The sequence below is a fragment of the Canis aureus genome, chromosome 14, assembly GCF_053574225.1.
Source record: "Canis aureus isolate CA01 chromosome 14, VMU_Caureus_v.1.0, whole genome shotgun sequence".
NCBI classification, from domain to species: Eukaryota; Metazoa; Chordata; class Mammalia; order Carnivora; family Canidae; genus Canis; species Canis aureus.
The window spans coordinates 53,339,805-53,411,893 of NC_135624.1; the positions used below are offsets into that span (position 1 = coordinate 53,339,805).

Below are 72,089 nucleotides of genomic sequence, written 5' to 3' on the forward strand. Positions count from 1 at the left end.
ATTATTAATGTTATTCAAGAATTTTAAGGAATAAATAAGCGAAGGACCCGAGTCAATTGAATGACTGCATGGAAGGCTATGTAACTATGAACTTTTATAGGACTGAGATATGAAAAAAAAAAAGATTTTTTATCATGTTAAACCACTGAGAATTTGAGGCATTTTTATTATAGCAACTAGAATTACATTAAGAAATATATAATCAGGGGATCCCTGGGTGGCTCAGCGGTTTAGTGCCTGCCTTCAGCCCAGGGTGAGATCCTGGAGTCCCGGGATGGAGTCCTACATCGGGCTCCTGGCATGGAGCCTGCTTCTCCCTCTCGCTGTGTCTCTGCCTCTCTCTCTCTCTCTATGTCTATCATTAATAAGTAAATAAATAAATCTTAAAAAAAAGAAATATATAATCATTATGAAAAGTGGGGAGGGATGGCTGCTTTGTACCACAGAACCCATAGAAACAAAAGAAAAATTTAAGATTTAAGATTCTCAACTCAAGCCACAGTTAAAGAACTAAGAAATATTTATGAATGCCCTAAAAGAATTTCTTATCTTTTATAATTGTAATAGGGCCAGAGTATAATCTGTCTCAAATATATCCTGTGGGAAGCAGAATTACAACATAGTTAATTTATTCGGCTACCCAGGTCTCATGTTAGAGAAGTGGCTGAGAAAGGGTGACTCTTAGGAGTTAGAACAGAAACCTATGTATATATTCAGATAATCTTGACCACTCAAATTTCAGTGAGCTTCTCTTGACACCAGAAGTACCCTGTAATAAACTCATTGAAGGCAAGCAAATTTCAGGAGGATCTTAATACCCCTGAAGACGTTCCACCAATCCTCTTGGCTTTCAGACCTATAACAAAGGGTCCCAGCACAGCTAAGAGGAACTAATATACTGTGTAATCTGAGGGAAGATGATTCTCAGATCTAAATGATTGCAAAATTGTATTCATTTATAGCAACAGAATCCCAGAGAGTATATATGGATGATCAACTATAAAAGTATTTGACCAAAGAGAAAAGTGTCTAACATTGGATTGGGTTAACCTACTTATATGGGTTCACGTTTCATAGACTTCATAGATTCTATATTATAGGTGAAAGAACTAATAGTGAATCATATTGCCTTCTTGGTAGATTGACTGAAACCTGGAATACATTATGACCTACATTAAATTAAGTCAAGATTTCAGAATTTCCTTGGTAAAATATAAGAAAGTGAATCCAAGGTCTTAGTGACAAAGCAAATTTGGACTGGATTTATCATATGCAGCCTGATATGTCCCTACCTTCTTATATCCCACAAGTGATTTAAAGATACTCCCTGTATAATAACACTGAGAAATATATTTGTGAGAGAACATCAGAATTCTTTAAAATCTCTGTAGTAGCTTATTCATCAAGTTGGGATGACAGTAGTATTATATTCCACCACTGAAATGGGCTAACAGGGGCTTGATGGGATCCTGGAGTGGTAGTACTCAAGAATGTAAAAAATGGATATGATTTTTTACCCAAATGGGTTCCAAGGCTGAAGAAACAAACAGAATGGTCTAATTAATCTCAGTGTTTCTCTACTACTGACATAGGTGGGACATCTACTGAAGCTATTTGATCCACATTAATCGAGAAAAGATGAAGAAATTTAGTTTGGGTGAACAGGGAAGGATATGACTTAAAACCACTATGCTGATGTGTTTTCCACATAGCCCATAAGATATGGGTGATTTTGAATGGAACCCAGAGTAAAAAAAAAAAAAAAAGTTTCTTCAACTGAGCATTAACAGATAATACCTAAGGTTATTTGTGGAAGTTGCAGATGCTCTATAAAGTTCCAGCAAGCTCAAGTAGGGGAATCAAGCATAGGATCCTAGAGTTTTCAAGCAACACCATGCACTTCAAAGATGTAATAAAGGTTATTAATCAGTTGACTTTGAAATAGGGAAATTATTCACCATTATCCTAGTGGGCCTATTCTATCCTAATCAACTGAGCCATTGCAATACAGGAATTTTTCTCCAGTTAGTAAAGAGGAGAAAGTCAGAGATTTGAAACATGAAAGGGATTATGATACACTATTGTTGACTTGAAGATAAAGAGGGCCATATGTCAAGGAAATGGTGAGTTCAGTTTCATAACCTTAAGAAACTGAATTTTGCCAACAATCTGAATGTTCTCAGAAGCATCCAGAAAGAAACGCAGTCTTGCTTTGATTTAAGCCTTATGAGACACTGAGCAGAGAATACATTTATGCAGTGCCAGACTTCTGACTTCCAGAACTGTGAGCTTATCAATGGGTGTCATTTTTAGTTACTAAATTTGTGGTAATTTTTACATAGCAGTAGAAAACTAGTACATTATCTGATCCACTAAGTTCTAATGCCAGACGTATAGAGTGGTACTCCATCAGGAAATGGAAATGTGTCTATTGGCATAAGTAAATGTAAGTCACTGTAACTTCTAAGGCACTTGCTACAGCTACAGTGCAACCTATCTCTTCCAGTTCCATCTATGGTGTCATGGAGGGTTTATATGGGATTAACTGACTAAAAATAGCACATCAGGACCTTATTTAGAGAAGGTTTCACATGTTATGTTGGCACCAACCTGCAATATAGGTATTATAGCCCCACTCAAGGATGACCAGGAAAGACTGGGGGACAGGAAAAATGGAAATACTCCTAGTGAGTTGAACACCTATATATTCAGTTTATGTTGGAGGAACAAAGGCCAGAGGTGTGGGATTATATCTGTTTATGGGCAAGGGCTAGTTTGGCTAAGTGACCAGTGTCCTGGAAAAACAAGATGATTAGAGAATTGTTGCCAAAACAAATATGAAGAAGAGATACATGGATAGAATTCTCAGAGTTTAAAGATGTTCTTGTGCACACAAGTGCCCACCAGAGGAAGGGCCCTTGGGCAGCTCAGACAGTTAAACTTCCAGCTCTTGATTTCTGCTCAGGTCATAATCTCAGGGGTGTGAGATAGAGCTCCACTTTGGACTCTGTGCTGGTTGTGGAGTTTGCTTAAGATTCTCTCTTTCTCTGCCCCTTCCCACCCCTAAAACTCAAAAACAAAAACAAAAGAACAACAACAAAAACCCCAGTACCCACCAGAAGTTATCTACTCAATAGAGGCTCACAGTATTCAAGTAAACAAAATGACCCATTCTGTGAATGTCAAGCATCCTCTTTCCTCAACCATCCTTTTGCTACTTCAATGGGCTCACTAACAAAATGTTCATGATGATGGGAAGAGGGATTAGCTATAGATAAATAAAGTGCACATCCATTCACCAGGTCAGCTAAGGTTATTGCCACTGATGAATGCCCAATTTACCAATGGTAGAGGCCAGTGCTGAGCTCCTGATCATGACACTGGTTCCTGGGAGGTCAGCCAGTTTCCAGAGGGCAGGTGATTACATTTGATATCTTCCATTTTGAAGAAAGCCATCATATGTTCTCTTTGGAATTGCACTAAGTCTAAGTATAGATTTGCCTTTCCTATGCACAGTGCTCCTGCCAGCACCACCATGTGTTGACTTTCTAAATGTTTACTGCCATGTCTGACAAAGTAATATTTTTATAAGAAAAGTTGTGTTATATACAGTTTTATGATGTACCAAATCAACCATTATAATGGAAGAATGGTTTAATGGAAGAGTAGAATAACTTACTAAAGATACAGTCTCAGTTTCAATTGGATGATAGAAAATTGCAATATCGTGGTACAGTGTAAAAGATGTCCTATATGCTTAAAACCAGTGACTGGTGTGGTGTGGGAGTGGAGGCATCTCCTGTCACTAATAGCCTATTCATAAGCATTTTGTGTTCTATTCCCATGGCTTCGGGCTCTGATGTCTTAAATGTGAAGAGGAAAGTTTTCATTAGAAGACATAATGACATTCCCACTGCGATGCAGGCTAGTTGGGCCTGTGGGACCACAGGACCAGCCAAGAGGGTCCTTGGCTTCACATAGGATATAAATCAAATGTGACTGATAAGAAGTGAGAACAGAATTTATTAAAGATATACAGAGAATATCGATATGGACAGAGTGTCCAGGAAACTCAGAAAGGAAAGAAGAAAGAATCCGGTCTTTGCCTGGGACCTGAAGTTTTTATTGAGGACTGTGATCTGGTGCACATTTCTTCTCAGGTATCCAGGAACAAAGAAAAGTGTTTAGGAGTCTTCCTTAAGTCATTTACACTCTAGAGTGAGGGGTCTTGGTGAGTCAGTAGCCTTGGAAAACATTCATGATGACTCTGTCCAGTCACTCCGTAGAGGTTATCTATTGTTTTAGAAGACTCCAAAGAAATCATTAAATCCTTGACCTTTACAAGAAGGACATATATGATCTGTTCTATAAGGTGTATGTGAGGTAGGAGTGTAGGTCCTAGCAAGAATAGAAGCAGGAAAAGGAGAAAAAAATCAGTGTTTCATAGAGTCCCTTTAGTTTCTCTGTCTCAATTGGGTAGGAAGTTGTGACTGCCACGTGGCCACATCGCACATCACTGAAAAAACAGTCAAACAAGAGAGTTAAATTTAGTACTTTGTAGAGTGACTAAACCTGATTTTAAAGGTAAAATTGGTTAGCAGGGATAGGATTGTTAGATAAAATACACGTTGTCCAGTTAAATTTGAATTTCAGGGAAATGTAAGTGCAATATTTGGGATATATTTACATTAAATAATGATTTATCTGACAATCAGATTTAACTGGGTTTCCCATGTTTTTATTTTCTAAATATGACAACTTTCACTGGATTTAAGCTAATGTTTTTCTGGAAACCAGAGGATTCTCAGGTACTCTTGAATGTTCTTTTTTCCCCCTTGCTAATCATTTTAGTTCACATCCTTACTACCATACAAACTATTGCTATAGTCATGATAAACCTGCTTGGCTTTGGTTTTTCCTGTACAATCCTATATACCAGGAATAGAAAAGTCAACCTAAAATAGCTAACATACCATATCATTCCGCTGCTCAAAAAAGCATCAAGGACTCTTCTTTGCTACACAGATAAAGTTCAAACTCCTAAGCGTCGAATTCAAAGCCTTTCATGCTTCATGCTCTTTTCCCACAACATCCTTAAGTGAACTCCTTAATCCAACCAGGGATGTTTTCTTCACTGATGCATGTTTTCTCACATGAACTTATCTAAATCTGAGATTTAAAGTTCCCCGTTTTTAAAGTTTCTCTTGCCATTCAAATGATTAAAAAAAAAAAAAAAAAAAAAAACAACTCCCTGTGAAATAATACAATAAGATAATGTAGATTTGTACTTCTTTCTCTATATATATTTCTCAGAATTGACAGTAATCTCTTTTCTTGGGATCACATTAAACTTCTGAAATATTTTAGATTATGTTAAGTTATAAGTATTAACAAGTATTATGTACTAGAAATGCTGCTAAACTCTTGAGGTATATAGAACATTTTAACTCAGTTAATCATTAAATATCCAAAATGATATATAAGTAGATGCAGTTTTTAATCTCTATTTTACAAATAAAATAAGCAAAGGAACAAAGAAGTTAAGGAGCTTGCCCAAGGTCACACATACGTAAATAGCAGAGTTGGAATTTAAAACCAAGCATTCTGGATTTCTAACCACTCTGTTATACCGTATCCATGAGAAATGCATTCTCCTGATTTAAAAATTGAAACAATAAGATTAAATTTTTCTTTGACTTACCAATTTTTGAAGTTCAGTTACTCACCCAGAGATAACTATTATTATAACAGTCTGGTTTGAATTTTTTCAGACCTTTTTCTGTGTATCTCTCTAAATATGAATGTGTACCAGAAAAAGCATATACTGTTGTTGAGTTTTAATATGTATGTACAATATGTATACAATATATATAAATAATAACACTATACTGTACATCAGTGTACAAGTCTATTTGGGAATATATTCTGTAGGGTAGATGCAGAGCAAGTGAATTTTTAATTTAAAAAAATGCTTATATCTAAAAAACTTCTGCACAGTGAAGAAAACAATAAAACTAAAAGACCACCTACAGAATGGGAGAAGATATTTGCAAATGATACACCTGATAAGGGGTTAGTATTAAAAATCTATAAAGAACTTATCAAACTTAACACTCAAAAATCAAATAAGCTAGGTAAGCAATGGGCAGACATGAATAGATATTTTTCCAAAGAAGGCATCCAGGTGGCTAGCAGACTTATGAAAAGACGCTTAGCATCATTCATCATCGGGGAAATACAAATCAAAAGCACAATGAGATACCACCTCATAGCTGTCCGAATAGCTAAAATTAACAACACAGAAAACAACGGTGTTGGTGAGGATGCAGAGAAAGTGGGTGTGTAGTGGATGGAAATCAGTATTCAGATCAAATACTAGCTAATACTGACACTTTTGAGTACCACCAGTGAGAAGGCCCCAGAGGCACAGTCAACGAGTACAATTATTTTGTAACCAAGAGTTACAGATTATCAGAACTTATTTTAAGGTAGATGACTGAAGTAGAGGATTTCTTTTCAAGACGAAGGGGGGGGGGCGGAGATATTTACTAAAGAGGAAAAATACTTATGAAAGATCAGGTTTTATTTTCTTCTTAATAGAGCACTTATTAATTTGGCTAAGGAATTTATAGAAAAGAATTACAAAAAGAGGAAAAAAGTTAGATCATCTAATATAAGAAGCTAATATATTTTTCCTTTATTTTGCATATTTATAGAATGCGAAAAAGCTGTTGCTGTCATATCAGGGTTATTAATGGCGCATTAATTTTAAAAACATAATTTTGGGTGGAAATTAGTTGTACCTGGTTGCATTCTTATTTGCTGAGGCAGTATATCAGGGAGGATTCAGTTGCAGAGTCAGGATTACTATGAGTAAAATAAAAAAAAAAAAAGTTTATTGTATTATTAAGGTATCTACAATTGTGGGAGGTGGTAAAGAAAAAAATTCTCTAGAAGGCTGTTGTCTCTGTTCCTGGAGGTGGGCCTGAAATTACGTGTAGGTCAGCAGGGCTGAATGTGAAGAGAGGAGAAAGAGGATAGACCAGAATGAATGAGAACAAGCTAGAACCCATATTTGGTCTTCACTGCTTCTAACCTTGAATGACCTTCAGGATAAGCTGGACCTTTTCACTGTAGCTCTGTTCACCTGACTGAACTAGGACTCGTAAAAGCTGAAAGAGGAAATACTCCAGAAGTTGAAGGAGACTCAAATGAAAAACATCCAGATTTTGTAAGGAGGGACTTTATTTGAAAGCAGCCAAGTTGGCCTTAACATTCCCCTCAGCTGGATTAAACTTGAGACAGTTTTCCTCCTGATGAAAAGTCCCTGACCTCCTTTTTTTTTTTTTTTAAGACCCCTTACTTTAGAAAACTTGGAATTATATAGTCTTGCTCTACTTCTTAGAAATATATGTAAATCTTCAACCTCTTACCAGTTTTATCACCCAGGAAATGACTTTCTCAAAGATGAGGGATCATCTCTTTGACATGTAAACATTGAAGGAGATAGCACTTCTATGTCCCAGTCTTTGTGGGAATGTAGGGACCTGACTTCCATGGGCATCTATTAGTGAACACTGATGGCCTAGTCACAGAAAAAAAAAAAAAAAATTTGCAAACTCAACAATAACTCAGTGTGCTGGACACATTCCAGTGATCAACCTCCCCCTCAACAGCCTGCAGTACTATTCTACCAGCTCACCCCAGCACCTAGAAACTTTTCTGCCTTTTGTTTCAATGGAGTAGGGTTCAATCTCTTTCCCCTATCGCAGTATCTTCAATAAATTATTTCTTGCCTACTTAACTTCATCTGGTGCAGTTTTTATTTGACAAAAGAATTATTGCAAAGGGGAAGGAGAAAGTGAGGGAAGGGACAGTTGCAATGGGGTGAAAGCTGCGTCCATAAGACTTCAAGCATCTCAAAGTCTAGGTAGAGGTTTATTCTTTCTCCTTTCTTTCTTTCCTTTCTTTCTTTCTTTCTTTCTTTCTTTCTTTCTTTCTTTCTTTCTTTCTTCCTTCCTTCCTTCCTTCCTTCCTTCCTTCCTTCCTTCCTTCCTTCCTTCCTTCCTTCCTTCCTTCCTTCCTTTTTCATGAGAGGCACAGAGACACAGGCAGAGGGAGAAGCAGGCTCCCTGCAGGGAACCCGATGTGGGACTCGATCCCGAAACCCTGGGATCATAACCCGAGCTGAAGGCAGACACTCAACCCCTGAGCCACCCAGCCACCCACCCCCTCCACGAGGGTTTTTCTTTTATAGAGGAGTAAATAAGGCTAGAAAGAAAAGGATGTAGGGAGGTGGGATGAAAGCATGGCAGATAGTAGATCACAGACTGTTTCAATCAGAGGCCAGCTTATTCTCAGAAGTGGATGCTAAAGCAAATTTGTGTGTTGGCCACAGTTGAGCAACCTGGGAAAGGAGAGAAGTTTAATCAAAGTTTGGTTAAAAAGGATTTTGTTCCCAGTGATCAGTGGGAATGAGCAGATCAGCTTATCATTTATGACACAAAGTTCTGTGTCTGTCCTTGTCATAGGTAGACAAGTGGAACATATGTAAGTCATATCTAGTCATAAGGTAGGGATGGCTCTTTGCAGTAAGCTTTTTTTTTTCTGGAACACAAAAGGTTGTGGGAGAGGGAGGAGATTTCCTTTTTTTTAAAGATTTTATTCATGAGAGACACAGAGAGAGGCAGAAACATGGGCAGAGGGAGAGGCAGGCTCCATGCAGGGAGCACAATGTGGGACTGGATCCCCAGACCCCAGGATCACACCCTGAGCGGAAGGCAGATGCTCAACCACTGAGCCACCCAGGCATCCCAAGTGGGGAGATTTCATAACCATCCATGTTTTTGAGAATAAAAGGCTCAAGTAAGATTCAAAATTATTGGGATTCAGTTGTGGGACTGGCCGTTGCCGCCTCACACCCACAAGTTGAGGCAGCAGACCAGCAACAAGGTGTGGGAGCTACAATGACCCCTGGTTACCCTACACTGCCCTTTCAGAGGATAATGCCTGTTGTTTCCTTTCTACCTAAATGGAAATTTCTCTTGTGGCCAACCATGCAGTGAAAGAAATTCTGGAAAATATGGTTTCAGCTTGGTAAGTTGATACAATACAAAATGAACCTAGTGAATGAAACTGAAAACAAAGAAACTCAAAGAATCAAACAAACAAAAATCTAGTGTGATTCTGAACAACTCGAACTGTGAGAATAAATATATCCTGCTAAGGAAGTCTCAATTCTATATGGATTAGAAAATCATAGTGGATAGGATGATATGTGGATAAAAATTGCCATTTATTTCAGAAGCATCTTTGGCCTAATTAAGTGCAATGTCTTTGATGTGTCTATGGTACTTACACCTAATCTTGTTAAGAGTTATCACCTTCTATTGTAATTACTTTTCGGTGGTGTGGGTCTTCCAAACTAGACTTGGATTCCCAAAGTCATAAAATTTTTGCATTGTTTTTTAACTTGCAAATAAGATTATGCCCTACTCATACAAGGAGTTCATTATAGACTTGCTGAAAGAATGATTGAAAGAGGTAATGACTTCTTCTAGAAGGTAAACATTGAATTCAGGACTTGAACAAAAATATCATGATAAAGGAAATAAACAAGTTACATAAAAATGAATATTATCTTACTTTTTGGTTTGATTCAGCATTCTGACCAAAGACAAGCTTGTAAGGGCATTTTGAGCGTTTCAGCGAGAAGTCTCCAGAGCCACAGTCAACTAGCACAATTGTTTTGTTACCAATGGTTACAGATGAGCAGATCACTGAAGCAGAAGATTTCTTTTCAGGATGGGATTCTTTTCAGCATTTATTCTTTTTGTGCTTTTTGTTTCATTTTGTTAACAAGAACTATACCCAGAGAAAAGTAGTTCATGTACATAGCCACCTGTTTTTTGGGACAACACAATAATGCAGTACATCTATAGTATATGTACATGTACCCTATTAGAATCATTGCTGTTTTCTCATCTTAAGCCTGACACTGTCTCTGCCTTATTCAAAATGCTATCCAGTAGGCTCCCATTCTGGATCTGATGGAAGCCAGACAAACTTCATTATCCCTTTCACATTATCCTAAAAACCTTGTCACACTTCTCTCTGAGTTGTTACCTCTTTCCATCCCTATCTTCCTCCGACCCACTGTTCTTCTCAATCATGCAGACCTCTCAGAAGCTTCCTGATTTCTCACCACTTCTCATAAGAGAATCAGCTAACCCTCACTTTTAAATACAATTATGGTAACCAGAAAGACCATAAAGGCCCTTTTTGTATGTAAGTATTGCTTTCATCCCAAGTCCTTAATGTTCTGCCCCAAATCTTTTCTCTTTGACCCCCCTTTAGCCCACTCCAGTCATTGTTCCTACTTAATTCAGTATCACTGTCTCCATTACTATTTCTATAATATTTCTGATAATAAAAATTGCAATTAACCATTTAACTTAGTTAGCAAATGGCAATAGAGATCCCTATGAGGATGAATCAGAGAAAGCTCACAAAAACTGTATGAAAATGTTATTGTTATCTTCATTTTACAGGTGAAAAAACTAAAACCCAGGGAGTTTATGTAATTTATCCATTATTGCTACTAAGTGTGAAACTTGGTACTCAGACCTGAAAAGTCTGATTCCAGAGACCATACTCTTAACCTCTGTATTGTGCTGTCCTCTGTGATAATGAAATGAAAAAGGAAACATAAAAGAAAAAAAAAAGTCAGAAAGTCAGCTATAGGAAATGACAAAAACTAAGAAAAAAAAAAAAAAGAGGGGATCCCTGGGTGGCGCAGCGGTTTAGCGCCTGCCTTTGGCCCAGGGCGCGATCCTGGAGACCCGGGATCGAATCCCACGTCGGGCTCCTGGTGCATGGAGCCTGATTCTCCCTCTGCCTGTGTCTCTGCCTCTCTCTCTCTCTGTGTGTGACTATCATAAATAAATAAAAAAAAAAATTAAAAAAAAAAAGAAAAGAAATGACAAAAACTGAAAGGCAGATTAAGAAAGAGACCTGCAAAGATGAGTAATGATACAGAATGATAGTAATCAGAGAAGAAAAAGAGAAGAATGGAGGATGATAGAAACACATATGCTCAGAGAGGCAGAAACAAAATACATTGTCACAAAAATAGCAGCATAGAGGTAGAAATTCAAGTTTAAAAAAAGAGTAAATAGCTTAAACAACTGTTAGACATAGTGGAACAGCTACACATAGATAAAGCAGCTTACATTTAGACACATGTGATCTATGAATAAAGATGATGAGGAATAATTGAAAACCAAATGTGGAGAAAGAATCTTAAGATGAGTAGCTTAGCAACAGTAGGCCAGTGACACATTTACGAGATAGTGGCGGTACTCACTGTTTGTAGGGAGACCCTAAAATTCGTCTTTTTCTAAGTTACTTGGTGGCACGTATGCTATGCTAACTAAACTTGGAAAGAGACATGATTTAGAACTAAGGGAGCTGTAGTCTCTAAATTGCCTGCACAAGAATCATTCCAGTGACATCTTTGAAGTACTAGTTTTATACCAGAAAAATGTATAGGCTTTCTTTTTTTAGGTCACAGTGGTTGTTGGAAGCTTGGGAATGAGTAGACCTGTAAAAGGTCTCCACAGAGGAAAGGTTCTGGTTGCCTCTTCAGAGCAGGGGGAAACACATGTATAAACTGTGTTGGAGGGTGGTCTGCTATTATTTCCATTTTTTCCTCCACATGTTCTGTTCCTGAAGTGTGGATGGGACTACAATAAAGTATCAGACTCACCAAGCTGCAGCCATGCTACTATCAGTTGTCAGGTGTGGTTTTTGTTCTGCAGTTGGCACAGAAGGAATGGGCAGAGATTACTGCCTATTTCCTCAGAATCTCAGACTAGCTATTGTATATTTCTGTAATTGAAGGCTTTGTTCTGCAAGTTACGGAAGCTCCTTCATTCATTCATTTGAACACGAACCAACAATTTTCTTCACAATTTCATTGGAGTATAACCGGAGTATAGCAGTTACACTGTAGTTGATCCTTGTTTGCAATTCCGTATTTGCAAATTCACCTACTTGATACAATTTGTTTGTTACCCCCAAATCAATACTCATGGCACTTTTGCAGTCAGTCTCACGCAGGTAGAGAACAGAAAAAAATTTAAAAAAACAGTCTCTGTTTTCACACTTCGCTTCTATTATAAATAAGTGTGCTCTTTTTGGCAGGTCTATTCAATAACACTTTGTTCACATTTCCGTGCTTTTTTGTTAGTGATTTTGCTGTTTAAAATGGTCTCTCCAGCCAAATGCTGAAGTGCTGTCTAGTGCTTTGAAGTGTTAAGAAGGCTGTGATTTGCATAACCAAGAAAATATGTATTTTAGATGAGGTTTGTTGAGGCATGAGTTCTATCTAGTGTTTCTGGCTCTGAGTTCAATGTTCATGAATCAACAATATAATACATCCCAAAAAGGAAGAGGAAATTTATCAAGATATATGTGAGGCTGCTCCAGAAGGTACCCAAGTAACATCTATCGATGAAACTATCGAAAATGTGGAGAAGTAGATAAATTTGTAGATTCATCAGATGAGGACTAAGTGGAAAAGGCAATAGTGGACTGGAGTATGGTGAGGCTGAAAACTAAAGAAATTTATGTCTGGAAAATATGAAACCCTCCTTGACTGGTGCTGGCTGACTTCTGTGTTTCAAAAGGCCATATGATGTGTTTCATTAAAGAAGACAATTTAGGTGACACAAACAAACAGTATTTCAGTATTTAACACTTCATGAAGTGATACTTTCCACTCCCAGGAGTTTAGAGAACTCCAAAGTAAGAGAGAAGGGTTTGAAGCTTCTATAAAAGAGGCAACCAGGAAACAAGGAGGTACTCAGCTTAAGTTGATTGGCTGGTTGATCTTATTTACAGAGATCGAGAAACAAAGAAGTAGGGAGCCCAGAGTTGTCTTGAAGTGTTTGGAGACTGGCTGACAGGACATTGCTGTGCTTCCGGTTTAATAGAGGCGTGTTTACTGAAGTTTCAGTTTGCTGACTGCTGATATGGTACCCTGAGGAAGGAGTGGCTCCATCTCAGGGCTAGAAATTTATTTCAACACGTGAAAAATGTTAAACTCACGTACGAGGTAAGTTCTGCAGATGAAGAGGCTGTGAAAGAATTTTAGAAATACCTGCTAAGTGGTAATGTGGAAGAACAGATTTTCAATGCTGAGGGGACAGGCTTACTTTACAAGAATGCTGGCAAATATAGAAATTGGTCAATCCATGTGCATACATACACATAGGTGTCTATATGTGTGTATATATGCATATGTGTGTATATGTCTGTACACATACAGGTGTGTAGATAGGTACAGATGTATTTATATCTGAGAAATAATTACAAGATAATGAGTGTTTTCATTACAACCAAAAGTTTTCTTGTGCTATTTATTTATTTATTTATTTATTTAATTTATCTGAGAGAGATTGAGAGTATGAGTAGGGCAAGGAGCAGAGGGACAAACAGACTCCCCACTGAGTACAAAGCCTGACATGGGGCTCAATCCCAGGATTGGAGATTATGACCTGAGCCAAAGTGAGTTGCTTAACTGACTGAGCCACCCAGGTACCTTTCTTAAGCCTTTTTGTAATTCATTTCTCTATTTAACATCTTCCCATCTCCAATCACAAAGTTGTTTTCTGAACCTATAATAGTTTGTTCTAGAATTTCATATAAATGTAATATGCTTTAAAAAATCTGGCTGCTTTTACTCAGCATTATGGGTTTGATATTTTTTTTTCTGTTCTTGTGTCCATCAATAATTTATTCCTTTTTATTGCTGAGCAGTGTTCTAGAGAATGGACATGCCCATTTCTTCCTTCCTACACATAAATTTATATTTATTTATATTTACATTTATATTTATCTCAGTGTTTGATTATTACAACTAAAGCTGCTAAAAACATTTTTGTATACATGTTTTGTGGACATAATGTGTTTGTATCCTTTGGTTAAATAGCTTGGAGTATTATGGCTGGGTCAGGTGGTAGGTGTAGGTTTGATTTTTAAGAATTAATTTTAGCCATTAATATCTCATTATGATTTTAATTTTCATTTCCCTGCTAACTAATATTGTTGAACATTTTTTTCGTGTACTTTTTGGCCATATACTCTTTCCTAAGATGACTATTCAAGTGTTTGTTTTATAAATTGGATTGTCTTTTTATTATTATTATTAAAGTTTAAGAGTTCTTTATATATGTTCCAGTTACATTCCTTTTGTCTGATAAATGTGTTGTGAATATTTTCTCTCAGTCTGTGGCTTGCCATTTTGTTTTCCAAATGGTGTCTTTCAATGAGCAAAAATTTTAAATTTGATGGGGTCCATTTTATCTATTTTCTTTCATGTTTTGATTTCTTAAGTTTCTTGTAAGAAAGCTTTACCTACACCTATCCTTCTAGATGGTCATCTTCTCCCTGTATCATCACATAGTCTTCCCTCTGTGTATGTCTGTGTCCAAATTTCTTCTTCTTATAAGGACACCAGTCATGTTGGACTAGAACCCCACCTTAGTGATCTTATTATACTTTATCTATTTTTTAAAAGATTTATTTATTTAAGGGAGAGAGAGAGCAGGGGGAGGAGCAGAAGGAGAAAGAGAGAGAATCCTCAAGCAGACTTCCCCACTGAGCGTGGAGCCTGATGTAGGGCACAAGCCCAGGATCTTAAGATCATGACCTGAGCCAAAATCAAGAGTCCACCACTCAGGTGCCCCTTTAATTACCCATTTTTTAAAAAGAATTTATTTATTTGAGAGAGAGAGCACAAGGAGAAGGTGAAGCAGACTCCTCACTGAGCAGGGAGCCCATTGTGGGACTGGATCCCAGGGACCTTGGGATCATGACCTGAGCTGAAGCCAGGTGCTTAGCCAACTGAGCCACCCAGGGGCCCTTAATTACCTAAGGACCTTATGTATAAATAGTTACATTCTGAGGTCCAGGGGTTAAGGCTTCAATATATGAATTTTAGAGGGACACAATTTAGCCTCTAACAAAATGTATCATTTTTCCAACTGTTTTTATTTTTTTTCATTTATGTTTTAATGTAGCAGTTTGATGATAATGTGCCTATATTTGTTGTTATTTTATTTTAGTTTAATTTTGTTTAGTATTCACTTAACTTTATGTCTTTCATCACACTGGAGAAAATTTGGGTGATTATTTCTTCAAATATTCTTTGTGCCTAATCTCTTTCTCCTCTCCTAATACTTTAATTTTCTTAGGTTAGGACTTTTGATATTCTCTCAGTTATTTGAGCATCTATTAATTTTTATTTCCAATATTTTTTCTCTGTTCTTCAGATTGGATAACTTCTACTGACTATCTACAAGTTAATTTCATCTCCATTCTCTCTAGCCCATCTAGTTAGGTGTTTTTATTTATTTGCTTTATTTTTTTAATATTTTATTTTATTTTGAGACAGAGCAACTGAAAGAGAGAGAGAGAGCATGAGCAGAAGGGAGAGGGAGGGGGGAAGAAGACTCCCCCTGAGCAGGGAGCCCGATGCAGGGCTTGATCTCAGGACCCTGGGATCATGACATGGGCTGCAGGCAGATGCTTAACCGACTGAGCCCCCCGCAGGCAGCCTTGTTTGCTTTATTTTTTTGAAACAGTATGTGAGTCATATTTGAAGTTATTTATTGAGGTCTTATAATGTAGGACATCTTGCTAATGAAAATGCTAGCACCTCACTTCTTGAGCTCTTACAATGTGTCAGATGCCGCACTAAGTACTTGCAAGGTGGGCAGATAGGCAAGGCAAGGCCCAGCCTTCACCCTGGTATAGTCAACCTTACAGAAAAAAAAAAAAAAATTATTTTATTTTAGGTATTGCACTTTCCACTTCTTATCATTACCATTTGGGTTTTTGTTATATTTATCTGCTGAGAGCTCTTATCTTTTCATTCAATTTAGTGCCTTTTGTTTACCTCAGGAGCATAGTAATAATAACTGCTTTAAAATCTGTCAGATAATTTGCTCTATTTGTGTGATCTCCTGGTTGGTATTTGCTGATAATCTTTTCCCTTGATAATTTTTCAGATTTTCTTGATTTCTTTATATGCTGAGAAATTTTGAGTTGTGTCCTGAATATTGTGAATGTAAAAGTCTGTAGACTCCAAGTCATATTATAATCCTCTGGATAATATTGATGTGTTTGTTTTAGCAGGCAACCCATCCAGTTAGGTTTAGTCCTTAAGTTCCGTTGCCATCCGTGACTGCTTTGCTTGGCCTAAATTTATCTGGGGAGAACTGGGGATGATTTTTAAAGCTCTTATAAACTTTACCCTACCCAAAAAGTATAAAACAGGAAAAAGAAAAAGTTGTTTTACATTGGATTTATTTTAACCAAGTCTATTATCTCTTATTTTGAGCAGTCATAACTTTTAGCCATAGTTTATATAATTTGAGTATTTTTTCACTTCAGATTTAGATAGATACTGCTGTGATTTACTATTATTTAGTGGTAGATTTTGGATTAAAAGTTTTATTAAAAATAGTTGTTTTCAGCATTTTTGGAAATCAAACCTGACAAATCTTGATACCTCAGGAGTGGAAATATAGACCTAAGAGTTAAATGAATGTATGATTTTCATATGAAGCTTTTTCTTATATAGAGAAATAATCAGTTTTACAAAGTGTTAGGGATACATATTTCCCAATGTGCCTGACTGACCTTCAAGGCCTAGAACAGTAAGAACAGTGCCAAAATGCTTCAAATACTCCGTCTAGTCGCCCCATGATGATGTTTAGTGGTGGTGGTGGCTCCCTGTACAAAATCTTTAAGCTCCTCTGGCCATCTCTACCAGAGCAACTAAGTGTATCACAGGGAAATTATGTTTCACATATTTTTTTCCACACTAAGCTATAAACTCCCTCAGGCAGCTTCTGTTATTCGTTTCTACACTCTCAAAACTTAACAAAACAGTTTGGCATATTGCAGACATACTTTAAGTATTTGTTAAACTGAAGTAAAATGTTTGAGAAATACCAAGAACACTTCCATGCTATGGGATTTATTCACATATTTTCCTGTTTGCTTTCACAAATGACTGTTAACAATTATATTGAATAAGCAGGAATTTAAGTGACTGAAATCATAAAGTAAGATTCCTTTTCTCTCTAATTGTCCCTACACACCACCTAGGCTTTTTTTCCCCAGGCTGTGGAACAGATCTTAATCAGTCCTTATAGATTTTTCCAGTTATTCTTAGACAGTAAAAATTTCCTGGTAACTGCCAGTGTAATAATGTAACTCACTAAAGAACATATCAAATCCGCTCTGTGAATTTAAACACCTGGGACACAATTTGAATACACTTGCTTCAGTCTGGGAAGCCTGCTGTGAGTTAAGGAAGTGAGCATGATCAATTTGGTGAGCTCTCTGTTTCTTCCATTTTGTGACCATTCTTGGATTGCAACAGGGGAAAGGAGAAGAGATAAGGGTCATAACCATCTACTTTGAAAATATAATTTTGACCTGGCATCTGTGTGCTCAAGTTCAACACTAAATCTTTCTCTCTTGAGACATTCTGATGATTTTCTTGGAGATTTCAAAGATTGCAGCCTGCCTTGTATTAGGCAATGCCTCTTTGTTGTTGGGAGCTATGTGGTAACACCCTCAGCCTCCCCATCTAACAATACATCTCCAGTCTCTTTGAAAGTGACCCTAAAGGCAGCTACCATTTGCATGATCTCTTCTAGACTATGGGAAGCACTCCTCTACTCTATCAGAAATGGCAATATAATTTATTTCCAGTATGGTCATCTCTTGACAGTTTTAGCTGAGCCAAAAATCAAGAGGTTCTCCAGAGAAAACCAATAGAATGTATATATATTCCTTATAATAAATCTTTTGTATATCTGTATTATATAAATCTAGATGTATATAGTATCTTATTATGTATATTTCCATATAAGCTGCAGACCCAGGAGAGCTGGTGATTTCATTTTGGCCCAGTCCAAATGCTTGAGAACCAGGAGACCTGATGATGTAAATTCTAGTAAACAAGCAAAACAAAACAAAACAAAACAAAAAAACACAAAAATCCAGGAGACTTGATGGTGTAAATTTAGTCTTGAGACCGAAGAAGAGCCAAGTTTCAGTTTGAGTCTATAGGCATAAAAAGACTGATGTTCAAACTCAAATAAATGGTCAGGCAGGAGGAGCTCTCTCTTACTTATGGGAATGTCAGTCATTTTATTCTATTTAGGTCTTTAATTGATGAAGGCCACCCATCTTAGGGAGGGCAATTGGCTTTACTCATTCCACCTATTCAAATGGTACTCTTGTCCAAAAAACCCCTCACAGGTACACCTAGAAAAATGTTTGGCTAAATATCTGGGTGTCGCCTGGCTCCATCAAACTGACACGTTTTTATAAAATTAAATTTCATGTTAGCTATATCTTTTTATATTATATTTCTCCATTATATATATCAAAAACTAACTTCATGATATGTCAAGTTGTAAAAAATATAGCTCTTTTGAAGCTTTTCTCACCTACTTGGAGTAAAGATGAAGTATTTACCTCTCCTCCCTTATGAATTGGATAGGGAAAATACCATAAAAAGCCAATAATTTTCTCTGAAAAAGCTTCTTTTTTGGCTTCTCACCCTCAATTCATTTATACCTTTGAAGTTCTATTGAGTTTCAGGATGCAGGGATTTGATTTTCTCTTGTTATGGGGCTGAATTGTGTTCCTCCTAAATTCATTTGTTGAAATCCTAACCCCCAGGACCTCAGAATGTGACTGTTTTTGGAGGTTAGGTCTTTAAAGAAGTGAAAGGAGATTATTGGAGTGGGCCCAAATTCAACATGACTGGTATCCTTATAAGAAGAGGAAATTTGGTCATAGATGTATAGGGAGAAAACCATGCATTGCATAGACACAAGGAGAAGACAGCCACCTACAAGCCAAGGACAATGGCCTCAGAAAAATAAACCAACTCTCACAATACCTTGATATTAGAGTCTAGCTTCCAGAATTGTGAGGAAATAAACTTCTATTGTTTAAGCCAGCTAGTCTGTGGTACTTTGTTATGGCAGTCCAAGTAAACTAATATATCTCATTTTTAAGTCTTGCTTAGATGGTCTAGCAACTGTAGTTTGGAAGGCTTTCCTTTATTTTGTTCTTGACCTGTGGGGGTTTTAGCAGAAACTTTGGAGAGAAAAAAAATCCTATTATAATGTTACTATATATTTCACATTCTTTAGAATTTACTATGTTTGTACCCTATTTCTAAAAATTTCTTAGCTTGTTTTAACTAACCCCATCTTGTAAAATTTCAGATTTATGAACATATATTCTAAGAAGGCCAAACCATTGGCCAAACCGTTCAAGGTAATGCTGTTCTCTATTTAGGAAATTTAGGAACATCAATAGAGGGAAGGTTTTTAAAAGGCATGTAAAGTCACCAATATAACCCCATTTCACTACTCAAAAAAGAAGAAAATGAATGAATATATGCTTCTGATTACTGTCATTAAAAATGGAACCCATATTTTCTTCCATATCCTAGTGGGACTTGCTTGGATGAGCAAATGTGATGATGATAAAATAGACCAAGACATTTCTGTTGCCTCTTATGTTAAACTATAACACTTAGAGATAGCCAGTGTCTCTGTAAATGTAGATATCTGCGAGTTAAAGGTTTAAACAAAACAAACAAAGAAGAATAGTGAATGAAATACTATTTTTTTTGTGGTCCAACAGTAAATCAACATTCTGTTAGAACATAATTGATTATGTTAGGACATAATTGATTTATCCTCAGTTGTAAAGAATAACAATGCTTCTAAAAATATATAGCCATGCCATACCTCTGATTTGGTCTCACAATGCCATTGAGATATGATCAGTGTATGCTTATAACATGGAGATTTAAGTTTGCCTTTCTTCGCTAAGATAAATAAACATATTGATGCTACATACTTTAGTTGACAGCTTATACATTTCTTAAGGAAAACGTGTAAGTTGGAAACATAAACAATATTTGAAAATTAACATTTGCACCCAGAATAACTCCTCATTAGGTTTCCTAAATTTGTGTACCTTGTCATATTGTAGCTTTATCCAGGAAGCTTAGCGAAATCCTGAACATAGAACATACTCAGGTCTGCAGTTTGTCAGATACTTTCACATTCTTCTCCTCATGGTGCCCAGACTTCTGTAAACATACAGTCTTCATAGATTCTTTTTGTTAAGAGCTTATTGGAAACAGAAGTCTATTCTGTCTGCTAAATGTGAGATTGAGGTTCTGGCACAGTTAAGCTGTCAACAAAATGCAATGATTGGGCTGATGTCCAATTTTCTGATATTGACCTGGGTCTTAGGAATCCTAATAAAGTACAAATGACAACTACAGCAAAAGGCATGCTTTGGACACCTTCATGTTTTATGGGGACCCATATCAGTTTTCTGTGGCAACATACAATATCTGCTTTATTACCTGTGATGTGTTAGCACCAGGCTCCTGATGACTAACAGGCTCCCAACCCCGAGGCATTACACAGCCATAGAAATCAAACACTCAGACCCTGGTATTCAGAACTCACATGAGCCACTTTTACAAAAAGTCCAAATATGCTTGGGGATCTGTGAAGATATTTCAAATGAAATTCTTAAAACCTTTCTGATTCAAATTGGAAACAGTTGAATCTTCTCTTATAAGTTTGGAGTAAGAAAAGGTAGGACGTTTTGTTTTGGTTTAGTTAACTCTTTCCTTTCAGGGAAGACTGATTTTAAAGAAAGTGTAGAAGTTTCAAACTGTCTCTCCATGTTTCTTTAAATTTTACATTTCCTCTGTTTAAGAGGAAATTGTCCAGGGTTTGTTTGTTTGTTTGCTTTGTGAACTGAATGTCAGCTTAAGTCACTCGGTTGAGCTTGGAGTAAAAATCAGGAATCCCCATCTCATGTGCTGTGCAGACTTGAAATTTCTGCAGATTCCTAGGGAATTATAGCCTTGTTGTCTCTTCTGGCTCTGACTTCCTACATATATTGATCTCTTATTATCATTTCTAGTCCTTTCTGTCCACAGGACACTGAACTAGACTGATAATCTCTCTTCCTTAATTTTCCATGAACTACCCAGACAAATCATTTATAGGTACAACAGAGTCTACTGAGATTTTAGGGCAATGGAAGGAACTCTGTGTTTCATCTCTGCAAATTGTCTTAACCTAAAAAAAATCCTTTAGTCACTTTGCTACTTGAAATTTTTCACTGGCTGTGATTTACTGTTAAACTATGGTGAAGCACCTCTTTCCTGTGCTGCCTTCCCCAATGAAACCCCTTTCATTGTTTGTTTGTTTTTCCTGGCTTCTGGTGTTTATCTTCTGCAAGTTTGCTGAAAACAAGGTTTTACCCTTTCAATTTAGTTTTTCTTACCCCTAACTTTTCTCTGGGACCCTACTTTATATCCAGAGAGTCATTACTGTGTGTGGTAAAACCAACTGTCACCACTCTTTGTCTTGTCCTTGAACAAACTCAAATGTTGGAGTTTTTCTTTCTCATTCTCCTTCAGTCATTTTAACTTAGAAGAAATAAACAAAATTGTTTTTCCTCCTCTGGAAATTAAGCACACACCCTCAAAGATGGATATGGTTATATTTTGTCAGCTTTGGGTTTAAATTATCAAAAATCATGGCATATTTAAAGCTTAGTTTGGATTTTATATTTTCTAGGAAAAAATACCCATTGCCAGCTTTTTTGGGTTGGATTTCACCAATGTGGGTATTTGAACTTTGCATTGGCAGGACTTCTGGGAAAAGGAGGATTAAAAATAGTTCCCCTAAAACTTTTTCTTCTTTTTTTTTTTTTTTAAGATTTTATTTACTTATTTATTTTGAGAGAGAGCACAAGAGCATGAGAAGTGCAGGGGGACAGAGGAGAGGGAGAGAGAGAATCTCAAGCAGACTCTGTGGTGAGCACAATCCCAATACAGGGCTTGATGTCACAACCCTGAGATCATGACCTGAGCTAAAATCAAGAGTCAGAGGCTTAACCAACTGAGCTACCCAGGTCCCCCCTCCTAAAACTTTCCTTAATGATTCCATATTAAATATATTAATCTTTTAGATTTAATTAAGAACATGTTTAAACACTCCTGAATTATTTTCCAGTTGCTGGATCAAAGAATTGCCTTCCCCTGCAAGAATAGTTCCTGTGATTATTACAAAACAAGTTAAAACATATACTGCTAGTCATTTTCTGAGATGTTCTGAGAACGGTCTTTTTTTTTTAATATGGATATATTTTTTTTAATTTTAATTTATTTATGATAGTCACAGAGAGAGAGAGAGAGGCAGGGACACAGGCAGAGAGAGAAGCAGGCTCCATGCACCAGTAGCCCGACGTGGGATTCGATCCTGGGTCTCCAGGATCGCGCCCTGGGCCAAAGGCAGGCGCCAAACCACTGCGCCACCCAGGGATCCCCTGAGAACTGTCTTTTTAATCACTGATTTCGAAGCCAAAGATTGAAGTACACCAACACATATGAAAGTATTGCAGATTCAGACCTCCAGGTGCTCAATAAATGTTCAATGAATCAGAAAGACATGGAGCTTCTCCACTTTGTTTCGTGATTGGTTATACCAGTTGATGATTTTTTTGCTTGTTTATTCATTCATTTTCCTTCTAGTTTCTAAAATATTATCTTGCAAGAAGATAATATTAGAAATGAGAAAGAAAGAGTACAGAACAAACAAAAAACTAAGGCGTATAGAACAAAGAAATTAGGAGCGAGACCTAAAAGAACATAGTAGCAAGGAATAAAAGAGCACATACATTGGAACTAGGGGTAAAACTTAACAAAATAAAAAAAAATAGCAAAATAGCATAATATCCTACTAAAAGTCATTTTAGATGTGTATACCAAGAAGTTGGTAAGAAATAGTAATTTGAGATAGCTCATTTGGCTTTGTTCATTTGGGGTAGGGCCATAACTTTCAGACTTAATCCCAACAGGATGTCTGCAAATTTGTTCTGATTGTTATATTGAGGAAACCCTGACATTAATTTAGAGAGGCTCTTTTGATAATAGCATATGCTGCAGTTTAGAGGGAAGAATGGAAGAAAGTCTCCAAATATTTCCTTTTTCTGGAATATCTTCATGGTGCTCGTATTTATCACTAAAGAATGCTAGCAACATTTTCTTTAGGAAAGCACAAGATATCACGATTAAACTTTGAGTGATAAAAAGTCTTCACAAACTCTCTAAAATTCAGTGACTTCTGGGTAGAAATATACTTTGAATTGTATGAAAAGAAAAGTTACTTTGCTCTCTGAAGTCTGTTGGTAGCTTTGAAGTGATTTTGTGGATTTTTTTTCCCTCTAAACCCCACTTAAATCGGCTTCCTAGAGTTTTGGAGCCAAAGAGAAGCTGTCGCTCAAATCAAGGGGGTTAAAGATTTGAGAGAAAAAAGGAATTAAATATTTTTCACATTTGCACTTGACTGATTGCTATGGTAGGCTAAATAAAACATGCATTATACTAACTACTAATAGTTTAGGATTCATTGGTAATGTAAAATGAAAAAAAATAGGATTTATATGTGTTTCTGCGTGTGTATGTGTTACTCTGTATTTGATGAATTAAATGCTAACTCTATTTACATACTATAGGGTGGATATGCATATGATAAACTATCGATTAATTATTATAAAAGTGATCATTTTCATAGGGAACTACCCCAAAAGAATTTAGTATAAATTAAAATTCAATGTGCATATTTTCAAATATAACTAGTCTTTGACTTTTAAATATAAGCTTATCAGATACCATAAAGTGCAATCAAGTCTTGTAGAAAGACTTTGTTGTTAAAATACTGCTTCATAAAGGGATTATAATAATTAAGAGTATGGGGAGTTTGGGTGATTTCATGAATTCATGTAGAAAATAGCTTCGTTTATCTTTTTAAAGGACAGGCCTGAGAATGGCCTAAATCTTTAATGTTTTCTTTTCTATTAACTTCAGTAAATTACCAAAATCCATTTCTGATTTCTCTTTTTAAAAAATTTTGCATCTGTGGGTCAAAGCTTGGCTCCTCTAATTGCTAATATTTTAAACTTGGCCAATTTCTATGACCTTTCTGTGTTTCCTCAACTGTATAATAGGGATGAAAATAGTACCTACCTAATGAAGTTACTGCAGCGGGCATTAAATAATACGTGTGAATGCCTGAAAGAGTAACAGATGCATAAATGTTAGTTATTATTATTACTTTATTACTTAAATGAAAAATGAATGCATGTGGTGGCTTAGGTATTTTCTTGGGAAACACATATGAGAAAAATCTGGATCTACCTAGAGTGCATCATGCTTTCCTTGCCCAGAGAAAGGGTGTAAGCCGCTGCAGAAGAAACCTCTTTGATTTTTGCCTGATACACCCTGTAAGACTGCAGAATGGAGTTTATCTTTTGGACTAAGACATTTTGATTTTAAAACCGTTGATTACTTACCTGTTCTAAAAATGTCCTCTTCACCCAACCTGCTCCAAAGAGAATAACTTTGCTTTATATACACATGTTAATGAAAACCTATTGACCCTGTTTATCATTTCTAAAATCTTTTCTCTGCCCTGCTCTTCTTCACCTTGAATACAAGTGCTGCATTTCATGTAATACATTCTTCTATTTCGTATTTTATGACCTGGTGCTTAGATGAGGACTGGTGGTTTTGTTTTGTTTTTTTAAAACACTGAAATTCACTGGAGCTCAACTAAACATTTAAAAGAAACAATTAAAATCTCCAAAATTGTATAAACTGGTGTGCCTTAGACTCTGTTTTACGGATTGGATCACAGACAGAGATAAAGAAGAGTTTAATTGGGATTCTGTTTCACCCAATAGCACAGCACTCTCAGTGGTAGGAAGAGCAGTGAAGGAAAAAAAAAATATGATCTCCAATTCCAATTTTTGTAAGCTTCAGTTTAAGTCAGCTAATGTGGAGAATTTGCTGAGAAGTTGCTTTGAATCTTTGTTTATTTACTTATTTTTATGTAGTTAACAAAAAGCCTGCATTTAGTATTTACTATTAAGATATTGACTGAAACTAGGAATTAATGAAAATCTTAGCATCCTCCAAAGATTATTTAATAGAATAAAATTTAGAACCAATAATAGATGGATCATTTTTCTTAAATAAATAAATCCTCTTTAATACCATATTGTATTTGGAAACATAATGTGTTTTACCATTCACAAAGCATACAATAATTAGGATATTTAGAACTAAATATATCCATTTACACATATATGAAAAAGGTAATTACTTTTTAAATACTAATTGGGTGAAATACATTGGACAGATTTTGCTTTTTAATTACAGAGGAAAATATATTTCTAAATAGTTTTCTAGATTTTAGCCCTACATCATTTTTTATTCAGTTCTTTTTCTAGAAGGATAAATAATCTCATGAGGATTTCTTTTAGAAATTTGTTTTCAAGGATGCCTGGGTGGCTTGGTAGTTAAGTATCTGCCTTTGATTCAGGGCATTATCCCTGGATCCTGAGATTGAGTTCTGCATTGGGCTTCCCACAGGGAGCCTGTTTCTCCCTCTGCCTATGTCTCTGCCTCTCTCCCTGAGTCTCTCATGAATAAATAAATAAAATCTTTAAAAAAAATTTAAGGATGATATTTGCTGTGGGTTTTTCATAGATGGCTTTTAAGATGCTGAGGAATGTTCCCTCTATCGCTGCACTCAGAGTTTTGATCAGGAATGGATGCTGTATTTTGTCAAATGCTTTCTCTGCATCTATTGAGAGGATCATGTGGTTCCTGTTTTTTCTCTTATTGATGTGATCTATCACATCGATTGTTTTACGAGTGTTGAACCAACCTTGCATCCCAGGAATAAATCCCACTTGGTCATGGTTAATAATCTTCTTAATGTACCATTGGATCCTATTGGCTAGTATCTTGTTGAGAATTTTTGCATCTGTGTTCATCAGAGATATTGGTCTACAATTCTCCTTTTTGGTGGAGTCTTTGTCTGGTTTTGGAATTAAGGTGATGCTGGTCTCCTAAAACAAGGTTGGCAGTATTCTGTACCTTTCTATCCTTTGGAACAGCTTTGGTAGAATAGGTATTATTTCTTTAAATGTTTGATAGAATTCCCCTGGGAAGCCATCTGGCCCTGGACTTCTGTGTCTTGGGAGGTTTTTGATGACTGCTTCAGTTTCCTCTTTGGTTACTAGCCTGTTCAGGTTTTCCATTTCTTCATGTTTTAGTTTTGGTAATTTGCGGTTTTCCAGAAATGCATCCATTTCTTCTAGATTGCCTAAGTTATTAGTGTATTAAAATTAAAAATAGTGTATTAAAATAAAAAAAAGTGTATAAAATACATTAGTGTATTAAAAATCATTTGTATTTTCTTGGTATTGGTTGTGATCTCTCCTTTTTCATTTAAGATTTTATTAATTTGTCTTTTTTCTTTTTAATAAGGGTGGCTAATGGTTTATCCATCTTATTAATTCTTTCAAAGAACCAACTCCTGGTTTTGTTGATCTGTTTTACAGTTCTAGTCTCCATTTCATTGAGTTTTGCTCGAATCTTTATTATCTCTCTTCTTCTGCTTGGTGTAGGTTTATTTGCTGTTCTTTCTCCAGTTCCTTTAGGTGCAAGATTAGCTTGTGTATTTGAGTTTTTTTTCCAATTTTTTGAGGGATGCTTGTATCACAATGTATTTCCCTCTTAGGACTGCTTTTCCTATGTCCCAAAGATTTTGAATGGTTGTATCTTCACTTTCATTAGTTTCCATGAATCTTTTTAATTCTTCTCTAATTTCCTGGTTGACCCATTATCTTTTAGTAGGATGCTCTTTAACCTCTATGTGTTAGAGCTTTTCCCCTAAGATCAGGAAACATGACAGGGATGTCCACTTTTACCACTGCTACTCAACATAGTATGAGAAATCCTAGCCTCAGCAAACAGACAACAAAGAGAAATAAAACGCATTCAAATTGGCAAAGAAGAAGTCAAACTCTCCCTCTTTGCAGATGACATGATACTGCACATAGAAAACCCAAAAGACTCCACCCCAAGCTTGCTAGAACTCATATAGAAATTCAGCGATGTGGCAGGATACAAAATTAGTGCCCAGAAATCAGTGACATTTCTATACACTAACAATGAGACTGAAGAAAGAGAAATTAAGGAGTCAATCCCATTTACAATTGCACCCAAAAGCATAAGATACCTAGGAATAAACCTAACCAAAGAGGTAAAGGATCTATACCCTAAAAACTACAGAACACATCTGAAAGAAATTGAGGAAGACACAAAGAGATGGAAAAATATTCCATGTTCATGGATTGGAAGAATTAATATTGTGAAAATGTCAATGCTACCCAGGGAAATTTACATGTTCAATGCAATCCCTATCCAAATACCATGGACTTTCTTCAGAGAGTTGGAACAAATAATCTTAAGATCTGTGTGGTATCAGAAAAGACCCTGAATAGCCAGGGGAATACTGAAAAAGAAAAACAGATCTAGGGGCATCACAATGCCGGATTTCAAGCTGTATTACAGCTGGGATCATCAAGCAGTGTGGCACTGGCACAAAAACAGACACATAGATCAATGGAACAGAATAGAGAACCCAGAAATGGGTCCTCAACTCTATGGTCAACTAATATGCAACATAACAGGAAAGAATATCCACTGGAAAAAGGACAGTCTCTTCAATAAATGGTGCTGGGAAAATTGGACAGCCACATGCAAAAGAATGAAACTAGACCACTCTCTTTCACCATACACAAAGATAATTTCAAAATTGATGAGAGATCTAAACGTGAGACAAGAATCCATCAAAATCAAGAGGAGAACACAGGCAACACCCTTTTTGAACTTGGCCACAACAACTTCTTGCAAGACACATCTATGAAGGCAAGGGAAACAAAAGCAAAAATGAACTATTGGGACTTAATCAAGGTAAAAAGCTTCTGCACAGCAAAAGAAGCAGTCAACAAAACTAAAAGACAAACTTACAGAATGGGAGAAGATATTTGCAAATGACCTATCAGATAAAGGGCTAGTATCCATGATCTATAAAGAACTTATTAAACTCAACAGCAAAGAAACAAACAATCCAATCATGAAATATGCAAAAGACATGAACAGAAATTTCACAGAGGAAAACATACACATGGCCAACAAGCACATAAGAAAATGCTCTGCATCACTTGCCACCAGGTAATACAAATCAAAACCACAATGAGATACCACCTAATACCAGTGAAAATGGGGAAAATTAACAAGACAGCAAACAACAAATGTTGGAGAGAATGTGGAGAAAGGGGAACCCTCTTGCACTGTTGGTGGGAATGTGAACTGGTGCAGCCACTCTGGAAAACTGTGTGGAGGTTCCTCAAAGAGTTAAAAATAGAGCTACCCTATGACCCAGCAATTGAGCTGCTGGGGATTTAACCCAAAGATACAGATGCGGTGAAATGCCAGGACACTGCACCCCGATGTTTCTAGCAGCAATCTCCACAATAGCCAAACTGTGGAAGGAGCCTCGGTGTCCATTGAAAGAGGAATGGATAAAGAAGATATGGTCTATATATATAATGGAATATTACTCAGCCATTAGAAATGACAAATACCCACCATTTGCTTCAATGTGAATAGAACTAGAGGGTATTATGCTGAGTGAAGTAAGTCAATCAGAGAAGGACAAACATTATATGGTCTCATTCATTCAGGGAATATAAAAAATCGTGAAAGGGATTGTAAGGGAAAGGAGGGAAAATGAGTGGGAAATATCAGAGAGGGAGACAGAACATGAGAGACTCCTAACCTGGAAAACGAACAGGGGTAATGGAAGGGGAGGTGGGCAGGGGGATGGGATGACTGGGTCACGGGTACTGAGGGGGGCACTTGCCGGGATAAACACTGGGTGTTATACTATATGTTGGCAAATCGAACTCCAATAAAAAATGTACAAAAATATGGGGCAGCCCGGGTGGCTCAGCGGTTTAGCGCCGCCTTCAGCCCAGGGCCTGATCCTGGAGACCCAGGATCAAGTCCCACATGGGACTCTGCATGGAGCCTGCTTCTCCGTCTGCCCGTGTCTCTGCCTCTCTGTCTCTCTCTCATGAATAAATAAATAAAATCTTAAAAAAAAGTACAAAAATAATTAATTTTAAAAAGAAAATTGTTTTCAATAATATAAATATGAATTATTTTCTAATAATTATAAAAATACAGAATGCTTCGTTAAGACAGCTTTTTAAAGGAACGATAATAAAACACAAGACCATTATTTGGATACTCGAATAAAATTCCAAGATACCAATGTGACATTGAGAAACACACAGACGGGGCAGTGTTAAACGTAACAGTGAAGAAAGGTTAATGAATGATAGAGGAAATCAATACCTGCTCTTTACACTGTACCTGATATGCAAGGAGGAGAAAAACTGCATAATATGCAGATATGGTCTAAGAGTAATAGACTAGAGTGGATAGTTGTGTGATTTCTACAGGTGAAGCAATTAAGCTTTCACTTTTTGGTGTAACACACACGCCCACGCACCTCAGTATTTTTTCCATTTCTTCTGTTCAGTTTTGCAGTGTCTCTCACCTTGGTTCTAACTCCTTTATCTCCCTTTGACCTGTTTTTGACCTCAGCTGTCAATGGCTAAAGTCTCTCACAGGAGAAAAATTCTTTTTCCATTTTTATTCTATTTCACTTCCGCACACACTCTACATTTCAGCACCGTGGCCTAGGTCCTCAGTGACCAATGGCTATGTAGAAATGTGTCTTAAAGTTCCACAACAATGAGGGTATAGGGTAGGATGTTCCCACGACAAAGCAGATCATTTCAAAGAGTGTAAAACAGCTCATTTTTGACACCCGCCCCCGACTCCTTTGCCTTTTATTTTGAAGTCATTTTGGCTCAATGGCATAATCTGCATACATGGGCCATGATCTAGAAAGCAGAATTTTAAAATTGTGAACCAGGAATCACTTCAGTGAAGAATTTATTATTCTGCCTTAGGTGTTCTCAAAAATTATATATCACCCATAAAAAACTTAAATAATTATTTAAGGGTAACTACCCCACGGAGTTTGATTATAGAATATCTCTTACTTCCATGAAGTATTTTAATTTGCCTTCATTATGCAAAGATTCACTTTGAAAATAGTTTACTTGGCAAAGCTATCGATGTGGGGGGCAAAACACCAAATGTTTCATTTCAGCCTTAAACAGAAAATGTAGCAGAAACAGAAACAGGCCTCGGTCACAATTAAAGAAGAATCTTCCTAGAAGAGGACTCTGTTGACACAGGTGTTTTCAGAAGCCAAACCTTGGGGACAATTCCATCTTGTTAGGTAGATAAATATTTTTACCTATTTGTGGTTGCAAAATGTAAGTTAAATCTTTATTCTACTTAGCATAAAGTTGAGTCCGTCTAAAACTGTATGCTAAAAAGGACAACGAATTTTCCTCTTTAACTGAACATTTCATATAATGGTCTCAAGAAAGATTGTTATGCAAATTTGAAATCAAATGCCTTTTTTGGCTTCAGTTTTCAGGGTTTGCGCTAAATAACCATCTTTGTTAAAATATTTGTTAACTGTGTTCTCTCAAACTTCTGAACTACAGTTACAGTTAGAGATTGAATTTGATTATTAATCTGCTAATAATTACTTATATATTGCTAACAGTTCTAAGTAATCCAACACGTATAAAAAGACTAAGTAGATTTTTCTTAAAGGTAGGAACATTATTAAAGACACATTTTCTTCTTTTAAATTGACAAATAAAATGACTTAAAAGCCAAATAAAGTAACCAAACCATTAACTTTAAAACACAGTGCAAAATCTTAGTTTTTGATGATAGGGAAACTACTTAGCTTAATGCTAATCATGGAGTTAACATTGCAAAAATTAAATTTGAGATTAATATTTTAAAACTCTTCATTCTAAATTTGAAAATATTACACGCATATTTTAGGATAAAGAAAATAACTATGGGGATATCATTTGGAAATCCAGCAAAATTCTTTACTTAAAAAAAAGAGTTTGTTTATTTGAGAGAGCACATGTGAAAGAGTACAAGCTTGGGGGGGGGAGTAGGGGGAGAGAGAGAAGCAGGCTCTTCACTGAACAAGGAACCTGGCTCTGACTGGGACTGGATCCTAGGATCCCAGGATCATGACCTGAGCCAAAGGCAGAGGATTGACTGAGCCACACAAGTTTCCCAGTTCTGTACTATTTCTAATAATTTATCTGTAGTTACTTTTAGATTTTATATATAGACAATTTTATATTCCCCCACATAGTGAAAATCATATTTGTACATTTTCATTCAATGTACATTTTATTTTTCTCTCTTTTTTTTTACTGTAACCGGCTAATACCTTCAGAACATTATGGTATAGAATCTGTTGGGGTGGGTATTATCTCTTTTTCTGATGTTTTTAATATTTAATTATTAAGTAAGATGATGATGACTTAGTTTTATTAAGATTTTCACTAGATATATTTTCTCCTGCTCTTAGTTTTCTAAATGTTTGGTTTTATATCCAACATGTATTGAGTTTTTATTTAAACATATTGCCTCCTTTTAGTGAGATCAAAGTATGATTTTTCTGCTTTAGCCTGGAAATGGGGTGGATGTCTTTTTTTCTCTTTTTCTTTGTTAATAAGGTTTTATTTTAATTCCAGTTAGTTAACATACAGTGTTATATTAGTTTCAGGTGTCCAACTTAGTGATTCAACAATTCCATCATGCAGTGCTCATCGCAAGTGTGCTCTTTAATCCCCATCACTTATTTTACCCATCTCCTCCCACCACCTTGCCCCTTGGTAATCACCAATTTGTTATCTATATTTAAGAGTCTGCTTCTTGATTTCCTTTTCTTCTTTCTCCTTTGTTCATTTGTTTTGTTTCTTCAATTCCACATGAGAGAAGTTATATGGTATTTGTCTTTTTCTGACTGATTTATTTCACTTAGCATTATACTCTCTAGATCTATCCACATTACGGCAAATGGCAAGATTTCATTCTTTTTTACAGCTGAATGATATTTCATTATATATATATATCACATCTTCTTTATCCATTCATCAAGCAGTGGACACTTGGGCTACTTCCATATGTAGGCTATTGTAGATAATGCTGCTATAAACATTGGGGTTCCTGTATCCATTTGAATTAGCGCTTTTGTATTCTTTGGGTAAATAACCAGTAGTGTGGTTACTGGAGAGTAAAGTACTTCGATTTTTAACTTTTTTGAGGAACCTCTATACTGTTGTCAACAGTGGCTGTACCAGTTTGCATTCCCACCCGCAGTGCAGGAATGTTCCTTTCTCTCCATATCCTTCTCAACACCTTTTGTTTTGTGTGTTGTTGATTTTAGCTATTCCGAAAGACATGAGGTGATATCTCATTGTAATTTTAAATTGCATTTCCCCAATGATGAGTGATGATGAGCATCTTTTTAATGTATCTATTGGCCATCTGTACGTCTTTGGAGAAATGTGTTCATGTCTTCTGCATATTTTCAATTGGATTATTTGTTTTTTAGTGTTCAATTTTATAAGACCTATTATGTATTTTGAATTTATTTTTGTGTATAGTGTAAGGAAGTGATTCGATTTCTTTCTTTTTCATGCTGCTATCCAGTTTTCCCAGCACCATTTGTTGAAGAGACTGTCCTTCTCTCATTGCATATTTTTGCCTCCTTTGTTGAAAATTAACAGACCACATAATCGTGGGTTTATTTCTGAGCTCTCAATTCTATTCTTTGTAATATAACTTGAAGTCTAGAATCATGATGCCTCCATCTTTGCCTTTCTTTTCCAAAATTGCTTTGACTATGCATGGTGTCTTGTGGTTTCATACAAATTTTAGATTGTTTGTTCTAGTTCTGTGAAATACACTGTTGGTATTTTGATAGGGATTACATTAAATGTGTAGATTGCTTTGGATAGTATAGATATTTTAGCAATATATATTCTTCCAATCCATGAGCATGGACTACCTTTCCATTTCTTTGTGTTATCTTCAGTTTCTTTCATCAGTGTTTTATAGTTTTCAGAGTATAGGTTTTTCACCTCTTTGATAAGTTTATTCCTAGGTTTCTTATTACTTTTTGTACAATTCAAATTGGACTATTTCTTAATTTCCCTTTCTACTTCTTCATTACTGTTGTATAGAAATGCAACAGGTTTCTGTATAATGATTTTGTATCCTGTGACTTTATTGAATTCATTTATCAATTCTAGCAGCTTTTTGGTGGAGTCTTGATTTTTCTCTATTTAGTATCATGTAATCTACAAATAGTGAAAATTCTACTTCTTCCTTGCCAATTTGGATGTCTTTGACTTCGTTTTGTTGTCTGATTGCTGAGGCCAAGACTTCCCGTACTATGTTAAATAACGGTGGTAGAGAGTGAATATCCCTGTATTGTTCAAAAAAAGTGTATGATATGACTTTGATCTTCCTGAATTTGTTGAGGCTTATTTTGTGGGCTAATATGTGTTCTTTTCTGGAGAGTGTTCCATATGCACTTGAAACAAATGTGTATTCTGCTGTTTTAGGATGGAATGTTTTGAATGTATCTATTAAATCCATCAGTTTCAGTGTGTCTTTCAAAGCCATCATTTCCTTATTGATTTTCTGTTTAGGTGATATATCTATTGATGTAAATGGGGTATTAAAGTCACCTATTATTATTGTATTATTATCGATTAGTTCCTTTATGTTTGTTATTAACTGTTTTATGTATTTGGGTGCTCCTATATTGGGTACATAAATATTTACATTTATTATATTATCTTATTGGATGATCCCTTTTATTATTGTATACAGTGCTCTTTTTTGGCTCTTGTTACAATCTTCATTTTGTTTATTTGAGAGAGAGAGTGAGAGAGAGAGAGAGAGATCATGCATGAATGGGGGGAGGGCCAGAGGGAGAGGGAGAAGCAAACTCCTTGCTGAGAAGGGACCCTGACATAGGGCTCAATTCCAGGATTCTGAGATCATGACCTGAGCCAAAAACCGATGCTTAACCAACTAAGCCACCAGGTGCCCCGTCTCTTGTTACACTCATTGTTTTAAAGTCTATTTGTCTAATATAAGTTTTCCTACTTCAGCTTTATTTTGACATCCATTTGCATTATAGATGTTTTTCCATCTTCTCACTTTTTTATCTTCAGGTGTCTTCAGGTCTAAAATGAGTTTCTTGAAGGTAGCATATAGATAGGTTTTGGTTTTTTAATCAATCTTCTTGCCCTCCATCTTTTGATTAGAGTGTTTAGTTCATATACATTCCAAGTAATTATTGATAGATATGTATTTATTGCCATTTTATTATTTGTTTTGTTGTTGTTTCTGAAGATTTTCTCTGATTCTATCTTGTATTTCTCTCTTTCATAGTTTGTGGTTTTCTTTAGTGTTGGGATTTTTTTCTCTTTTTTCTTTGCATATTTATTAGTTAGTGGTTTTTGATATATTGTTACAGTAGGTTTGTATATAACATCTTTTGCATATAGCAGTCTATTTAAGTTGATGGTCTTTTAGGTTTGAACCCATTCTTTACTCCTCTCTCCCTCATGTTTTAGATATACATTATTATATTTTACATACTTTTATTTCGTAAGTTCCTTGACAAGTTTTTTTTAACAAAAAGATTCATTTTTAATGCTTTTCTGTTTTCTACCTTAATACTGTCACTTTTGGTCTCTCCTTTCCATTCAGTCCCCTTTAATACTTCTTGCAGGGCTGGTTTAGTGGTCATAAACTCCTTTAGTTTTTGTTTGTTTGGGAAACTCTTTATCTTTCCTTCTATTCTGAATGACAGTCTTGCTGGGTAGAGTATTCTTGGCTGCAGATTCTTCCCAGCACTTTGAATATATCATGCCACTCCTGGCTTGCAAAGTTTCTGTTGAAAAATTTCCTGCTAGCCTCATGGGTTTTACCCAATAAGCTACTGTCTTCTTTTGTCTTGGTACTTTAACTTTTTTTCTTTTTAAAAATATTTATTTATTTGAGAGCAAGAGAGCGAGAGAGCAAGAGAGAGCACAGAGGGAGTGGCAGAAGCAGAGGGAGAAGCAGGCTCCCCACTGAGCAGGGGGCCTGATGCAGGGCTCAATCCCAGGACCCTAGGATCTGACCTGAGCCAAAGGCAGACCTTAGCCAATTGAGCCACCCAAGTGGCTCCTCCAATTTTTTCTTTATCACTATATTTGGCAGTTTAATTACAATATGTCTTGGCATGGATCTGCTTTTGTTGATTTTTATGGGAATTACCTGTGCCTCATGGATCTAAATATCTTTTTTCCCCCAGATTATGGAAGTTTTTAGCTATCATTTCAGATAAATTTTCTGCCTCCTTTCCTCTCTCTTCTTCTGGGACTCCTATAATATGAATGTTCTTTCATTTGATGTAGTCACTGAGTTCCCTAATTTCATTCTTGTTTTGCATAATTCTTTTTTTTTCTCTTTTGTTCAGCTTGATTATTTTTCATTATTTTGTCTTCTTGGTTCCTAATTTGTTCCTCTGCTTCTTCTATCCTGCTATTCATTTTATTAAGCATGTTTCTAATTCCATTTATTGAACCTTTTATCTCTGCTATATTATTCATTATCTCTGTGTTAAGGATCATGTCTTCTACTCTTTCTCAAGTCCAATGAGTATCCTTTTGATTATTTTTTTAAAGATTTTATTTATTTATTCACGAGAAACACACACACACACACACACACACACACACACAGAGGCAGAGACACAGGCAGAGGGAGAAGCAGGCTCCATGCAGGGAGCCCGACGTGGGACTTGATCCCAGGTCCCCAGGATCACACCCTGGGCTGAAGGCAGCACTAAACTGCTGAGCCACCCAGGCTGCCATATCCTTTTGATTATTGATTTACATTCTCTATCAGACATTTTATTTATAAGTTTTGCTTAGATCTCTGCCCATGGCCTTGTCCTGTTCTGGTATTTAGGATAAATTTCTACTTCCACATTTTGTCTGCCTCTCTCTCTCTCTTTCTCTGTGTTAAGGAAGCCAGCTATGTATTCTGCTCTTCAAAATATTGACGTTATGAAGAAGAGGTCCTGGAGTGCCCTGGAGTGCAGTGTGCCTGTTCACCAAATTCTGGCACTTTAGGAGAATATCCTAGCTGTGTTCCTTATGCCCGGCTGTTGTGTCTGAGTTACTTTTCCTTTCAGTGCTGTCTTTTGCACTGACTTGTGCTTATTGTGGGCTGTGGTTATTCTCTGTGATGTTAGTGGGACATAGGCAGGCCAGTTTAGGGGGTTCATGCCTGCCAGGGAACTTGGGAGTGGAGCAGTGGTGTTAACAAAATTTGTACTGGGGCACTAGTCCTATACTGGATCCCTCATAGTGCTGCAGCAGCCAAGGATACAAGGTTGGGTTCAGCACCCCTGCAGCTAGGCCTGGCACCCAAAGGTGGCTGGGGACATGTGGCTGGGCACAGCACTTTGGCAGCTGTGCACCTGGTGCCTGGGTGCAGCACCCTCAACTTTAACAAAATTTGCCCTGAGCCCAGGGCCAAGGCTACCAGGCTTGAAGTGAATAAATCTTCAGGAGAATTGGTGGGTGTGGCACATTGCTTGCAGCTAGGTGCCAAGTGTTTGTGCAACCCTGCCTCCCATAGATGGCCTTGTGTTTTTGCTGAGGGGTGAGGTTAAGATAGCATCTGACAGGTCCCTAATTTTCAGTTAAGTCCCCAACATGCCGTAATTCAATATGAACAGATCTCTCTCCCGTTTGCCTTCATTGTTGAGTAAACTGATGTTTGCCTTAAAGTTGCCTCTTTAAGAAGGCTACTGTCTCATTAAAGTTGGCAACCCAGCTATCACTCACCCTCCTGGCTAGACCTATGCTGAGTCAGCTGACTTTTTTTTTTTTTAGAAAAAATATTTAAACTATTTTATTAATGTTTCTGTTTATAGACATATTTGAGGATCAAATTTGGTGTTTTCTGAACATGAGGTGTAATATGAAAGGAGATGATTCTAGGCTTGGGTCTATGGTTACTTCCAATAAGTTTGGTAATAATTGCAATCTTCAAAGTCATTTCAAAGTAATTGAACCAAAGAAACAAAGGAAAAAACAAAGCTACATCACCAATAATAACAACAAATCCTATTTTTTACCATGAAAACAGGTATCGATTATTTTTACACAAGTTACCAATCCCAGTTATCTAATTCTATTGTACATAGAGGGTGGCCAACCATATCAGGGCGAGGCACAAATACAAACCACGGTCACTTGACAAGGAAAGCTTCTTGAAGACTTCAACTCAGCAAATGTTTTTTTAAAAAAAATATTTGTGATATTCAATGAAGAGTTTCAAGAACTAAGTTATTTAGTGGTGGAAATTACTATCCCAAAAAGGAAAAGTTACATAGTCAGTAAAGACATAATGATAGAAATACATAAAATTACAGCAATAAAATGCTAGGTTAAGAAGCAGTTAGATAAATTGAAGACTCCACTCTCTGTTGGTATAGTAAGTTGAAAGAGTGAAGACATATCACCTGAAACTGAAGAGATTTGAGAGCAAATAAATAGAAAAACAAGTCTTTTCATATTGATGAGTAAACAGATTTCATCATTAAATATCAAGACTCAGTATTTGTAAAAATTGTCAATGTTGATGAAATTCACAAATGATGTTTTCTTGCTGCAACAACAAAAATCCAAGATATATTTCATGTTTTGTCCTCATATCTAGAAGGTTCTGTCCAGGAGGAATTGTGTTGGCTTCTTTACTAATGTTATGCCATTAGTGGTTGGCTCCATGAGAGCTTTTGCCTCTTGGTATAAAATAAAATATTTTTTTTCTAGCTTCTATTATTATTATTATTTTATTTAAATTCAATTTGCCAACATATAGTATGAGTTGACTTTTAAAGCACCAGGCTCCAAGTCCCACTGGTCAAATAAACATGGAATTCAGTCCTTTTGGTTTTTGAAGCCTGACCTTATGGGGATTAGTCTTTCCTGAGTGAGTTTCCTGGTATGAGGACCCATTCCTCAGCCCTCTCCATGCTCAGCCATCTCCCTCCTGTGGGCAGCCTTTCTCTGGCTTTGTGACCTTCCTAAACTTACAGATGCAGCTTCTTCTCTATATTTAATTGTACAATTTGCTCTGCCAATCTTTGGCTTCCTCTCCACTTTATTTGTAAACATGAAATGGGTCTGATTAGGGTTCTCCTACTCTGCCATCTTCCCTTAGGGTTATAATTTCTTTTAATAGATTTTTAGAATATTAAAATAATATTGCATTCTTGCATAGAAACAAGGTAGGTATTATATATTCATAAATTTTATATATTTATATATTAAATTTTATATTTTATATAATTATATATATTAAGTTACATATTATATATTTATAATTTTTAAAAATTTCTTGATATGGTTTATCATTCCTTTCCTTAGGGTTTTTTTTGTTTTGTTTTTGTTGTTGTTTTTCTCTTTAGGGATTTGCATCTGTTATTGCCTTTTAATTTTTCTTTAATATACTGTGTTTGTTGGTTTATTTATAATTGTTGTACCAGCATATTTTATAAATGAGTTGAAATATATTTTCTGGTTTTTCATTTTCTAGAAGAGTTTGTATAGGGAAGAAATAATCTTTCTTTCAAAGTATAAAACAGCCACTGTTAGGTGGTTGGTGTGGTGGTAGGAGATTTTAACTATACCTTCACTTACTTGTAATTGTGAGCTGTGCTTCTGTTGCTCAGGCCCCACTAGGCTACCAGAACGTTTGAAGGTAGTAATATCCCAGGTACACTGCGGGCAATTGTGCAAGAAGGACTATACAGACATTCTAGTTTTAAATCTTTGCTGTAGTCACAGTTACTGGCTCCCATTTGTTTGTGCTTTTTATCCTTTCCCTTAACGTCATTAGATGTTTTCTTATTTATTATTCATTGTATCTATCTATCTATCTATCTATCTATCTATCATCTATCTATCTATCTATCTATTTATTTATTTATTTATTTATTTATTTATTTATTTATATTTATTTAAGAGAGAGACAGAGAGAGAGAGAGAGGGAAGGAGTATGACAAGAGGGAGGGGCAGGGGAGAAGAAGAAGCAGACTCCCTGCTGCGCATGTGGGGCTCTATCCCAGGACCCTGATATGTGGCCTGAGTGGAAGTCAGACTCTTAAATGACTGAACCATCCAGTCACCCCTGCTATTTATTTTAAGGAATTTTTAGCTATTTTTATCTTACCTATTATACTGGTTTGCTATTGCATTTATTCTGCTATTTATTTGTTGCCAATTATTTTCTTTGGGTTTGTTCTCTTTTCTTTATAACTAAATTTAGATAACAGCCTCCTAATTATCTTACTTTCTTCTTTTCTACTGTAATAATACCTTAATGTTTCTTTAAGATTTCTTCTTTGACCTTTGAATTATTTAGAAGTGTAATTTTAAATTTCTAATTTATTCATTAGTTAATTTAGTCAGATAATATGTTACTGATTCTTTGAAAAAAATTTCAAATATGCTTTATGGATGAATATATCATTTTTTGTCTAATACTCAATTTTTAAAATATTCTGTATGTGCTTGAGAAGTATGGCTATTATCTATTTGTGAGGTGCAATGACCAAATATATGCTTATTAGATCAAGGTGTTAATTATGTTGTTCCAATTTTCTACATCCATAGTAATTTTGTTTGTTTCTTTTGTTTTTTGTCAGCTTGTCCTAACATTTTCTAAGCAAATTGCATCAAGGTCTTCCAGTGATGGTGAATTTATAAATTTTCTTTTGTTTCTTTGTTTATGCTTTTTAAGAGTACCTTATTAGATACATATGTTTGGAAAATTTTAAATTACATTGTAAAAGGAATCTTGGTCATTACTTAAAAACCCTCTATAGCTTTGATAATGCTTTTTGTTTGGTTGCCTGATATTAAACTAATTTTTAACATACTGTCCAGTTATCTTTTGGTAATTTTTTGTTTGGTTTGCTTCTAGCTTCTTTTGTTTCAATTGTCTCCTGAAAGTCACATCTAGATATAAATATGTAGACATGTGTATATTTTATCTGGAAATTATATTTGGAAATCTTTGGTCTTCCTGATGTATTTTGCCCATTTATCTTTCATATACTCATAGATTCATTTTTTTACCATATTATTTCATATTTTATATATATCTCATTCATTTATTTTCTTCTCTCTTTTTCCCTCTTTTGAAGATAGGTTATCTTTTAATATTCTGATATATTTCCTTCAACTAGATTAGAATTTATGTACTTATAATTTTTTATCATTACTCTTGATATTTTACCACAAATAATTTCAAAGTCTAAAGTTTTTTTTGCAAAGTCTAAAGTTAATTAGTATTTTTTTCATCACAAAATAGAGCAAAAGCCCTAGTACTATTTTAAACTCTGAGAAACCCTCTTAAGTTCAACAAGAGTAGTGTTTTATTTCTATTGTTTATTTTAGCTTCACACTTTAGGCTTGTTTTTAATACTTGAGTTTAACTAATTGTCTCTGCTATTAATTTTTCAATTTTGGATTTAAAGGATTTATTAAATCTTTTATCAGGCATATTAGGGCCATGAGTTAAAATGTATGATATCCATGTCATTAAGAAGTTTCATGTGTAGCTAAAAGGAGTGTCAAAATCCTCACTATGGGTCTTCATTAAGAGTGATGTGAGTGCAGAAGGTAATGTGACTAAATAACCAGGAATATTTCATTTAATTTCTATTGATTTTATAAGCAATTATTTTTAGATTTACTTCCATATTTATGTATATATTTTTGCGCACAATTCTTTCTTACATCTTATACATTTTTTTTCTATATAGATAATTAAATTGTGAAAAGACAATTTTCTTTTCATTCTGTATATCTTTAAAAAGTCTTATTGTCTTGTGCTGGCTTGGACTCCAGTTTTTGTTGAACAGGAGTGAGAGTGAGCTTCCAAGATTTATTCCTGAATATAAGGAGGAAACCTTCAGATTTTTACTATGTGTAATGTTACCATAGGATCTTTTTGTAGATATCTTGTGAGTAATAGTTTAAGAAATTATTTTCTAATCATGATTTGCTGAACATTATTATCCTGTTTGTAAGTTGAATTTGGTCAAAGTTTTTCTTCTATCAATTTATATGATTATATAATTTTCTTCTTTAGTCTGTTCATATGAAAAAATATACTGACTTATTTTGGGAAGTTAGAGTACCCTTGCATTTTCAAATCAATCAACACAATACATCACATCAATGAGAGAAAGATAAAAACCACATGATCATTTCAATAGATGCAGAAAAAAACATTTGGCAAAGTACAACATTCATTCATGATAAAAGCCCTCAATAAAGTAGTTTTAGAGTGAACATTCCTCAATATAATAAAGAATATATTTATTTATTTATTTATTTATTTATTTATTTTTAAGGACATATATTTAAAACCCACAGCTAACATTATCCTCAATGGGGAAAAACTAAGAGCCTTCCCCCTAACATCAGAAACAAGACAGGCATGTCCACTCTCACCACTTTTATTCAATATAGTACTGGCAGTCCTAGCCACAGTAATCATACAGGAAAAACAAGTAAAAGGCTTCCAAATCAATAAAGAAATAAAACTTTCATAGTTTGCAGATGACACAATACTATATAGAGAAAAACCAAAAGACTCCACCAAAATTCTACTACAACCGAGAAATGAATTCAGTCGCAGAATACAAAATATACAGAAACCCATTGCATTTCTATACACCAGTAATGAAGCATCACAAAGAGAAACTAAGGAATCAATCCCATTTACAATTGCACCACAACAATAAAATACCTGGGAATAAACTTATCCTGTAAGTTTGAGAGATGAAAGTCTTGTACTCTGAAAACTATAAAACTCTGAAGAAAGAAATTGAAGATGACACAAAGAAATGGAAAGGAAGTGCATACTCATGGATTGGAAGAATAAAAATATTGCTAAAATGTCAATGCTACCCAAAGCAATCTACACATTTAATGCAATCCCTATCAAAATACTAAGAGTATATTTCATAGAACTAGAACAAACAAGTCTAAAATTTCTATGAAATCACAAAAGACTATGCATAAGCAAAACAATCTTGAAAAAGAAAAAAAAACTGGAAGTGTCATAATTCCAGGCTTCATGTTATACTACAAAGCTGTAGTAATCAAAGCAGTGGGGTACTGGCACACAAATGGAAACATAGATCAATAGAACAGAATGGAGAGCTCAGAAATAAACACATGATTATGTGATCCATTAATCTTCAACAAAGAAGGCAAGAATATGCAATGGGAAAAAGAAAGTTTCTTCAACAAAGAGTGTTGGGAAAACTGGACAGCAACATGCAAAAGAATGGACCAAAAAAAATTGGACCAATTTCTTACACCATACACAAAAACATACTCAAATGGATTCATGACCTAAATGTGAGACTTGATACCACAAAAATCCTAGAGGAGAGCATAGGCAGTAATTTCCCTGACATTGGTTATAGTAACTGTTTTCTAGATATATCTCCTGAGACAAATGAACCAAAGAATACACTGCTGAGACTACATCAAAATAGAAATCTTCTGCACAGCAAAGGCAACAAGTCAACAAAATTAAAAGACAAGCTACCAAATGGAAGAGGTATTGGCAAATGAATTTCTGATAAAGGGTTAGTGTCCAAAATATAGAAAGAACTCAATACAAGAGAAATAAATAATCCAATTAAAAAGTGGGCAGAAGACATGAACAGACATTTCTCCAAAGAAGACATACAGAGGGCCAACAGTCAAATGAAAAGATGCTCAACATCACTGATTATCAAGGAAATGCAAATCAAAACCACAGTCAGATATCAGTCACCTCACATCTGTGAGAGTGGCTAAATAATAATAATAAAAAAAAACCCACAAGAAATAATAAGTGTTTGAGAGGATGTGGAGAAAAGGAACTCTTGTGCACTGTTAATGGGAGTGCAAACTGGTGCAGCCATCATGGAAAACAGTGTGGTTTCCTCAAAAAATTAAAAATGGAAATAACATATGATCCAGTAATTCCATTACAGGGTATTTACCCAGAGAGTATGAAAGCACTAGTTTGGAGAGATGCATGACACCCCTCCTCCCCCCATATTAACTGTAGCATTATTTACAATAGCCAAACAACGGAACCACTCAAATGTTTATCAATAGATGAATGGAAAAAGAGGATGTTAGATACACACACACAATGAAAATTATGTAGCCTTATAAAATGAAATCTTGCCTTGCAGCGATATGTATGAATCTAGAGAATATAACGTTAAGTGAAATAAGTCAAAGAAAGAAAGATACATGATTTCAATTATGTGTGGAATTGAAGAAATAAAATAAATGAATGAAGAAAAAAAGAGATAAACCAAAAATCCCAAACGCTTAGCTGTAGAGAATAAACTGATGGTTACCTGAGAGCAGATGGGTGGGAGGAGGAGCTAAATAGATGAAGAGGATTAAAAGGACATGTATCTTGATGAACACTAAGTAATGTATAGAATTGTTGAATCACTATATTGTACACCTGAAACTAGTATGACATTGCTAAGTATACTGGAATTAAAAATAAATAATAATAATAAATGAAGAAGCCTTGCATTCTCAGATTAACCCTGCTTGTATATATTATCCTATTGATATATTTCTGAATTTAATTTGCTAATATTTTGTTGAGGACTTCTTCATCTATGCTCATGAAGACTATTAGTCTGTTGTGTTTTTTTTTTTTCCTTGTAATACTTTGTCCAGTTTTGGTATCAGACTAGTCTCAGATTCATAAAAGGAGTTGAGTAGTGCTCTCATCACTTCTATTTTCTGAAAGATTTTATTTTATTTTCTCCTTAAATATTTGGTAAAATTTACCAAAGAAGGCATATGTGACCTCAGTTTTCATTGTCTATTATTCTTTAATAAATATGGGGATATTCAGATAATTTGGTTTTTGGAGTGAGTTCTGGTAGTCTGTGTCTCTCAAGAGATTTGTTTATTTTATCTAACTTGTTGAACTCAGGGGCATAATATTACTTTTAGTATTGCCTGATTAGCTTCTTAATGTCCTTCTTTTACCTTTGATACTGATAATTTATGTCTTTTGTCTTTATATTTCTTGGTCAGTTTGCCTAGAGATTAAGGAATTTACTCATGTTCTCTTTTGGTTTTATTGAGTTTCTCTATTATGTTTTTAATTCCATTCTTTTGTATTTGATATTTAATATTACTTCCCTCCAGTTTGCCGTGAATTTAATTTGCTCTTCTGTATTCATTTCACAATTATTTTTTTTCAAATATAAGTATTTGATTCCATAAATTTTCCTCTGAGCACTGCTTTTGCTGTATCCTCAAAATTGGTGTCCTGTGTTTTGCATTTTCATTCAATTCAAAATATAATAAAAAATCCCTTGTGATTTCCTTTTTAGCTCATTAGCAACTTAGAAATATGTTGATTAATTTCTTATATTTGAGGATTTCCCAGGGGTCTTTTGGTGAGTGATTTCTAATTTTATTCCTTTATGGTCAAGGAACATATTTTGTATGATTTCAAATTTTTATGTGGTTGGTTTATGGCCCACTTTGTGGTCTATCTCAATGAATGTTCCATGTGCGCTTTAAAAAAATGTCTATTCTATTATTGTTATGTGGACCTTTCTACAGGTGTCAATAAACATCAATTAGGAAAGTGAGTTAATCATGTTAACATAGTCTTCTGTATCTTCATTGATTTTTCATTTGTTTCATAGCTTAGTGAGAAAGAAATGTTAGTCTTCAATTTTAATTGTACATTTTTCTGTTTTTCTTCTTAGTTCATCAGTTTTTGTTCCATGTATTTTGCACATCTGCTATATGCATATACATTTAGGTTTGTTATGGCTTTTTGGTGAATTGAAACATTTACTGTTATAGAGTGTCCTTTGTTATTTATTCTTTTCCTGAACTTTATTTTGTCTATGTTAATATAATCATTCAGGTTCTCCTTGTTTTCATGTTGTATCTTTTTTTATCATTTTAATGTATTTTTCATTTTATATTTTAAACAGGATTCTTATAAATGACATATACACAAGTCTTGCTTTTCATCCAGTCTATCTGTCTTTAATTGGCATGTTTAGAGAATTTACATTTAATGTTAATATGATGTAGTTGAACTAAAGTCTACATTCTTACTAGTTGCATTCTATTTATTCTGTTGTTTGTTGTTTCTGTTTCATTTTTTGTTTTTTTTTTTAACATTGACTCTTTCTTTATTTAGCTTTTTTTTTTGCAACTATAAATTACAATCACTAGTACACCTGTAATTCTTTATAGTGTGTTCAACTAAGAGAAAGCAAACACAGCATAGGTCAATTTAAAAGAAATCACAGTACTTAGTGTAATCTGCAAAAGAGGGAAATAGTCTTGGGCCCACTCCTTGGAAATAAATATCAAGTAACCATAAAAATATTCAGCCATTTTCCAGGTATTCAGGGAGGTTCATGCATGGTCCCCAGGCAGAGCATCAGAGTTCCTCTTTATTTATTCTGTTTGCTGTGTGTCACTCTCACCTTTAAAACTTTTTTCTTCTTGCTTTTGGATTATTTATGATTGTATTTTAGATTTACTAATGTTTTTAATTATACCTCTTTAAAAAAATCTGTTGTTGTTTTAGTGTTTGCTCTAAGGTTTACAATAGAAATCTTTAAGTAATTGCAACCTACCTTTATCTGATATTATACTGCTTCATGTGTATTTTAAGCACCTTATAACCATACACTCTTTATTTCTTTTCCTTTTTTGTGCTGTTTTTATCATATATTTTACTTGCATATATATTTAGAATCCTCAATAGATTCTATTTTTGTATACACAGTCCATTATATTTTAGACTTATTACAAATAAAAATCATGTATTTCATATTTACCTTCATTTTAACTATTGACCTTACAGACTCTTAAAACTGTCTTAGAGCCTTCAGGATTTCCAAGATCACATTTTGAGACCTGCTGATATAATCCATCAGGATTTATATAAACTATGTTATTTTCTTTCTTTATGCTTTCCACTTTTTATTCAAACTTTAAGATACATCTTTCTAACTCAGTACTCTACTTTTGGCAGCAGATGTAAAAGATATTTTATTAAAAAGCATGATTGTTTGCTTTTGTAAGACTAACACAAAAATGTGTTAATAAAGGAGATTGGGACCTACATATTCCTGAGAAATATTTTTTGAGAACTAGTGATTTTATTTTTATTTGGCACTTTGAGCCGTTTATCACGAACACATAGTATTATTGTATATACTTTTATCTTTTAAGTCATAAGAGATAGTACCATGGGATCTGGCCCAGTTATTGGAGCATTTAATTTTCTTTGTATAACTCAGTTATCACTTAAATTAGTTGAACCATTTCATTGCATTATGAAATGTCATATAACAATTGGATGCACTCACAAGAAGCAATGACAGATCCTCTGAGCCATGTAGAGGCTTAAGATGATCAGTTTTGTTTAGGTCAGTCTACTCCTCAATTGCTCCCACAACTGATCATCTCAAATGGAAATAAAGAACATGTGAAACATATCCAATTTTGTGCAGATATGGAGAGCAGCTCTTATCAATTACATTTCCTACATATGGTAATGGGAAAATGTTTTTTTGAAATATTTGAAAGGGATTAAACTATGAGGACATTATTTTGTCTAAAAATATTCTAAGAAGACATTCTGACTCTTACTTTTTTGCTTGCAATACCCATGTCATCTGCTATCTATATTATTTTAGGTGTCTTTTATTCTCAGTTATTCATCATTGGAAAAAAGTTATAAAATATCTCTGTGCCTCATCTTTATTTGATAGGAACATCTTTCTTGCTTTTAAGAAATTGCTACTTTTAATATGGTTATGTAAAACTTAGTTGCTTATACTTTTCAGGTCTCCAAAAATGTTGTTAAAATTTATTTTTTTGCACAAAAATATAGTAGTGTGATTTTTAAATCACATGTTAAAATATTATAATTATAAGCTACGAAATTAGTATCTTTGTTTGTAAATGTTAAGTTCCAGCATTGGGTAATAGATGTGAACTTAAAAGTAAGATATTTGTCTAAGAATCATTACTTAGACAAATATACACTATTAGAAACTGCTTAAATATTTATTTGACATAGTTTTCATATATATGAAATAGATGACTGCATGATGTTTATTATGTTCACAAAGTCTTACAGAATACTATATCACAATAATAAAATACCAAATTCAAAAAATTTACAAATTAAAATCAAAACAATATTTGAAAAAATTGAAGGCATAGTTACTTGCTTTTCAGAGATGTCATTGAACTTCAAATAATTTTATCATGTCTGATGAAAGATATAAGAGGCATCATTTAATGCTATAAGGATTAACTTCTTATATTGTTACAAATCTTTTATGAAGTATTCTACAGTAGATATTAACTTATTTAATTAAAGGTGAAGTTTTTATGGGTAATTGTTTTCTAATTTAACCTGAATTTATTGTTATTTTCAAAGCAGTTGGAAAATGTATCTCATTTATATTGTAGACAGGTTGATTTAGTTTAACATGCATCTGAAATCAAACTTTAAATCTTGGGCCAAATGACAGCTTCTTGCAAATAGATATTTTTCATTTTAGGCTGGTTGTTGTATAAAAGTTACAGAAATTTAGAGGTTTAAAATGGTAATTATTATTTCACAGTTTCTGTGCACTGGACGTCTGGGTACAGCTTAGGTGCTTCTGATGCAAGGTCCCTCATAAGACTGCAATCCAGGTGTTGACCAGGGTTATGCTCTCATCTGAAGACTTGACTGAGGAAGAATCTATATTTAAACTTATTCATATGGTTCTTGGCAGAATTTCCTCATATGCATTTTTTCTGACAGGGCCTTTATTGCTTGCTTGTGGGCTTCCAAACTCTTTTGGTAACTGAGTGTTTTTCTATAGGTAAGCACTTAAAAGGCAACTAACTTCCATCAAAACTAATTAGCAAGAAAGCAAGAGAAGACATGCAAGATGGAAGCCATAATTTTGTAACCTCTCCTTGGAAGTGACATTCTATCACTTTGCTATAGCTTATTGATTAGAAGGGAATCACTAAGTTCAGCCTATTTACAAAGGGAGGGGAATACATAAAAGTATGCATGGTAGATGGGAATCTTTAGGTCCCTATTAGAAGCTTTCAATGACATTTGTTTTAAGACACTCTTGAATTTTTGATACATTGAAAGAAGAATTTAAAATGAACTCACATTTGGTAAAACCAGTATATGATATTGAAATAGACGTAGTAAAGGGACAATATTTGTTTCTTTTAGAAAGTATATGTTTTATTTGATCAAAACATACCCAAATTTTCTCTGTAAATCTGTTATCCATTTTTATTTTATCCTTTTCTTTCTGGAGACATGAATTCTCAGATAGCAAAATTTGTGTTTCTAAAGCTTGTGCCATTTTCTACAAATGCAGTGTTTGATCTGCCTAAATTCAATTGAACAGCATTTATTTATAGGTCAGAGAGCCCTAGGGAAGTGTTCTACTTCAACTTGAGTACACCTTTGAGATCATAACTTAACATGAATATACCTTTGCAATAATGACTTTGAGGTTCTCAATGAACTATTTGACAGTCCCTTAGCTTTCTGAGATGCAGAAAGCTCTATTAAGTAAGGTACATTTAGGGCCATGAGAGAAACATCTCTGGATGTGCTTAGTCTAAATTCTCTCGGACAGAGGCTAGAAAAATCATTAACTTTCCTCTATTTGCTCTCTTAATAACTCTTGATCTTCTGGATGAACATTAAATTTTCGCAAAAGGCAAGACTATGAAACTAGAGACCAACTGATTTTATTTAAAAAGGTGATATATAAATTCCCTTTAGCTTATCATTAATTCTCCCATGTTCCAATTTCTCTTCAACAATCAATTAAAATTTTCTCTTGTAGAGAGATAATACTCTCCTTTGTCTCATTATTTATGTTAGCTACTTTTAAGGTGGCCCAGTCACTATGACAAGGAATCCTACCACCAAGGCAGTCACTATAAAATATAAGACTATCCAAACTCGAGCTTTATTAGGTTTAGTGCTTGTTTCAGGTACAATTTTAGAATTTGAATACAGAGGTTCTCAGGCATTGCATTCTGTGACTTGATACTGCTGAATGCCCACCAGTATGCCTTAATCTGTCTAAAATAGTTGTAATGACCCTAGATTTGCATCCCTAGGAATTAGCACTTGGGAAAGCAGATAACTTCCTTCATTATTTATCACTTCTTGCCTCCCATTAGCCCAGTTAACAGCTGTTCTGCCCCAAATGATGAGGGTAGTTTCAAACTATTCAACAATGTTGATTGAACAAATGAGTTGTTAGTTTTGTTTGACATAGATTCAAAGAATTGCTATTTTTGTATGTCTATTGCATTTTAAATGACAATTTAAAATGTAGAAAAAAGTGACCATAATTGCAAAAATTAAGCTTTTGCTGGTCAGAAGACATTATAGATAGAAAAATGTTCATAACCATATTGCCTCTATATCTTAGTATGAAACTGAAATTGAGGTAAGCTCTACAGATACTATTAACTTTGTTCACTTTATTTTTTCTTCATATAATTGTAATCACGTCTGCCCTGTGTTTTTACTTCATATCTTTCATGATTGTGTTTGTAAGTAATTTCCTTTTTTTCTAATGAAAGATATATGATCAGACTTTCTCTGATGTTGCTCACTGTTTCAGCAGTGTCAATTAGGGATTGCTGTTTCCCAGAATGCAACTAAGAAGCATGTATTTGTGATGTTCTCTGTCCTTCTCTCCTCTTTTGTCATTTGAGAGCTTTATCATTCAACTCCTAACATTTAAAATTCATGCTTGGTGAAAAACATGCTTGGTGAAAAACATGATTTGTGTCTCCAAATTATTTAATAATTTGTGTGTGTGTGTGTGTGTGGGGGGGTCAGATTAATATACCAAATGAATAAGGAGGAAATGATTAGAGAATGAGATATTGAGTACTTGAAACTGAGATTTCAGAAATGGGGCAGTTATTGATGATGGCAGGGGCTAGTTTACCAAAGGAAGTAAGTACCTGAGATGATGGCAAGGATATTCAGATATTGAGAAGTCAGGGATATATCTATATTGATAGTTGAAGTCAATAAGAAGGCTAATATGAGTAAAGGAAGAAGAGAAAATAAATAATGAAGTAAGTGTCAAAAGCATCAGCAAATAAAGGAGATATGAAGTAATTAGGAAGTGAGAGCAATAAATAGAGGAAAAAATGGTATCAACTGACAGACAATGACTACACTGAGAGAACATTGTTTTTCCTATCACTCTTATCAGGGCAGAAATTATTAACTCTCTTATTTCCTGTATTTCCTTATTGTGTTACAGACCTGCGTTTTGCTTTATGATTATTTTAGGCATATTTAAGTATGTGGTAACACTAGAAATTTATAGAATGAATAGAGGAGATATCAGGATACAAAATCAATGCACAGAAATGAGTTGCATTTCTATACATTAACAATGAGACTGAAGAAAGAGAAATTAAGGAATCAATCCCATTTACAATTATACCCAAAACCATAAGATACCTAAGAATAAACCTAACAAGAGATGTAAATGATCTGGACCCTAAAAACTACAGAATGTTTCTGAAAGAAATTTAGAAAGACATAAAGAGATGGAAAAACATTCTATGCTCATGGATTGGAAGAATAAATATTGTGAAAATGTCTCTGCTACCCAGGGCAATTTACACATTCAATACAATCCCTCTCAAAATACCATGGTCTTTCTTCACAGAATTTGAACAAATAAGATTTGTATGGAATCCGAAGAGACCGCAAATAGCCAGAGGAATACTGAAAAAGAAAACCAATGCCATGGGCATCACAATGCTGGGTTTCAAGCTGTACTACAAAGCTGTGATCATCAAGACAGACAGTATGGTACTGGCACAAAAACAAACACATAGGTCAATGGAACAGAATAGAGAACCCAGAAATGGCCCTTCAACAATATGGTCAACTAACATTCGACATAACAGGAAAGAATAACCACTGGAAAAAGGACAATCTCTTCAATAAATGGTGTTAGGAAAATTGGACAGCCACATGCAAAAGAATGAAAGTAGAGAATTCTCTTACACCATACACAAAGATATACTTAAAATGGATGAAAGATCTAAATGTGAGACAAAAATCCATCAAAATCCTAGAGAACACAAGCAACACCCTTTTTGAACTTGGCCACAGCAACTTCTTGCAAGACACATCTATGAAGGCAAGGGAAACAAAAGCAAAAATGAACTATTGGGACTTAAGATAAAAAGCTTCTGCACAGCAAAACAGTCAACAAAACTAAAAGACAAACTTACAGAATGGGAGAAGGTATTTGCAAATGACCTATCAGATAAAGGGCTAGTATCCAAGATCTATAAAGAACTTATCAAACTCAGCACCCAAGAAACAAAAAATCCAATCATAAAATGGGCAGAAGACATGAGCAGAAATTTCACAGAGGAAGACATACACATGGCCAACACGCACATGAGAAAATGCTCCGCATCACTGGCCATCAGGGAAATACAAATCAAAACCACAATGAGATACCACCTCACACCAGTGAGAATGGTGGAAATTAACAAGACAGGAAACAACAAATGTTGGAGAGGATGTGGAGAAAGGGGAACCCTCTTGCACTGTTGGTGGGAATGCAAACTGGTACAGCCACTCTGGAAAAAGTGTGGAAGTTCCTCAAGAAATTGAAAATAGAACTACCCTATGACTTACCAATTGCACTTCTGTGCATTTACTCCAAAGATACTGATGTAGTGAAAGGATGGGACACCTGCACCCCAATGTTCATAGTAGCAATGTCCACAATAGCCAAACTGTGGAAGGAGCCGTGAAGTCCTTCAACAGATGAATGGATAAAGAAGATGTGCTCTATAAATATATATACAATGGAATATTACTCAGCCATCAGGAGAGATGAATACCCACCATTTGCTTTGATGTAGATGGAACTGAAGAGTATTATGAAAAGTGAAATAAGTCAATCAGAGGACAATCGTCATATGGTTTCATTCATACGTGGCATATAAGATATAGTGAAAGGGATTATATGGGAAAGGAGGGAAACTGAGTGGGAAAGAATTAGAGAGGAAGACAAACCATAAGAGACTCCTAACTCTGGGAAACAAACAAAGGGTTGCGGGAGGGGAGGAGGGTGGGTGAATGGGGTAATTGGATGATGAGCACTGAGGATAGCAATTGATGGGATAAGCACTGGGTGTTATACTAAATGTTGGAAAATTGAATTTAAATTAAAAAGTGTAAAAAAAATAAAAGGAGAAAAAAGAAATTGCTTACAACAAAAAGTTCCCCTAGTCTTCATTATTTTAGTAACAAATGAAATCATTTTGAGAATTGTGATTTTCATAACTAATTAGCCTTTGAATTCACAAATCTTTGCATCTTTCATTATGTTTACTGAAATGCCCAAACTCACCAATCCAGTTCAGCTCTCCTGTGAATATTAACCATGTAAGATTAATTACCTTAAGACCCTCAAATCAAGTAAACTCAATGACATTTACTGTACCATTCAGCCATTTGCCCCTTTTCATCAATCTCGTAATGCTTCTTGAATCACAATTAAAACTCGAAATAAATAAAGATGCTGGAAGTTTCAAGTAGCACTTCTTAATGATTTAACATTTAGGTTTTTGTCACTCTCCAAAAAACAAACTGGGAAATAATTTCTTGGAGAATGAAAGAAGCAAGGAAGAAGTCTTCATATTTCTGTGGTCTGTAATTCTCTTATAATGGGTATGAACTCTAGAGACACCCACAAAGATCAGCAATCCTTATGAACAAAACTGGCCTTAATTTCAATTAGGATAATATCAACAGGAGAGTTTACTAATCAGGGGAAAAAAGTAGAATGGTCTCTGATGTTGTTTCAGTATTTAGAGTTGTTAATGATGTGTTACTGATGACATTTAGTACCTTATTATTCTCTTAAAAGAGTTTAACATCAATGGGAAACTTGAGGAAAGAAAATTAAAGTAGGCTAATTTAACACAATCATGCTGTATAATTTTATGTGTTATTTCTCTCTCTCTCTTAATCCCCTATATCTTATTGTTATTTTAAAAATTAAATCCCAGTCTCTTACGGAAAAATCTATCAGTAACCCTAATGCTAACACATCTATCTGAAAACACTTTCCCCATGGAGCCTTGATATCTAGACTTGTGTTTAATTTCAAAGTCTACTTTTCTTTTGAAAATAAAATGTAACAATAACATACTGATCTCCAGATTCATGCACAAAAAGGGAACTCTATCAAGAAACTCATTTTGTACTATTCACATAATTTTCATTTAAAACAGAGGACATTAGGTATGGAAAATTTTGACTTGATATGAACATCAAAAATAATGTAGGAAAGTATGCAAAGAACCAGTGTAGGAAAGACAATAAATCCTCTGATGGTCTGTTTCTTGTAATCTCTACTTAATGCATTCATGGAAGCAATAAATAAATATTGTAGAATCTGAACTACTTGTTCCATGAACTAGTGTCTGTAGCAGTAAAAACAAAGCTTACTTTATGTCAGCTAGGCAAAACTGTATGAGAGTCTAATGATTCAAAGAAGTCAAAGTATACTGCTAACTTTTCCCAATTCTTTGGAATATTGGCATTGTTATAAAGTGATATAAAGTATCTGATTTGTATCTTACAAAGATAGAAATGATGAGCAGAAAAGAAAACTGAATATATATTTTATAGATTTATAGAGAGGGCTTGGGCACATAGAACTGGGGTCATGGATTCTTATTTTAATGACATCAGGTACATTATTTTTATGTTCTGGCCTTTAGACTTCAGGTCCATAAGTAGGCAATTAAACCATTTGTGACTGGATAAAATGTTCTATCTTCTAGTGTCCTGCATTTATTTCCCTCTTATCTAGGTAAGGAAAATGTCTTTTTAATAAAATCAAGTAAAAAGCTATTATCAATTTAACATTAATTTATCAACTTCTTGGGATCCCTGGGTGGCGCAGCGATTTAGCGCCTGCCTTTGGCCCAGGGCGCGATCCTGGAGACCCGGGATCGAATCCCATGTTGGGCTCCCGGTGCATGGAGCCTGCTTCTCCCTCCACCTGTGTCTCTGCCTCTCTCTCTCTCTCTCTCTGTGACTATAATAAATAAAAATAAAAATTAAAAAAAATAATTTATCAAATTCTGCTATTTAGAGGTATGCAATATCAGCCCAAGAAGCCTTTGGTTATATTTAAGGCCCTTCATGCTAAAATTAGAGAAACATAAGAATCATCATCACCGTAAATAAGTGAATGAAACCATAAATAAAAATCTTTATAACCTTGACCTCTGAGAAAAAATCAGGATGGGTGGGAACGGGATAATTGGGTAGAAAATGAAAAGGAAAACAAAAGAGAAATAACTGTACCTGAGGAATGGAGATGACAAAAAAATTGAGAGGAGACAGGAAAAAGGGGACACCTACCTGAAGCCAACTTTGAAAAACAACTTGATGAAGCAAGTTAAGAACTGTTTTGCACTGCCTTCTGTAGTCTCTCTGTGTTAATACTAAGGACTGAATTGTGTTCTTCCCCCAAATTCATTTCTTGAAGCCCTGACTCACAAAGCCCCATTATTTGCTAATGGGGCCTTTGGGACACAGTTAGGTTTAGGTGAAGTCATGAGAGTGTGGACCTCATGATGATTAGTGCCCTAATAAGAAGAGAGAAAGAGTTTGCTGTCTCTCTTTCCCTACCATGTGATGACACAGCAAAAAGGTGGCCATCTATATGTCATGAAGGGAGCTTTCACCAGAAACTATGCTGGTGCTTGATCTTGGATTTCTACTCTCTAGAACTTTGAGAAAATAAATTCCTGTTTTTTAAGTAACCCAGTCTTTGGCATTTTATTATGGCAGCCTGAGCTGACCAAAACAGGTCATGGCATGTTAATTTTAAGTTTTTTTTTTTTTCTCTGTTAATGTATTACAGTTATTCAGGAGACATAAGTAAAAGATCTCACAGAGGTTGATGGTTAACTTTGATGTTCCAATGTTTGAAAGTTAGCAGGCTCTATTCTTGTGACTTCTGTGGTCATTGCTTTAGTTTAGACTGGAAGGCAAGTTCAGCTTGAAGTAAAGGTGGATTCAGGTGGATTCAGAAAAAAGAATCCGTGTAACTATTTATTTAACATTTATTTATTTATTTATTTATTTATTTATTTATTTATTTATGAATATCCATTTAATATTAATACTTATTGAGTATCTGCAAGTGCTAGACACTATTCTGAGACTGGAAATCCAGTGCGGAATACGGATGATTCAAATCCCTGTTTATGTAGAGTTTAAATTATAGGAAGTGGGTGCACACAGTAAACTGAGTAATGAGATCTATATAGTATAGTAGATGATGACAGGTTCTATGGAGAAAAATAAAGCAGGAACAGGGTTGCTGAATATGGGGTTTTAATTTTAAAGAGGATGATCAGGGGATTCATCAATGAAAATGTGCCATTTGAACAAAGACCCGAAGTAGCTTGGGGACAAGCCATGCACAACTGGAAGAAGGGTCCAGACATGGGATCCCTGGGTGGCGCAGCGGTTTGGCGCCTGCCTTTGGCCCAGGGCGCGATCCTGGAGACCGAGAATCGAATCCCACGTCGGGCTCCCGGTGCATGGAGCCTGCTTCTCCCTCTGCCTCTCTTTCTCTCTCTCTCTTTCTGTGTGTGAGTGTCATAAAAAAAATAATAATAATAATAAAAAAAAGACAAAAAAGAAGGGTCCAGACAGAGGGGACAATAGGACAAAAGGTCATCAATGACAATGTGCCTGTATATTTGAAAACAGGCAAGATGCCCAGTGTGGCTGTAGCAGAGTGAGTACAGAGCAAGAGTTAAGAAAATTGGCTGTGTTAATGTTTTTGTGTTGAATTTTTGAAGGAATGCTAATGAACCAAACTCAGGTTATAATTACATGTAGTCACAATCGCCAGAAAACTGTTAATTTCTAGGAAACTTTGCAAGTGATACAGGGGATTTTAACATTTTCGTGTTGACAGTTTCTTAACAGATGGTTATTTGGTTAACCTGTAGCTCAGATTCCAGATGCTGTGTTTTAAATAGACAAGAAGGCTACTATTTGAGCAAAACCTATAAGCTCCAATCTTTTTGATGAGGCAAGGTAAGCCAGAGTTTACCTTCAAGGCCAAATCTATTCTATTTGAGGCTGAGGATAGCATTCTCAATCTGTGCAATTTCTGGACGTAGTTGATATAAAATGAAACAAGAATGTACTTTACACAGCATAGTCGATACTCTGAATAAAATCAATGCTTCACAGTCACTATTAGATAAAGATTTATTTTCAGCCCTTGGGTATTGATTCTAGACTTTTAGTAGATTTTCAGGGTGTTTCATTGCCAAAATGGTTACCTCTAATTAATATAATTAATATAATTGTTTCAAATAAAGGTTAGCATTTTAAACATGTATCTGGCTTTTTTATAGTTAGAATATTTTGAGCATTGACACACCATTAAGGGAAAAAAGCTGGAAGGATATCTGTTATAAAACCTCTGAAATATGGGTATATTCACTGTATATTCTCTCAAAAGTGAGAGGTCTATGTACATCATTGTTTTAATATCTGTCCTTATATTAAAAAAAAAAAAGTTTGTCTGTGGGACATTGAACTAAAATGTTTCTGCACAGCAAAGAAACTATCAACAAAATGAAAAAGCAATCTACTGAATGAGAGACTACAAATCATATATCTGATTAAGGGCTAATATCCAAAACATACAAAGAACTTACACAACTCAATAGCAAAATAACAAAGCAAAACAAAGCAAAAACAGAAATAAAATAATCTGATTAAAAATAATCTGTACAGACATTTTTCCAAAGAAGACATCCAGATGGCCAACAGTTATATAAAAATATGTTCAAAATCATTAGCCGTCAGGGAAATGAAAATCAAAGCCACAATGAAATATCACCTCCCACCTATTGCAATGGTTATTATCAAAAAGACAAGAAATAGTGTTGGTAAGAATATGGAAAAAAGAGAACCCTTGTCACTGTTGAATATACAAATTGGTATAACTGCTATGGAAAATAGTATGGAAGTTCCTCAAAACATTAAAAATAGAACTCCTTATGATCCAGTAATTCCACTGGATATTTATCTAAAGAAAACCCAAACACTAGTTTGAAAAGATATATGTTCCTCTATGTTTATTGTAGCATTATTTACAATAACAAAGATATGAAAAAACTTAAGTTTATCACTTGGATGGATGAATGGTTAAAGAAATACACACACAGAATATTATTCAGTCACTAAAAAGAATAAATAATAAAATTATGCCATTTGTGACAGCATGGACAGACTTTGAAAACATTATGCCAAGTGAAATATGTCAGAGACAAATATATATGATCTCTCTTATATGGAATCTGAAAAAGAAAAGAAAAGAAAAAAAGATAAAAACGAAGCTCATTGGTACAAAGAACAGATCAGTGACTGTCAGAGAGAGACAAGGAGTGGGATAAGAGATATGGGCAGACTTTGTTGTCGCTGCTTTTAGTTTAAACAACTTCAAAAAAATGTAAAAAAAAAAAAGACTGAAAACAGAAAGACTCAGAATTGTGAAACATAAAGATACTATAAAAGAAAAAGATCAAGCATATTTGATAAAGAAATATCAAAAATTCTAGAAAGGGAGAAATTCTAGAACTGAAAAAGATATCCTTCAAAGTTAAAATTTTTATGATTGAACAGCAGATTTAACAGACTCAAAAGAGAATTAGCACACTTGAAAAATAAATCTAGACACCATCCAGAATGACAACTGAATGGAAAATATAAGAGAAATTAAAAGACAAAGATGATAGAATGAAAAGATCCAAAACATAATTAGTAAGAGTTCCCAAAAAAGAGAGCCAATTAAAAGGGAGAAAAGCAGTATTTAGAGAACATGTATGTGTTCAAACCAAAGTAAATTAGTACCAATGAAGAAAGTGAGATGGTCATTGAGTATCAGTCTCTTAACTTTTTTTTTTAGTATGATTAAATAGTAACTTTAAAGAAGTTTTTAAATTATGCTCTGCTTTATGAAGATTTTCTGAAGTATTGGGGGAATATCTCATGTAAAATTTAGTACCAGATAATCTTGATTATTATGTAATGGTTTCAGCATCTCATTGGAAAAAAAAAGTGAGATCACACTGTAACTTGGCCATAGTAATATTCTCCACTGGTTTTAGAGCAAAGTAATGGAGATGTACATAGCACAGGATGAGGCAGAGGATAGCTAACCCACTCTGTGGACCGTGTCTCAGACTCTTCCTTCAGTATTAATATGTACTGTTAAGCCCTCATTATTTTTCACCAAGGCCTTTGCTAACATTCTATCTGAACTCTTTGGCTTTTAACTTCTTCTATTCCTTTAGTCCATCCTTCACATCACCATTGAATTCTAATTATAGAATTTATCTTTAAAAATATGCAGGTCATGTGAGTGGTTGTAGAATAAATCCTGGACTCTAAGCTCTAAAACCCAGACCCTTGTGACCTGACACATCCTCTCTTTGCAAACTAGTTTCTCACTAAGATGTCCGCTACCACAACCCCTATCTTGCAGTAGTACTGATCAGTTTTGTGGCCCAGTGACTTGAATCTTGTCATGTGCGCAGAATGGGTTGCTCTTCCACACTCAGGACCAGAACCTTTCTGGGGCGTAGTGCAAAATTAAAATGCGAGTCTCATTTTTCAAAAATTATTAGATATTTCAAGACGGCAACAGTAGAATTTTAAACCAAATGTGGGACCCTTTTGAAGTAGGGCCCTGTGTCATTGCACAGGTCACATATCCTGAAGCTGCCCCATTTTGTACTCCTCTCTGACCAGAATTTAATATTTCATGGAACAAATCACATGTCTTTGTATGAGAAATCTTTCCAAGTCCTTTAAGTTGGTATGAACCATGCCTTCCAATTACTGTGCTTCAACAGACTCAACCTATGTACGTATTTTAGTCCACCTCGTAGTCATGTATATGTCAAGAATCTAAAGAAAGGGACCAAATCTTAATCTCCATCTCTCCTTCTTCCTTCCTGTATGCACAATTGATGAGATAGAAATTATGATCCTGTATTTCATGTAAGATAGAAAAGAAAGTTAATGTGTGTTCATCAAGGGCCCCAGAAAACCATGGAATTGGTTGTACCAAAGCCTATTTATTTTCCATAGCCTCACGATTCTGCCCTATAACAAACATAATGCACCTGCGTCAGTAGGTGACACAGTAAGGAGCTTGATCATTTTCTGGCTCCCTCTGTCACAGTGCAGTCGGTTTGGCACTTCCTTCTTTCTGGTGAGACGGTTGTTGTCATTAGAATGGTAGAAAGAGAAAATAAGCTTTAAACCTTGTGGATAAAGAAAATAATAAATATAGAAAATAAAGATTGGTTCTTGGGGATGGATAAGTCAGCAAGTTAGCAAAAAGATTCTCATTGAGAATATTTACTTCAAAAGCTATATATTTGCTATAAAATATATTGAATAGCATTATGTATACTGCAAGGGACAAGTTGCAAAATCTCCGATTTTATGTCTACAATATGGACATACTTGCCAGTAATTCAAATGTCCCTGGAAGTTTTGTTAAACAAAACAAAGCCCAACCTTTTTTTTTTGGGGGGGGGGCGGGGTAAGGTGGGGGGTTGGGAGAAGGAATGTGGCCAAAATATTGAGGAGACACTAGTCATGACCCTGCTTCCCTAGTTTCAAAAGATAAAGGGGGTGGGGTCTTTGATATCAGCAGGTAAAATTAAAATTAAGTGGGCATTTATTAAAACCACACTACCTATTAATTCCAGTTACTGAGTTACCATTTAGCCAGAGAATCTAGACTGATTTTGGACAAAATTACAAAGTTCATAATATTTGCCTTTTACAACACAGATTAATTACTCTTTATCCCTTCCACATACCCTCTGGGTACAGTTCATTTGCTTTCACTCACTGGCACATTCCTCTGGTCATTTCTCTTGCATTCAATATAAGTGACTGAGAAGATGTTAAGATGTTAATAAAGAGGACTACACATCCTGGGCTCCCAGAGAGCCTGGGCTTGCACCTTCTGTCCTGTTGCTCTCATGCATTTATTAATAGTATCCTCTTCATATGCATCTCACACAGCTTCATTCTTCACACAGCTTAGATGATAAACTATTTACCTAACCCAAAGGAAATTTATTTTAACAGAAACCAGAATCCTAAAGGGATGAGGATATAATGGTAAAATTTTAGATACCAAGCAAGTGGCTGGAGAGAATTATTAGTGGGGGGAGTATGGGATGAATGAGAAGGAAGCTACATTTTGGTAGCCTGAAATCATATAACTCAGTCTTATTTTCTTAATACTAATACCAAGCCATCTAGGGAAATCTCTTTGATGTTACATCGCCTTGGCAGAATCAAAATATCCATTCCTAGATATTTAATTGAAGGTGAAGATTCAGGGATTTCATCATGAATCCAGAGCTTCATGGGCCAACAGCAGAGTTTCTTAAGTAAGGTAAAAGATGAATACACTAAAGAACAGATACTCTAGATTCTTACCACTTAGAACAAGACTAATTTAAGTTTCCTCATGTTTTTTTGTCATAATGGTACATCTTGTTATATAATGCAGAGTGTCTAGCTTTTGGCCTCCTACAAAAGTGATCCCAGATCTGTCTTAAGGTTTTATGTTTTTCATAGGAATCTGAATTATAGATAACTAGCTAGAAGGAAAAAGAGAAACTATGGGGAAGGAAGAGTGGAATAGGTTTAGTGAGAGATAGTGTGTCTGGAAATAACTTGCCTGGAAAGACTATCAGAAGGCAACATTTCCCTTCCCATTGATATCCTATTGGGCTTACACTTTGTACACACAATGTAGAAATCCTTTGTTTGTTTATGTGTTTATTTGTTTTCACTGGCAGCTCTTACATTAAGAACAGCCCAAGGGGAAACAGTTTATGTAAAATTTTAGACACAGAGGAGTAGCAAACTCTTTATTAGGAACTTGGGTCTTAGATTCGTTTTATAGACCCAAAGTAAAATTATCCGTGACTCTTCATCCTCAAGGATGAAAAGGGAAATGTGACAGCTCTCTCTATTTTCTTCAAAACGTTATTTAATGGATTAGTGAGGCAAAGTTATGAGAGTGTTTTGAACATCCAATATGGGTTATATAAATGTAGATTATAATGAGGGTAGGCAGAAAAATTAGCTTACAGCATGGTGAGAAAGTTAATGAATTCAGCAGAAGCAACCCATTATGCAGAGACATCTAGGAGGAGTCAAAAGAAACTATTTTGTTCTTATTTGCAAAATGACCTTGAAAATTCATTACCTGACCTCACTGTATGCATCAATACATTCTGCTGTATTTGGAAAGACCCTGAGGGAAATGAGGCATTACCAGAGTACTGGCAATGTTTACAAGGTCTGAAACAGTAGGACAAATGTTTTCATTGTGTAGAGGGTCTGTGTTGTGCCACAGTATAATTAGGTTTAGTCTGATTTCATTTTCAATTAAAGCGATCAGCTTAATTCACTTTTCTTCCAGTTACTAACAAGGTACAGTTGATAATATTTCAGGCTTATTAAGAGTGTGTCCTTATTTCTTGTAACTATTTAGGATACAGTTTTATTTCTCTGGGTTACTAAATGTGAATAAGGTTCTCGCCTTATTGTAGATAAGCAGCCGCCAAACTCACATTGGTCAGTCTTTACTGAGAGCCTACTATGTGCTAGGAAAAAAGAGAGAAAGCAAATAGAAATACCTAAAAGATAATGCTGGGTTTGAAGTAGGAGGTTTAGAGGGACAAAATCATACTGTGATTGAAAGAAGCAGAAGGTGAGGTTATATAGAGTGGTTAGTGACAGATTGTAGAAGACCATGGATGTTACATCCTAGAGTTTTTCCATTTATCTTTAGACAATAGAAAAACAAACAAGTAAAAAATTTTTAAGTCACTCCATTGGTAAATAAAAGAGAAATTGTGCTTATCCTCAAGTTTCTTAAAACTTAGAAAGGGATGGTTAAACAACATGCCTGTAATCTATGTGCAAGTGTACATAGTGGGTGGGCAGGGCACTTCTGGGGTGGAGAAGGGGAGAAGGCAAGTGACTGGGTCTGATGTCCATACAAAGTAATGACAAACTGCCAAATAAGCCAAATAATTTTCGCTACCAGGAAAAATTAGCCATCTATGGAATGCTTTTAATGAGACATACCCATCGTTTAGGGATTGTGTAGGGTAAACATACATGGAATCTATGGATTAATATGTCATGGCTCCTTGGAAATGTCACATAAGGTATGAAATTATTTGATTATATAAAACAAAGACGTTTTGGGGTATCTGAGTGGCTCCATCAGTTAAGTGCCTGCCTTCAGCTCTGGTCTGAGTCTGAGGTATCAAGCTCCTGAAGTAGAAAGTTTAGAGGGGCAAATATTCCCTAAGTGGGGAGCCTGCTTTTCCTTCTCCCTCTGCCCTTCTTCCCCTCCCCACCCCCCTGCTGGTGCAAGCTCTCTGTCTCTGCCTCCCTCAAATAAATAAATAAAATCTGAAAAAAAAACCAACAACAAACCATAAAACAGATGTTTTACAACCAAAATGTCATCTCTATGTAACTGAGGTGACTACATAAATTATTTAGAAACCTCATCTGTTAAACTGGGCCACGCCATGCTGGAGTGCTTGGTGTGCTGGAAGAAAGGGCCTGGTAGTTGTAGTAAAGGCCGCAGAACTCTTGCTGTTTTACCTGTATCTCATGCTGACTTGTATTCTTGAAACTATTAGTAAGAGTTGATACTGGGTAAGTAAGATCGCAATCCCTGCGAGTCTGATTGTATAATATGAACCTTTGTGTTACCTCAGGTAATACAGAATGCCCATGGATATACAAAAAAGTAAAAAAAAACTTTCAACAATATCTGAATTTTAGAAACTTTGTTTAAACCAATCTGTCCTGAGCACTCTCCAACCTTATTCTTTAATTCCTTTCTTTTTATATCTATGTGAGGATAGCAGCATCTCTAGGTAGGGACTCATATAATAAGAAGTCCATTTTGAGCTATGTGGCCATCTTAGAGAATATACTGTATCTGGTAGTGGGAAGGGGTAAGTCAGAGATGGAGGGATCTCTCTCAGCATTTGAAAGTGGGGAAAGGATACAGTCAACAAAACTCAAAGACAACCTACAGAATGGGAGAAGATATTTGCAAATGACATATCAGATAAAGGGCTAGTTTCCAAGATCTATAAAGAACTTATTAAACTCAACACCAAAGAAACAAACAATCCAATCATGAAATGGGCAAAAGACATGAAGAGAAATCTCACAGAGGAAGACATAGACATGGCCAACATGCATATGAGAAAATGCTCTGCATCACTTGCCATCAGGGAAATACAAATCAAAACCACAATGAGATACCACCTCACACCAGTGAGAATGGGGAAAATTAACAAGACAGGAAACAACAAATGTTGGAGAGGATGCGGAGAAAAGGGAACCCTCTTGCACTGTTGGTGGGAATGTGAACTGGTGCAGCCACTCTGGAAAACTGTGTGGAGGTTCCTCAAACAGTTAAAAATATACCTGCCCTACGACCCAGCAATTGCACTGCTGGGGATTTACCCCAAAGATACAGATGCACCTGCACCCCGATGTTTATAGCAGCAATGGCCACGATAGCCAAACTGTGGAAGGAGCCTCTGTGTCCAACGAAAGATGAGTGGATAAAGAAGATGTGGTTTATGTATACAATGGAATATTACTCAGCTATTAGAAATGACAAATACCCACCATTTGCTTCAACATGGATGGAACTGGAGGGTATTATGCTGAGTGAAGTAAGTCAGTAGGTGAAGGACAAACATTATATGTTCTCATTCATTTGGGGAATATAAGGGAAGGGAGAAGAAATGTGTGGGAAATATCAGAAAGGGAGACAGAACGTAAAGACTGCTAACTCTGGGAAACGAACTAGGGGTGGTGGAAGGGGAGAAGGGCGGGGGGTGGGAGTGAATGGGTGACGGGCACGGGGGGTTATTCTGTATGTTAGTAAATTGAACACCAATAAAAAATAAATTAAAAAAAAAAAAACGAAAGTGGGGAGATACTATCTGGCCAAAGAAAAATATGACCTAATTCAGGAGTATTTAGAGAATTTGGTTCCTGGGACTGGAGCTTCTCCCATACCAGACTAGCAGAGACACATATAAATATCTATAGGAAACAAATTGACCCCTCTAAGTCTGGAGCTGGGAGGTAAATATGTTATCCCATAAGCCAACTATCAGACTATATACTCCACACACACTGTCAGAGAGAAAAGACCAAGTCTGAATAGATTATTTCTTGTTGGAGAAGGAGGAAAAGAAAATAAATAAAAGTAGAGGAAAGGAGGGGGGAAGAAAAAAAAACAAAACAAAATCCTAGAGGCAACAGGGAAGAAATTCCATAACCTAAAAGAAATCAATATATTTTTTAAAGATTTTATTTATTTATTCATGAGAGATACAGAGAGAGAGAGAGAGAGAGAGAGAGAGAGAGGCAGAGACACAGGCAGAGAGAGAAGCAGGTTCCATGCAGGGAGCCTGATGTGGGACTCGATCCCGGGTCTCCAGGATCACATTCTGGGCTGAAGGCAGGCGCTAAACCGCTGAGCCACCCGGTCTGCCTGACTTCAAGAATTTTTAAGAAAGAAATTTTACTTCTAAAAACTGTCTAGTGCAATAATAAATGGTTATTTATTGTTGTAAATAAGATTCAAGGAAACATATCTTATTTAAAACTAGAAAAGCAAGTGATAAACACGTAATACATAAGGATCATATGTATATATAGAACATACAGAAACAAAATAGTAATGCATGCATAGTAAAATCTTGTGGAAACAACAAAAATGTTTGAAGGAAATCCAAAGTTCAATAATTTAATTGATATACTAAAGGCATTAAAAGAGCATAACTGGTATTTGCAGAGAATCAAATTATTGCTCTAGAACGTAGCTTTTAAATTTATGAGAATGAAAATGATGAAGACATAAGGAAGACAAAGATATGTAATACTATATTGAATTAATAGACATTCCTAAGGAAGAATCCAGAACAAATTACATATTCACCAGGTCGGAATCAAGAGAAATAAAAGTCACAGTAACCTTATTTACCCCTCTAATAATTAATGCTAATAGGCAAGGATATATAGAATGTATAAGAAAGCAGGCTGCCTTTCACCCAACTTGTGGAGTATTTGTGAAAGTAATAGGAAGATATCCTTGTATGCACCCTTTCTGAAAGATATTGATCACAGATCGGTACCAGTTGAACAAGAGAACAATAAAAATTAGCAATTAAAATCTTTTTCATGTAAATGGGGAAGTCAGCACTGATTTTTCTCTTAACTTTGATAATTTAAAAATATCTACATTTCCTACCCATTTAATGGTCAGTTTCTTACCAATATAATTTAATGCTTTAATTCATAGGATGAAAAAAATAATTAAGGAACAAAAACCAAAAATACAAAATAAGCAAAATAATACTAGATATATGTTAAGCCATTGAAACTATGTTTACCATTGAATTAAAGGGTAGATATTATTACATTGAGTTAGAAAACAAGACTCAAAAGCATTCTGCTTGCATAAGAAATAAAGTAAGGATATACAGTATCTTAAAGATAGTCATTAATCTTTATGAATCATGAATCTATACAAGAAGCAAAAAATACAACAAAATAAGACACACATTAATATAAATAACAATGTTTCATAAAGAAATATAACTACTAAGAAGTTACCATTTATCTATGATAACCATATATAATGAGCATATTTATAAGTGTTTATATATTTATGTGTATATATATACATATATATATGTATATATATACAGTCTTTACCATAGAAAGAATAATTCTTTTAAGCCCCTTTAGAAAATTTGCAAAGTATGATCATGAACTAGACTGCATATAGGGTTAAAAAAAAGCAGACATCACTCAGCGATGTCCCTAAATGATAATGAAACAAAAAAGTAATATGTATACTAACCCTCTGGAGGTTAAATAAATCTCCCTTAAACTACTATTGTTGAATAGAGGAAATAAAATTATATTTGCAGACAATACTTTTGAGGAGATATAGATATCACAATAAATTTGCTATAAGAAAATCTGTCTGGAGATAAATACCTTTAAATGCTTTACTTTAAAAGATAAATGAAAATAAGTGGACTAAACATTTAACTTCAGAAATTAAGAAAGGATTCAGTGTGTGTATGCGTGTGTGCACATGAACAAGCCATGGGTGCATAGAAAACAAAAGAAGGATACAATAAACATAAAAGTAGGACTTGTTGTTAACCAACTAGCCAACCAATCAACCAATCAACAAGTTTAAAAAACAAACATGGAATTGATAATGAAATCTGAGATATTCAATAATTACCAAGAAAATTATTGAAAAAAAATGAATCAATGTCAGCATAATTTTTGTTACAATAGGAATAGGATGGGTTGTGTTTTGAATATTTTGAATTCAACTGTTCAGCACCATTGTTGCAGAAAGAGTTCAATATTGGACACTTTTATCAACCAGCTTCATCTTTGGGACAAATATATTAAAATCTGATTGTTATAGTTTTGGGCTTGCCCAGTTCAAAACAGTAATTTACTTTCATATTATTAATATAAATATCAATTCTACTTCAATCAACTTTGCCTAATGTTATTCATTAATGTTCATACCATCTTACTATATAGTTATAAAATAAAAATCTAGCACTTTTTATGTCTTTCCACTTATTGCAGAGTACAGTGTTTTTCTTTCTAAAATGAACTGTCAGCTCACCTCTGCCCTTACTAGTGGTCTCTTATCTTTCCTGTCTTTATTCTATCAAGCTTCTATTTCTTATATCTTCAATCTTTCCCTTTCCCTGGCCTTCTTCTCCATGGTATGTCAAATTTCCTCTGCTCTTTAACCTCCCCCTTTTTTTTTAAAACCCTGTCATCCAGTCTCTTCTCTTTCAAATAATTTATATACTCATTGCCTCCAATTTATTGCCCCCCATTACCTTTAAACCATTTATGATTTTCAAGCAGATAAGATAGATGGAAAGATGGATAGAAGAATAGACAGATGATAGATAAATAGACAGATGGGCAGACAGACAGAAATAGGTAGATGGAGATAAAAACAGAGATGTAGGAGATTATGTTGTAATGATAGTTGAGATGAACATATCAGTGCTCTTGACTAAATGAGTTCCCAGTTATTTTCATGAAATTAATTTCAGTAGAAATTTTTCTTTTATTTATGACTCTTTGTTTACTATTTGTTTCAACCACTAGACTGTCTTTTATGTATATATAATAAAATGTGAATGTCACAGAGTAAAAACCCAATATGTATTTGTTGAATAAAAAATGCATTTGTTGAATTAATCATTGGTCAACTTAGTCAAAAGCATTTTAGACGTGAAATAAGATGACAAAACAATAAATTAATTCTGCAGTATGGAGGTATCTGGTGATTCTAACCAGATCTATTTCAGTGGTGAGTGTGAAATCCTGCAGTTTCTATATTTAATAGGAAGTGGGTATGTGGATACTGCATATGTAATCAATTCATTTGAGCAGTTTGCCTATAAAGTGGCAGCAGAAAAATAGAGGCAATGGATACTGTCAAAATTAGAACATTTTTTAAACTGGGATTGACAAGATGAAAGTACCAAAATTTTTAATCCTTCCCCAAAACCTATAATAAATTCTAATAATGTTTTGCCTAGAAAACTGCAAATGCTATGTTTTAGTGGTCTAAAACCACTAAACCTCCTCCATATCACCTCCTCCTGTCCTCTTGGAATATAGTCTCACATTACTGAAGGAGTGTTTTTTTCCACCTCTATGTTTGAAGTCATTCAATAACTTTCCATTAGTCTTAGGCTATCAACAAACTTCCTAAACATGTTCCACAAAGTTCTGTATCTTCTGATCTCTTCCCGCTTCTCAGTCCAATTTCATTTGATTTTCCCCTTATTTTATTTTATTTTGCTCTAGTAACATTAGCCACATTCAGAAACTTAGAATACTTTCCCATTTTGTTTTCCTTTCTAGAGCTAACTTCTCTTCTTTCGGTGCAATTAATATGTATTGATCCTCCATATGCCAGCAAAAGTAACACTTCTTCTGGGACTTCTTCCTAGTTTCTCCAAGAACTCTTGTTGCATGATTTAGTTATTTTATACTAATTAACACACTTACAAGTTTACTTGTATAATTGTTTGATTAATATCTGAGTCTTTCATATGCTGGAAGCTTTATGAGTGGAATCTTTGTGGTCACTATTTTATCTCCAGTGCCTAGTGTGATGTATTATAAAGAATAAGTGCTTGGTAAACATATATTGACAGAATTAATGAATACTATTCTTTGAAAAGCTGGTGAGGGAGAGATTCCAAAACACTTGTATAAGAATTGGACTTTATTAAAAGAAAAAAGATTCACTTTGTCACTTGTAACAGGAAAGAAAAATATGGAGGTAGGTATGAATTATTGTGTACATTTGTGGTTGAAAGATAATGACATTTTTATCTAATGATTTCTCTTAAGTATGAGGCAATCATATGTACTAAACTGGTGGAATGTGGGTTGTGGAGAGAAATTAAGATATGAAGTTATCTTGTAAAAGGGAAAGGCAAACTTTCTTGAAACCTGAGGTTTCAAGAGGAAATGAACATTCCTATTGCTAGATTGGATTTCACTTTTTCAATCTCTGCCTTGCTCTTTCTTCCCAGCCTTTTAAATGGGTAATTAAATCATAACATTGTTTTATTTCTGTCTTTCTTCCTTATTGTTCATCCTTAATATTCTTTCTTTAGATATTACACATTTATGTAACTGCCACTATTTTCTAAGTGGCCTTCATATCCCTGATCCCAAGCCTGAACTTGAATTTCTAAATGTTTTGTAGAAGAAACAAGCTTCATGTTTTTGTCAGAAAATAATCTTTTAGAATAACAATTTTTATAAAAGGGGACTAAAAGGAGAAAACAAAGTCTAAGGGTCTTAAGGCTTTTTGACTAGCAAACAGTGGAATTATAGACTAAATTTAGGTAGAGAACAAATATGAGTTAAGTAGCATAGAGTTGGTGTAAATAGCAATTTAGGTATGTAAATTTTATTTCCTATTAAGAATGCTTCTTATTTTTTTTTAATATTGTATTTATTTATTCATGAGAGACACACACACACAGAGAGGCAGAGACGCAGGCAGAGGGAGAAGCAGGCTCCATGCAGGGAACCCCACGTCGGACTCGATTCCGGGACTCCAGGATCACACCCTGGGCGGAAGGCGGCGCTAAACCGCTGAACCACCTGGACTGCCCAAGAATGTTTCTAACAAATACAACTTTTTATTAAAAATGTAGGAAGTAAATAAAATGTTCCTTAAAAATATGTAGGAAAAACTTTTACAAAAGCAAAAAATATATATAGAAAATAGAAATAAAGCATAAATAAAAAGAGGAGAGTATCACAGCAGAGCTTTCATCTTTTCAGCATATAAAATAGCCCCAAATTCTATTTCCTTATGATAAAATAGAGTACATATTAGCATCAAAGGGACCTTAACCCCACAAGCTAAATGCTCTTTGTTCATTGTGTCTTTATAGTAACTGGTATGTATGTAGCCTACAAATAACTTCCTTATCTTATTTAACAAAGGGTAACAACTACTTCAGTAGTTATATTCTCAATAGTGCTTATAAAAACAATCTTTAATCTTTTTCATTATGAATAATGTCAAGGTTTCTCATTACTCTTTTGGCTTTGGCTTACTACCTTCAGAAACAACTTTAACAGTAATTGAGAAAAACTTATTTTGGGACACATACACACACACACATTACTTATGCAGATTTTATTTATTTTCACATGTTGACACCATCTTGAAACCATGAGAATTCCATTATGTTGTTTTTTGTGTTTATCTCACTCTAACCCAACTGTACTTCCAAATCTATATTGTGTATTTCCTTTCTAATATCCTGAGATTAACCTTTCTGCATTTCCTTGAAAAATGTAACTTAAATAACATTTCTTCAACATTATTGACACATATAAGCAAATTTTATTGTCAATATTATTATAAAGTATTGCATAATATTAATTTCCAAAATTCTTATTATATTACCAGCTCCAGAATATAGTTTTCAATTTTTGTCTTGTTCTGGTCTGTTAGTTTCCTTTAAACATGAGGTCTGAGTGATAAGCAATGTATGAATATTATTCTTTACCTATGGCACATACATCCTCACCTTTTATTGACTAGGATAAAATTATAAGGTAAGCTACTCTCATATTTCTTATGTCAACAGTAAAAAATGGATAAAATTAAAAATAAAAATTCAACAGTATCCATATTGACTATCAGTATTAAACTTGAAATGTTATTTGAGACTTTCTGTGGTTTGGGATCTCATTTTGCTTTGCTTCTACCATTCCCATTTGCATCTCTGATACCTTAATCTATTTGTGCGATCCCGAAATGTGCCCTGTATTTTATATATCTAATCCTTTTGTTGTTTTTTTCCTCTTAGCTATTTCCTACATCTCTGTGTGTCAAAATGCACCTCTTTCATAACTGGTTACAAGAAGTTCCAACCTTAAAAGTATGTTTCTTTGAGGTGGTACTTTTGCATAGTCTTTTTAAAATATCTTCTGATTACATGGATAATATATTTTCTATTTATGTTGCAATATATGATTTGGTAGGAATTTTAATTAATATGATACAAATGGGGAAGAACTGAATTTAGAAAAATGGAGGAAATTCTCTCATTTTAAAAAATGTTTGTACAATCATATCACAACATTCTGTGTTGTTGAATGCTTGGTTTGAAGATTAATTTCTTTCTTTCTTTTTTTTTTTTTTTTTTTTGGTCAGGGTATTAGGCTTTCTTTGTCATTTAAGACAAGTTAAACACTGCATTTTGCATCTGAAGTGTCAGTTGAAATAGTTACATAAAAATAACCTCTTAAGTTTTTTTAACAACCTGGGATTTCTTTATTCTTTTTTTATTATGTTTTAATTGGTGATTTCTTACGGAAATGTAATTTGAGAGGTTTGTAGTTGTCTCATATGCCTCAGAATGGGCCAACTGTGGAAGTAGAAATAGATCCAGGCTTTTAGGATGAAATAGGTATTGTGAACCCACAATAGTTAAAGACTTGATAACTAACAGTGCCTATGTTGTGATAATGTTTATTATTAAATCTATTTTGACATATAAGTATATACACAAGTCAGTTTTGCATGTAATGAATATTATTGTTATGAAATGAGTGCAAGGATTATTGAATAAAATCCCAAATTTTAAAAATTTTATGTATTGGGGAGGATGGACATTGGGGGAAGGAGAGAATCTTAAACAGATTCTTTCCTGAGTGCAGAGCCCAATGTGGGACTTGATCTCATGACCCTGAGCTTATGACCTGAGTGAAAATTAAGAGATGGATGCTTAACTGAGCCACTCAGACACCCTAAAATTTCAATATTGTTATCCAAAATGTTTACCTCTAAAATGAGACAGGATTGTCATTGGACAAAGAGAATTGCTGATGTTGGCCAAGGATCATGCTGTATTCAATAAGACTGCTGTCTCATGGAAAACAACTGAAGCATTCATCAAAAATGGGTTGGTATGTAGGATACCATGCAAATTTAGATATACCTGTTAATATGAATTGGGATGGTGGGAAGTCATACTAAAGAAGAAAAGACAAATAGCCCAGACACACAGGGACAGCTCCTCTAGGTTTCCTATAATATAAAAATGGTTCTGTATATTTTCCTAGATCCAGAATAAATGTATAGAAATAATGTTGGCTC

General features: G+C 34.9%; 1 long non-coding RNA gene across 5 annotated transcripts; it reads right to left on the bottom strand.

The window, feature by feature from the left end:
- Positions 1-3,702: 3,702 nt before the first annotated feature.
- LOC144283698 (uncharacterized) lies at positions 3,703-54,948 on the bottom strand. 5 transcript variants are annotated; one of them, XR_013352248.1, is made up of 8 exons: positions 54,617-54,948; positions 24,167-24,211; positions 20,086-20,304; positions 18,992-19,191; positions 9,646-9,779; positions 7,434-7,585; positions 6,804-6,867; positions 3,703-4,516 (listed from the first exon to the last, which is right to left on the bottom strand). It is a non-coding gene; the product is annotated as an uncharacterized LOC144283698 (long non-coding RNA). The 5 variants fall into 5 exon arrangements; XR_013352244.1 differs by having other exon boundaries at positions 3,705-4,516; positions 20,086-20,200; positions 54,617-54,945; XR_013352247.1 differs by lacking the exon at positions 9,646-9,779 and having other exon boundaries at positions 3,706-4,516; positions 20,086-20,200; positions 54,617-54,946.
- Positions 54,949-72,089: the final 17,141 nt, after the last annotated feature.